Source organism: Mya arenaria, chromosome 8 (assembly GCF_026914265.1).
Source record: "Mya arenaria isolate MELC-2E11 chromosome 8, ASM2691426v1".
NCBI lineage: Eukaryota > Metazoa > Mollusca > Bivalvia > Myida > Myidae > Mya > Mya arenaria.
In genome coordinates, this window is record NC_069129.1 from 16888766 (window position 1) to 16960854 (window position 72089).

A 72089-nucleotide genomic window follows, 5' to 3' on the forward strand; every position below is an offset into this window, starting at 1 on the left:
CGTTGAGCCATGGTGGAAACATGGGCGTTAAATACGCATTTGCAAACGTTTGTAATATTTGGTTCGTTTTATTCTATTAAAAAAGTGCAGATCCAAACACTCGTAAATGTTAACATTTATATAAAAAAGTCTCACTTGTTAACATCTCGGATAGTCCGGCTGCATTGTTGTTGGCAAAGGTTTTGACCGCCTAGTTGTTGTGAAATTTGCTGATGAAGTTGTTGAAGTATTCCATCGGTAAAAGGTGACACGGCTTCTGCGGTTTTATGAAGAGCTATCATACAAGAAACATAATTCTTTTTCTTTTTATTCTTAAGTAGATCCTTAACCTTAACATTCGCCATTTGAGTCTAGTTTCGATCCTCCCTAACAATATAGTGTCTATCTGTGTTTGTCGATGTCTTTATATCATTAATATTTGTTATCAGCACACAACCACATGACAATATATGTATACATAAATATATATTAACGTGAACAAAGAGACTTGGTAAATGATGTTTATGTGATTATTTTTGTACAGGATACGTAGTATTAATTTGTAAATACTTTTAACGCTTCTTAACACGATGTTCTTATATTTAAATACAACTCCACTAATAAGAAATCTGAGTTTGTATGAGTTTTTTTACTAACGAAACCAAAATAAATTACATGAATACTAATGAACTTTAGAAGCCTTTAGCGTAAAGGAATGCTATCACAATTGGTGATGATAAAACTAGTAGTTTAAGTTGAGTTTAGCCTTTCCAGTTGTTAAACACCTTCAAAGGGAGAGCCCCCCGAATTGTTTTTTTGTTATCAGTATCTTGCATATAAATTCAAACGATGATTTCGTATGCACTTATTAAATATGTAATACTTGATGAAGGTGATTCTAAAAGGCATTGTTTTACATTTATCACAAAGCGACAGTGAAACTTGGTCGACAGTGAAAAGGGAATATTTTTAAAACAAACAAAACACATTACGTTTTTAGAGTCTGGTCCATTGTCATTTCAACGCATTTCTAACGGATCCACATCATGTTATAAACCTAAACAAAAAACATACACTTTCTTAGGAAAAAAGCCAAAACGTGAGTATCAGAAACTCAAATATTACAATGTAATCATACTTTTTAATCAAACAAAAGCAAGCGTCAATCATCTTGAACCCCTGCCACACTAAGGATGCGTTCCACAATCAAGAACGCCGATCTGTGCGCAGTGGAATAGCAAGCATCGCCGTTGAAACGCAGTGACAACGCCAGTGAACGCGGTGGGTTCGCAAAGAACACCAAACGACGGCGCGCACTTTGAGCATACCAAAAACAAACGCCGTCGCTCGGCGTTCTGACAAGAGCGTAGTGGGATCACCTTCAGATTAGGATGATGCAGATGCTTTGGGTTTTATTCTGAGACGACGACGGAGGATTGCCTCAAGGCGTAGGAGGCTTAGGGTTCGACCATAGACGGCTATGTGTGATAGGGGCTTCAGAGCGCTTCTACCCCGAGACTCATCTGGTTATCATTACAAAAATAACAAAAATAATAAAGATTAGATTTGTTGCAAATTTTCTGAATTTGATTTAAATCTAAAGGCCCTATGTTCTGTGTATTTAAGGGCAAAAATAGGAAAAAAGAGATGTTCGCCTCAATGTTTTAGAATGCAGAGTTAAACAAATCTGTTGGAAAAGTAAAAAGGAAGTCTAGTTACTATGATACTTATTGTTATAAGTTTGACACTTTCGTACCCTGTAGTTATAATTTACGTACCAAGGGTTTAGCACTCGATTATTTTTTACCGAAAATAAAATATGGTCTGCCCGTAAATTTAAGGTTTAGCCATCTATTTCGAAAAAACACACAATTTGACTGCGTGGGGTGGCTACATTCAAAGAGCTCTTAAATCTTCAATATTTGCTACATGACTTCAAATTGAACTTTGAGTTTCTTAAAAATAATTGGCTATACAAAAACTTAAAACAGGATGTTGTTTAACCATTGTAGCTTTCCATCAGTAGAATTATGACATTTAGATCGATTTCCGGCGTTTAAATATGTTAAAATGTGGATTTTTAAATTATCGATATTAATCAATGGAAGGGCAAGGGTGTAAAAGTGAACTTAGGTACTTTATGCATGATTGAATGTAAAATAGTGGTGTGGTTTAATGATATTTGTTCAAGTTTAATAATATGATTTCTACTTACTGTAAAGACAGACAAGTTAAGCAGAGTTCGAGTGCATGTTAAGTACACAACTGGCGCTTCATCCCCATAAATGGCGTTAGGGTCGTAAAGCACTAGAAAACAGTGTTATATTGCGTGCTAATTGGTCTAATTGAATATAAATGATATTTATTTAGTGGTGTCTGACCACAAGTTGGTCATTTTTCTGAAAGTTCACCATCTATCAAGTTCAGGTAAACGCTACCCTACAGTCAGTTTTGCCAAAAAGGCCGGGCCACCGTCTGGCCTGCCTCGTGTCCTACTTAGTTTATAGTATATAAGTAAACGAAGTTTGGGTAACATGTCCTGGAGCGAGCCAATTTTTGCGAAAATCAATGAAAACCAGTTAAATTAGTCTACTGACAAAATATTAGATCGCAGATTTTATATTTAAGTTCAAAAATTGATGTTTTATGCATTTTTCTTAAGCCATAAAACAGGAGTTTTCGAACGGAAATATGAAAATCTGCGATCTGATATTTTGTCAGCAGTCTTATTTCATTGATTAGCAGATATTTACGCAAAAATTGGCACGCTCCAAGACAAAAAAAAAAGAAAAGAAAAAAAGTTGTACAAATAGTAAATATTTGAGAGTGCAGCTTTAAAGAAGATGTCAGGGTTGATATTTCTCAGCGTAACGGATGAGCGCAGAATTCCGGGTGGTGCTTCGTGATACACCATTAGTGAGCAAATTAATGCATTAATAAATAAATAAATAAATACAGATTTATAAATATATACATATATATATAGAAATAATTTTCCGACAGATAAACATTAGAGTATTATCATGGCCCTTCTAAATACAATGTATCGGCTAGTGGGAGTACTCGAAATTCTCATGCACAGTCCGCTTACAACTGTAAGAAGACGTTTCAATAGTCGTATAATACATAATAATATCTGTGACCACAAATACTTTTGGTATCTTTGATAGAGCAGTGTTTGCTGATTACAAATATTTAAACCTGAACTAGATGACTATTTAAACATTATAGATAACGGGATTGCAGATTGTAACTGTGTTCGTTATCAAACAAAATGCGGATGTTAATGATTTGGTTTAAGGCCAATAAAGCTTGTTTGTATTATTTCTTTTTGGTGTTATGCCTACATATTCATTCTATACACACTAAACCCTAACAATTGATATAACAATGATACAAGATACCGAAATGTACATAATTGTACATGAGATACTTTAAACTGTTTTGTCTTAAAGCTGCACTCTCACAGATTTATCGTTTAGACAACTTTTTTTAATTTTTGTCTTGAAACGAGCCACTTTTTGCTAATATTCATGAAAAATCCATGGAAATCAGTTATATAAGACTGCTGAAAAAATTTGATCGCAGATTTTTATTATTAAGTTATTTATTTTTAGGTTTTATGCATTTTTCTTGAACTGTTAGTTACGGTTTAAGTCATAAAACATTAATTTTCGAACGGAAATATGATAATCTACAATCTGATTTTTTTCAGCAATCTTATATCATTGGTTTGCAAATATTTATTCAAAAATTTGCTCTTTCCAAGACAAAAAATAAAAAAAGTTATAAAAATGGTATATCTGTGAGATTGCAGCTTTAAACTAATAGTATGTTGTTACAGTACCACCCATATCGGGGAGAGCATAACCGTGCTAATAGTAACATGCGGATAAATTATAACGATTCCATCCTTGTTATTGAATATGACACAACAATGTAGAGACCAACTCAGCCGGAGATGCTATTTTTTTCAATTAAATGCTTTTACTTAACAGCTCAAAAATGTTCTTAAACGAAAAGCATTGGAATGAAAACCCCAACGTCTTCTTAATTTTTGAGTATTCTTTTTAAAACATTAACTATCATACTTTAATTATTAAATTGGATAAAAAAATGATGACAGAATCTGAATATCTTTATAATAATAAAAATAATAATAATAATAATAATAATAATAATAATAATAATAATAATAATAACAACAACAATAATAATGATAAATTTATACGATTTTAATACTTGAAGTGAATACCTTTCAAAAACTGAAACGCAGGAGAATAAAATATTTCGTTCTTTTAGTTAAAACTTCATGTTTGCGGGCAACTGAAGTGTATTTTTCAAGTCATACAAGATGTTTCAGGCATAGAAATTAAGTAGCAGACATTTCTCCCTTTATTAAGACTGTTCGAGTGTAGCATTCAGCTTCAAACAAAAACTTTTGAAAAACGGTATTGCCATTTCCCTAATAAAAGTAAGTTGTGGATATTTCCAAAAATATGCAGTCTTTTTTTTAAGATCAAATTATTTTTTTACATAATTTAGTGGTTGAAAACTGAGTTAGTCAGTTTTGATAAAATAGAAGTAAACAATTGAATTTTAAAGTAGCTGTTTTTTCATTGATAATACACCATATTTACAGAAAAGCATAAAAGAAAAAAAATACTTGTTCATGTCATTTCTCCGTTCAGTTTGTCATCGGGGTGCATGGACTTGACACTGTCAACTGCAACTTCCGTGAGAGGAAAAAACACGTCTATGCAACGTTTTCATGAGTAGTCAGTTTGTAGTAGTTATTTGCGGAAGAACGCGCCTTATATTGTCTGCATAACGATCTTATTATAACAGCTCTTGATTTCTATGGATAGCCACAACCAAGCGTTAAAGAGTGCTGTGACGTTATCGACAATGAAAGGAACAATACATGTCTTAACACGTGCTGTTTACCCAAAACCATCACCCTTGAATTCAGTCTGACAATTAAGTTCCACTCGTCCGTCGTAATCTGATATAAATGGCTGTACTCATGTTGATAAACATGATTTACTTTTATGGTATTAAGAAATGAAAATAAACAAAACCATCAAAACGATCTGTCAAATAATGAAATAAACTCTTAATGCACTCGGCGAAATGCGACAATGCGAAAAACACGCCATATGGCGGGGTGACAATTAGAAATGTGCCGATTGGCAGTGTTAGATATAAGCACAAAGTGAAAATGGTGTAGCTAAGTAATTATGCGGCGCATTTTCGCATCAATTTGCGCATTTTTTCGCATTGTTGCCTGCTTCGCTTCGCCTCATCACTAGACGCATTTTCAAATGATCTTACTTTGGTTTTCGCATTTTCACATTAAAATAAAAACCTTCTCTCCGTCACTTTATACAAAGTTTGTTTTTTTACTGAACCAAATATATATATATATATATATATATATATATATATATATATTATAATAAATACTTACGGCGAAAAACGTTATATTTAGTAAAATTTCCATATTTAAAAACAGTAGGTATTGTTTTATTGTAGTGTAACCGATGCCGTGGACATTATAATCAAATTGTAAAGACCGACTCTGATGCTTATGTTCAATGTAATAAAGTATACATAATAAACACCAAGTCTGCAAAAATGGGTCCTAATGGGAAAAAAAGACATTTTCAGGTTTTTACATTTTCTGAATGTGCTATGTTTCAGAAATAAAGTCCTGAGGTTTTAAGCTGATATCTTTAAAATTGACTGATTGAGGACAAATTTCGCAATACCACTATTTTTATAAAATGGCGAAAAAAATGAAGGAAATGGAAACATAAGTAAATACAACTACCTTGATTTTAAGAGTCTGTATTCCATTAAAAATGAATACAACAATTTTTATTTCTGTGGAAATATTATCATAACATCAATTACATCATTTATGGAGAATATAACACCACATGTACATTTCATAGAAACGGTTGCCATGACTACAATGCTTTTACGAGAAATTTATCCAAATAAACGCAAAAACAGCTGAAATACATAAAATCACATTTGAATTTGATAGATTATGTTTGCAGGAAATATTTTAGTACAGCATTAAGATTTCAGCCAGCTATGTAGTAAAATAGAATGTTTACAGCAATTTTCCATAGACCCTTAAAAGAAAATCTGCCACTTTTCTTAAACAAGGTTAATTGTTCAAAAGTATTTCAGCTTATCCTTGTATTAATCAAAACACAAACATATTATTTTAACACAAGCAATAATTTAAAAGATCCAACTTGTCTGGTGAAATCAATTATTTTTTAAAATCAACAAGAAGACATGTTATATTTGGTTACCATAGCAACTTACTTATACCTAGAATCATTCATTTTTTGCTCATTTCATTCTTTTGGAGTTGTAAGATGACACAGAATGAAATGTATTTACAAGAAAAGCATTGACACATGCCTTATTTGATAAAATTGACAACAACCATATGCATGCAAGGAACATTGAAACTATATTAATGTATAACTAATAACATGTAGACTTATAATGTACACTTGCACATTTTACTGCCGTTATGTAGAAAATATGAATGCCATTATACTTTACTTATAGATGGCCAACTGTTCAATGATATTCCCATAATTGAAACGTATGTTTATACATAAGTATTCAATGATCAATCAAGTGTGTTTCTTTTGGTTGCCATGGAAACCATGCATTCCTAAAATCATGAATATTTTATCATTGTAACACAAAGAAAGATTTTTTTTGAATGTAAATGAAAACATAAAACTTGCACAAATACATGCCAATCTGTTTGTAGCAAGAAATAAACTACAACTTTTTGCTGAAACACACAGAGAAAGTGTTCTCAACTTTAGTTTTTTGGCCTTTGAATAGCCTTCTTTTGCAACTAATGGCAATGGGCATGTTGTGTTTTTAGCATTATCCGATCTGCAAAAGTCTCTAATTACATCATGCAAGTACCATTGCCTTTCAGCACATATTCCCTCACCAAAGATCTGCTCTGGCAGAACACCAATATCCACTTGGCAGGTTTTCAGTATGTTAATTTTCTCCTCAGGGGCATCAACAAACTTCCTTACTCTTACAATCCCAGGCTCGTTAGAAGATACCTCAAACGAATGGTATATCAAAATGTTCTTCAATGGTTTGAAAATGCCTTTGAAGAAGGTGCTCCAGTGAAAGAACGACACTGGTTTGCTGTTGCCATCAACAATATGTGGAATGCTGTGGCCATTACGGGATGACATGGCTACTGTGAAAGCCACCTCCTGTATTGAAGAAAAGCATTACATGGTGAATGAATTTCAGACAGAAACGATCCAATATGACATATTATATTGTCACCTTGGTGCAAGAACTCAATATCTGCTTCTATTTCTATTTCCAGTTATTGCGATATTGCACTAAGGTGATTATACGGAGCAGTACTCTTGCACTATAAAATGCCTGCATGAAGTATATAACATCATTGAATTTATTAATTACCTATTATATCTAAATATACATGATAATAAATGAACTTATTTTACATAATAATCAATTTAATATAACATAAGTCATATATGATTATTTTCAAATATTAACTATAAAAAATCCCATGTTCTTCATGCCACTTCGTATTAGTTTATAACTGTTTTTAAAAGAAGGAAATCAATCAATCTTAAAACATGTAAGTAATTAATGTCTGTAATTGTTTTAAAATATTGGTGTGGTAAAAATCAAACTCACTGAATACCTCAACTGTCTCTGCATCCATGTGTCTCCATCTGTTTTTCCAAAATCCAAAATGCCAGTCGCATACAATTTTGGTGTCGGCTAGCATCAGTGAGTACTGGATTGTCTTATGCCCTCCTGGAATAGAATAGTTAATTGTTAATAAGATCTCTTTATTTCAAATTAAACACTGAATTATATCTATTGTTTATTTTTAAAGTACAACAATTCAAAAGCTTTTAAAGCTATACATCTGTTTCACCCATCTATAGTGTTACTGAAAACCTTATGAGATAATTATAAAGCAATAACATAATTTAGTTTACATCATGAAACATATTTTTTTTTTCATTAAAACACAACAACTCTCACCTGTCAATGTTCTCCACACAGCATTACCAAGAACTGCATTATTTTTGTTTTGTCCTTGGCAATTGTCAAAGTGAAACTGAGCATGTGCCTCACCCAGGCCGTAGTTTTCAAGGTAATGGTGGAGGAAGCTGACAACTGTGTTTGCTACTTTGCCTGGGGCAACACCCTCATCACCAAGGTAAAACACCTGTTTCTCTGAAAAATATTTATCCGTCTTATCACTATTCTTAATCATCACCATCATCAGCAACAGAAGCAAAATTTAACAGCACCAGCATTCAACATTAATACAAAAACATTTAAAACATTTCTCATAACTAACATTTACCAAATAAATGTTCAGATACACATCCAATTCCAGATTTTGAGATGTACATGATGGCTATTGACCAATGGAAATGTTACATTCTTAATCAGTTTGTTTGAATGAAGTAAAACATTTATTGCTAAAAAGTGCTCATTCAATTCTCAATATTTAACATTTGATGTCAGGACATCTTATAATGACAGAGAACACATTGCAATTCAAAACTGTAAAAATATGAATTCAGATTTATATATAAGTAGTGAGTCATCAATAAATTAGCTTACCAGATCCTTCACAGCAAACTCCAATATACCTCACATCTCCTGGCAGTTTTGAAATACAGGGGTCTAACCTGCAGTAGATAAAAGCATTGAATTTGACCAAGTATCTGGTAATTAGAACCAGCATTTTTTTCTAAATATTAAAAGATTCAATTCTAAATCATGTAAAAAAGAATTCTAACATAAACACTTTACATTTATACACTATGAAGCCATTTAAGTAGAAACATACATTTACTGCAGTAAACCTTAGGCACTCACAAGTATGATACATCATGCAAATTACTCCACAATAAATCTTTTTAAAAATGATTATCTCTAGCAATAAGTTGCTAAATTTAGTAAAAAAAATCCATTTGATTATTTGATTGTACTTGATAGAAAAAAATCAACTAACATGTCGGATATCATGTGTGGAATATGAACCTGCTGTCCCAGCTGTAGTGGACGGTTGCATCTAAGGAACATGACTCTGCACCTAAAATTTATAATTTTTACATTTAAATTGATGGCCTAGAAGGGAATATATAAGTAAAATAAAATGATCTCATGGGTATCTTTTCATTCCGTTTCAGAATTTTATCCATGTTTTGAATATTTATACACTCAAAGTTTACATGTATTTACAAGCATAACAGGCATGAAAAAAAGCTTAGGTAAAATGTAAAAGTCACTTTTATTGATGCAGACTGTAACCGGACGAGGAATGTGAAGGCAAGACTGTGGTTGGTCCGATGTTTATTGTCGTAAAGCTTAAAATAGAAAAAAGGGCGCATTTACTATAATGCCCGATAACTTATTCAAGACACACAATCAGGGCGCAAAATCCCAAATGCCCGAAGCTTAATACAATCAGTAATAATCCAATTTACATTAAATAGCCAAGTAACCCACTGTAATACACGTTTAACACAATAGTACGAAAGGCATCTAGGACGAATCGACAAAAAATGAATCCCGAACGAAAAGCCGGGGATGCGAATATTACATTCTGTTACGAAACATACTAGGACGAATCTAATTTCAAGCAAGCAGCAAAAATACAACAAGAACTGCAAATTTCCGTGTCTACCCATAAAGAAACATATAAATTTACATCATATTCGTATATATTGGATTGCAAATCAAAGAAATGCTTACATTTATGGCCTTTTAAAGTATCGCAAAAGTTTGGCGTGGTTGAATAACTCTAAATTTTACCTTCACAAAGAAGAGTATTCAAACAAGATAAAACGTCCCATTCTGTTTCGCAACACTCCCCACCTGGTATGAAATACCACTACAATACTTAGATGTACATGTACATATATACTACATATACCTAATAAATCTCTACAAACAGTGTAGTTTCCTTTCATAAGTCTTTCCTCTGAATAGGATCAAAATATATTGTAATCGCTTTTCGAAATAACTATGTAGATATTTCAATGAATGATCACAACATAGAGTAGGCTAAACTAGATTTATAGAGTATGAAACAGTATTCCCATTTAAAAAAAAAATGTTAACAACTGGTTTATGATATTGATACACCCCCAATGTTCTCAGTCATATAAGCTCGATTGCAAAGTCTAACACAGACTCCAACTATAAAAGCGTGACAACAAGCAACTGATGCAATTTTCACAGCAGAACGTCTTAGGTAGCTTTAGCACGGCATGGTCAGGAAAAGGCGGCATATCTGGATGCGTTGCTCCATTGCCAACGCAGGCGGTTTAGTTCTGTCGTTGACTTGTATGCGTAGAAACTTGCGATAACACATTGAATTAAACTGAACACTCGAAAAAGAAGTGTTAACTCTCTGCGATATAGCAACAGATTCTCAAGATACTGAAAGCTATAGGAAACATGTTGGACCCAGATTAGATCCCATATAATATTGGATCCAATTTAAAACCCCAAATTGTTTAGACACAGCCTACATTAAATTTCTTAGAAAACTTAATGCTATACGGGTATAATTAGCATGAAACAAACAATAAAATGCAAATAAGAGAATCAAGCTTATGTAAAGAGTTCAACACTGACACTAAAGCACTTAGGTAGCACTGACACTGATGACTAGACTTATCACTTCACTTAATAGAATCACCATTTCGGACGCGTATATGTGGCGCACTTGCCAGTTTGCACTCGCGAAATCTGCATCCGGAACATTTCTATCGCTCACCCTCTTGACCGCGTTGGAGATCGGCCTAACATTTAGCACTGGTCTTCACACTCGATGAGTGTCACAAGTTTATTCACAGGCCTCACATAGGATCTAAGTTCTGAGTCGCCAGGGCGACTGACTTTGACCATCACTTTTCTAATGTGTCCGTCTTGGCTCGGAAATAGTTCTGTGATAACACCCATTGGCCAGTTATTTCGCTGAGAGTCATCTTCAATCATTAAAACAACATCACCAACGCGTAGATCTCTCTGTTTCGTAGGCCACCTTTTACGCTGTTGAAGTGTCTGGAGAAACTCAGTTCTCCAACGTTTCCAAAACATATCAGACAAACACTGAACACGACGCCATTGTGCTTTATACATGTCTTTCACACTGATTTCACTAAGATATTGTCCTTCTTCGGCGGGCTTCTGTGTAAGAAGCATTGCTGGACTTAACACTGTTGGACATTCTGGATCAGCGGACACTGCGACTAGCGGACGCGAATTAACAATGGAAGAGACTTCGGCCATAAATGTTGTCAGCACTTCATGAGTAATATCGCCGCGAATATCTGCAAACATGGACTCTAGGATTCGACGTACAACTCCAATAAGTCTTTCCCACACCCCACCCATGTGAGATGAGTGTGGCGAGTTGAACAGCCACACAGTTCGGTTAGAATCCATAAACTTCTTAGCGGTTGCATCCTCCACATTGATCGCGTCAATTTTCATACAGTCAGTTGCCCCGACAAAGTTTGTTCCTCTGTCAGAGCGGAATAAGCGCACTGGTCCCCTAAGCGCGATGAACCGACGCGTCGCGTTTATAAACGATGAAGTGCTGAGTTCTTCTATCACCTCTATATGTATTGCTCGTGTAGTCAAACAAGTGTACAGTACGGCCCATCGTTTGTTATGAGCCATTCCACCACGAGAACGTCGCGCAATGACGTTCCATGGCCCGAACACGTCAACTCCTACGGATGAGAAAGGTGCACCTGGTGATAGTCTATCCTCTGGTAAATCTGACATGATCTGAGACTCTGCTTTGCCGCGAAGTTTCTTGCACTTAAAACACTCATGAATGATACTACGCACTAGCCGCTTTACACCGATTACCCAGAAGCCTCCAGATCTGATAGCACCTTCGGAGAAGTTGCATCCTTGGTGTAGAACCTTTCCATGGTAGTTCAAGGTGACCAGTCTGCTCACAAAATGTCCTTTTGGCAGAATAACTGGATGCTTCTCCCTTGTACTAAGCTCACTGGCATGTTGCAGTCTACCACCAACTCTTAATAAACCATGTTCATCTATGAAGGGATTGAGTTCTGTATAGCACTGATTCTGGGTAGCTTCTGACTTGAAGCTATGCACTCCAGCTCGGGGAAAAACGCTTCCCTCTGTACTTCTCTGAGAATTATCCTTTCCGATTCCAAGAGTAAATCAGCTCGACTAATGTCCGACTCGTTCTTTCGACAGCGTGCCTTGCCTTTGAGTAAAGCGATCACTTTGATCATGAGTTCCCAGCTCTTGACGCCTTCAAATCGGTTTAGGCCAAGACTCTGAATTGTGCTTGTTTCTGTCTTCATGCACTGCACTAGTGGTCTAATTTCTCGGTCTTCTTCTTCAGCTTGTAGCTCATATGTATCTGTGTTGATCTGTAGCTCTGAATTTTTTTGAAATTCTGGGCCATTTATCCACTTGCTGTGCTGTAGCTGATCAGTCGGAATAGGTCATGTTCCTTGATCGGCTGGATTGTCATCCGTGGAAACATAGTGCCATTGTTCTCGAGCTGTTGACTTGAGTATTCGGGAAATGCGATTCTGCACGTAGATGTAGAACCGTCTTACCTTGTTGTTAAGATAACCAAGTACAACACGACTATCTGTGTAAAACTTCATCTTCTCTATGGCAACGCCAATCTGCTCGGATACTGTCTCAGCTATTTCCACAGCCATCACGGCAGCACAAAGCTCAAGCCTAGGTATAGTATGTCCGGACTGTGGAGCAACCTTACATTTAAGAAGAAATAAACTACAACTTTTTGCTGAAACACACAGAGAAAGTGTTCTCAACTTTAGTTTTTTGGCCTTTGAATAGCCTTCTTTTGCAACTAATGGCAATGGGCATGTTGTGTTTTTAGCATTATCCGATCTGCAAAAGTCTCTAATTACATCATGCAAGTACCATTGCCTTTCAGCACATATTCCCTCACCAAAGATCTGCTCTGGCAGAACACCAATATCCACTTGGCAGGTTTTCAGTATGTTAATTTTCTCCTCAGGGGCATCAACAAACTTCCTTACTCTTACAATCCCAGGCTCGTTAGAAAAAATGAATTCAGATTTATATATAAGTAGTGAGTCATCAATAAATTAGCTTACCAGATCCTTCACAGCAAACTCCAATATACCTCACATCTCCTGGCAGTTTTGAAATACAGGGGTCTAACCTGCAGTAGATAAAAGCATTGAATTTGACCAAGTATCTGGTAATTAGAACCAGCATTTTTTTCTAAATATTAAAAGATTCAATTCTAAATCATGTAAAAAGAATTCTAACATAAACACTTTACATTTATACACTATGAAGCCATTTAAGTAGAAACATACATTTACTGCAGTAAACCTTAGGCACTCACAAGTATGATACATCATGCAAATTACTCCACAATAAATCTTTTTAAAAATGATTATCTCTAGCAATAAGTTGCTAAATTTAGTAAAAAAAATCCATTTGATTATTTGATTGTACTTGATAGAAAAAAATCAACTAACATGTCGGATATCATGTGTGGAATATGAACCTGCTGTCCCAGCTGTAGTGGACGGTTGCATCTAAGGAACATGACTCTGCACCTAAAATTTATATTTTTTACATTTAAATTGATGGCCTAGAAGGGAATATATAAGTAAAATAAAATGATCTCATGGGTATCTTTTCATTCCGTTTCAGAATTTTATCCATGTTTTGAATATTTATACACTCAAAGTTTACATGTATTTACAAGCATAACAGGCATGAAAAAAAGCTTAGGTAAAATGTAAAAGTCACTTTTATTGATGCAGACTGTAACCGGACGAGGAATGTGAAGGCAAGACTGTGGTTGGTCCGATGTTTATTGTCGTAAAGCTTAAAATAGAAAAAAGGGCGCATTTACTATAATGCCCGATAACTTATTCAAGACACACAATCAGGGCGCAAAATCCCAAATGCCCGAAGCTTAATACAATCAGTAATAATCCAATTTACATTAAATAGCCAAGTAACCCACTGTAATACACGTTTAACACAATAGTACGAAAGGCATCTAGGACGAATCGACAAAAAATGAATCCCGAACGAAAAGCCGGGGATGCGAATATTACATTCTGTTACGAAACATACTAGGACGAATCTAATTTCAAGCAAGCAGCAAAAATACAACAAGAACTGCAAATTTCCGTGTCTACCCATAAAGAAACATATAAATTTACATCATATTCGTATATATTGGATTGCAAATCAAAGAAATGCTTACATTTATGGCCTTTTAAAGTATCGCAAAAGTTTGGCGTGGTTGAATAACTCTAAATTTTACCTTCACAAAGAAGAGTATTCAAACAAGATAAAACGTCCCATTCTGTTTCGCAACACTCCCCACCTGGTATGAAATACCACTACAATACTTAGATGTACATGTACATATATACTACATATACCTAATAAATCTCTACAAACAGTGTAGTTTCCTTTCATAAGTCTTTCCTCTGAATAGGATCAAAATATATTGTAATCGCTTTTCGAAATAACTATGTAGTTATTTCAATGAATAATCACAACATAGAGTAGGCTAAACTAGATTTATAGAGTATGAAACAGTATTCCCATTTAAAAAACAATGTTAACAACTGGTTTATGATATTGATACACCCCCAATGTTCTCAGTCATATAAGCTCGATTGCAAAGTCTAACACAGACTCCAACTATAAAAGCGTGACAACAAGCAACTGATGCAATTTTCACAGCAGAACGTCTTAGGTAGCTTTAGCACGGCATGGTCAGGAAAAGGCGGCATATCTGGATGCGTTGCTCCATTGCCAACGCAGGCGGTTTAGTTCTGTCGTTGACTTGTATGCGTAGAAACTTGCGATAACACATTGAATTAAACTGAACACTCGAGAAAGAAGTGTTAACTCTCTGCGATATAGCAACAGATTCTCAAGATACTGAAAGCTATAGGAAACATGTTGGACCCAGATTAGATCCCATATAATATTGGATCCAATTTGAAACCCCAAATTGTTTGGACACAGCCTACATTAAATTTCTTAGAAAACTTAATGCTATAAGGGTATAATTAGCATGAAACAAACAATAAAATGCAAATAAGAGAATCAAGCTTATGTAAAGAGTTAAACACTGACACTAAAGCACTTAGGTAGCACTGACACTGATGACTAGACTTATCACTTCACTTAATAGAATCACCATTTCGGACGCGTATATGTGGCGCACTTGCCAGTTTGCACTCGCGAAATCTGCATCCGGAACATTTCTATCGCTCACCCTCTTGACCGCGTTGGAGATCGGCCTAACATTTAGCACTGGTCTTCACACTCGATGAGTGTCACAAGTTTATTCACAGGCCTCACATAGGATCTAAGTTCTGAGTCGCCAGGGCGACTGACTTTGACCATCACTTTTCTAATGTGTCCGTCTTGGCTCGGAAATAGTTCTGTGATAACACCCATTGGCCAGTTATTTCGCTGAGAGTCATCTTCAATCATTAAAACAATATCACCAACGCGTAGATCTCTCTGTTTCGTAGGCCACCTTTTACGCTGTTGAAGTGTCTGGAGAAACTCAGTTCTCCAACGTTTCCAAAACATATCAGACAAACACTGAACTACGACGCCATTGTGCTTTATACATGTCTTTCACACTGATTTCACTAAGATATTGTCCTTCTTCGGCGGGCTTCTGTGTAAGAAGCATTGCTGGACTTAACACTGTTGGACATTCTGGATCAGCGGACACTGCGACTAGCGGACGCGAATTAACAATGGAAGAGACTTCGGCCATAAATGTTGTCAGCACTTCATGAGTAATATCGCCGCGAATATCTGCAAACATGGACTCTAGGATTCGACGTACAACTCCAATAAGTCTTTCCCACACCCCACCCATGTGAGATGAGTGTGGCGAGTTGAACAGCCACACAGTTCGGTTAGAATCCATAAACTTCTTAGCGGTTGCATCCTCCACATTGATCGCGTCAATTTTCATACAGTCAGTTGCCCCGACAAAGTTTGTTCCTCTGTCAGAGCGGAATAAGCGCACTGGTCCCCTAAGCGCGATGAACCGACGCGTCGCGTTTATAAACGATGAAGTGCTGAGCTTCTTCTATCACCTCTATATGTATTGCTCGTGTAGTCAAACAAGTGTACAGTACGGCCCATCGTTTGTTATGAGCCATTCCACCACGAGAACGTCGCGCAATGACGTTCCATGGCCCGAACACGTCAACTCCTACGGATGAGAAAGGTGCACCTGGTGATAGTCTATCCTCTGGTAAATCTGACATGATCTGAGACTCTGCTTTGCCGCGAAGTTTCTTGCACTTAAAACACTCATGAATGATACTACGCACTAGCCGCTTTACACCGATTACCCAGAAGCCTCCAGATCTGATAGCACCTTCGGTGAAGTTGCATCCTTGGTGTAGAACCTTTCCATGGTAGTTCAAGGTGACCAGTCTGCTCACAAAATGTCCTTTTGGCAGAATAACTGGATGCTTCTCACTTGTACTAAGCTCACTGGCATGTTGCAGTCTACCACCAACTCTTAATAAACCATGTTCATCTATGAAGGGATTGAGCTTCTGTATAGCACTGATTCTGGGTAGCTTCTGACTTGAAGCTATGCACTCCAGCTCGGGGAAAAACGCTTCCCTCTGTACTTCTCTGAGAATTATCCTTTCCGATTCCAAGAGTAAATCAGCTCGACTAATGTCCGACTCGTTCTTTCGACAGCGTGCCTTGCCTTTGAGTAAAGCGATCACTTTGATCATGAGTTCCCAGCTCTTGACGCCTTCAAATCGGTTTAGGCCAAGACTCTGAATTGTGCTTGTTTCTGTCTTCATGCACTGCACTAGTGGTCTAATTTCTCGGTCTTCTTCTTCAGCTTGTAGCTCATATGTATCTGTGTTGATCTGTAGCTCTGAATTTTTTTTGAAATTCTGGGCCATTTATCCACTTGCTGTGCTGTAGCTGATCAGTCGGAATAGGTCATGTTCCTTGATCGGCTGGATTGTCATCCGTGGAAACATAGTGCCATTGTTCTCGAGCTGTTGACTTGAGTATTCGGGAAATGCGATTCTGCACGTAGATGTAGAACCGTCTTACCTTGTTGTTAAGATAACCAAGTACAACACGACTATCTGTGTAAAACTTCATCTTCTCTATGGCAACGCCAATCTGCTCGGATACTGTCTCAGCTATTTCCACAGCCATCACGGCAGCACAAAGCTCAAGCCTAGGTATAGTATGTCCGGACTGTGGAGCAACCTTACATTTACCCAAAACGAAACCGACTTGAACCACACCTTTGGCGTTCTCATCTCTTAAGTAGGCAACAGAAGATATTGCTTTCTCTGATGCATCAGAGAAAACATGAATTTCTTGTCTCCCAGGTGGCGTTAAGACTGGTATACACATACGTGGGATATTGAGCTGTTCAAGCTCCGTCAATGATCTTCTCCAATTATCCCATTGCTGCATGTTCACTTCTAACAGGGGCTTGTCCCAGTCTAATGTCTCTTGTATCAGGTCTCGCATCAGCAATCTCCCCTGGTTGACAACTGGAGCCACGAAACCTAAGGGATCAAACAGCGAGTTCACCGTTGACAGCACTCCTCTGCGGGTTAATGGCTTTTCATCTTTTGACACACTGTATGTGAAAGAATCTGTCTCCAATTTCCAATTCATACCTAGGCTTCTCTGGGTAGGTAGAGTGTCTGACCCTATGCTTATGTCTTGAAGTTCTTTAGCCAAGTCAGCCTTTGGAAATGCTTTCATCACATCTTTGTTGTTTGAAAGCAATCTTATGCAGACGGAGATTGCCTCCCTCTTGAAGAGCCCTTTGAGTCCGTGTTACCAGGTCTACAGCTGTTGTAGCATCAGGAAAAGAGGATAGCCCGTCATCTACATAAAAGTCTCTCTCCACGAATTCTCTTACGTCTGTACCATAAACAGGTTCCATCTCTATTGCAGTCTTTTTCAAGCCATACGCTGCTATAGCCGGGGAAGGTGAATTGCCAAAGACGTGTGAGCACATTCGGTACTCTACCAGTTCTTGGTCCGGATCGTTGTCTTTAAACCATATGAAGCGCAGGTAGTTTCTGTGCGTCTCATGCACGCGGAATTGGAAGAACATCTGGCGTATATCAGCAGTAACTGCAACAGGGTGTCGTCTAAATCTCATTAAAACTCCCAAAAGGCTATTCATCAGATTTGGTCCTTGAATAAGTACTGAGTTCAATGAAGCCCCTTGGTATTGTGCAGCTGAATCAAAAACTACTCGAATTTGGTCTTTTTTCTTAGCATTATACACGCCGAAAATGGGCAGGTACCAGCATTCTTCTTTAGGCTGTAACGGAGGAGCTGGCTCAGCATAGCTGTTTTCGAAAATCCCTGCCATGAACTCGAGGAAGTGTTTCTGCTTCTTTGGGTCTCTTTTCAATGATGCTTGTAAGGAATGCGTCCTCTTCAAAGCTTGGTTTCTGTTATTTGGAAGTCTTTGTCTCGGGTTACGGAATGGAAGAGGGGCTGACCAACCCTCTGGCAACTTCTTTAAGTCTTTTGTCATGATTTCGAGAAACTCCTCATCCTCGGCAGAAAGACCTAATCTGTCATCATCAGGGGTACGGGCAAAAATGTCATTCAGAATGTCTGAAGATTGATCTGTTAGACGGTCTTTAAGCAAGAGACTATTTTCACATGTAGGAAATATAGATGCTCTGTTTGGTTCACGAATGTAAGTCTTGTTTACACACACCATTTTCGGAACATGCACTTTCCCGAGGCACGTTTCACCGATGATGACCCAACCGAAACTGAGCTCTTGCGCGAATGGGCACCCATTTGGTCCAAGTCTCTGTTTAAGGATGTGATGCGCTTCTGCTAAATCTCTTCCAATGAGCATCAGAATAGGCGCTTGATCATCAAGTTCTGGGATTTCTTCGGCCAAATCTTCTAAATGCGGATAGGCTCTTGCTACCTCAGGTGTTGGTATTTCAGCTCGAATGTCGGGAATTTGAGTGCATTCTGTAAGTGGTGGAAGCTCAAACCACCTCGTTCCGTCTAGGTTTTCTACTATGAAGCCACTAGCTCTGCGACCACTTGTGTTAACAGTACCGGAACATGAAGTTAAGGAGTAAGCCATCTCTTCAAAGCTCCCTGGGAAAATGTCAAAGAATTCTGGTCTTACTAATGACCGGTTACTCTGGTCGTCTATTACAGCATACATCTTCTTTCTGTTCTCTTCACCATTTCTGTGTACATTCACGCAGACGATCTTCGCGCAAGAGCGCCCGCTTCTGTCTTGGCCGCAAACCTGAGCACATGCAGTGCGTATTTCCGTTGTTCTTTTAGGAGCTTTCTCCCCACCATGCATCTCTGTCTTTTCAGCATGGGTATTATCATGACCAGAAGCAATGTCAAAATGTAAGGCTGTTGCATGGGCACCTTTGCACCGATTACACTGCACCTTCTTCTTGCAGTCCCGCGCAAGATGAGAGCTCTCTAAACAGCACTTGAAACAAATATTCTTGTCGCGTATAAACTTTCTTCTAACCACAATTGGCTTTCCCTGAAATGTACGACAAGAATTCAAGGTGTGACCTTCCACGTGGTGAAATGGGCATTGAATAGGGGTAGACTCTTGGGCTGCCGCTCCCTGCGATCTGTTTTCAGCTGTTGATGAATATACCTCTGTCTTATATGCAGCCATTTTGTTTCTTTGTTGCGGAGGGTTGACAGGTTTGGTGTAACTTTCGTACATGAATCCCGGATCATTTCGCACTTTACTTATTTCACGTACATAGTTGACGAAGTATGAGAAGGGCGGAAAGGGAACATTTCGGTTCGCCTTGTACTTTGCTGCTCTGGAAGTCCATCTTTCCTGCAAATTATGTGGCAGTTTGTTCACTATCGGTATGACGCCGCGTGAAGTGTTCATATATGATAGCAAATCTGTGTATGTTGGATTTTTCATGTGATTCTGAATTTCGTCCAAAATATCCACAAGTTCGAAGAGCTTCTTAGAGTCTTTTACACCTAACCTCGGAAAGTTCTGTATCTTGTTTCTTAGTGAAGCTTCTACGATTTCAGGTGCCCCATACCTTTCGTCAAGTCTGTCCCACAGTTTTATTACACCACTTTCGGGGCATGAAGAGCTAGATGCTCGAGCACTAACAGCATATTTCACTGAATCGGTACCTAGCCATTTGACTAACAAATCTAGTTCTTCTCTCACACCAACACCAAGTTCTTCTATGACACTCTGAAATGTGGTCTTCCAGACAGGGTAGTTTTCTGGTTTATCATCAAATTTGGTAAGTCGAGAGAAAAGCAAATCTTTCCGCAGAAGGAAACGCGAAAGTTCTGATGCGACATCTTTATTTGAAACTTGAGGCACAAACTCTTTGGCCTTTGCATTTAATTCATTTGTGACGGATTTCTCTGAATGTTGGGACACACTTTGATGTTCAGCAAGTGATTCAACATATTGTCTTGTTATATCTTTCTTTGTACTTTTTGGAAGCTCATTAGGAATGTCTCGATGTGAGCTGAGCAATTCATCACAAATTGTTTCTTGTTCATATACTTCAAGTTCTGCTTCAGCGACTTTCACTATTTCATCCTCTTTTAACGCTTTAATTTCACCTTCAATGTCCACTCTTTTCTTGAGCAAGGCCGTTTCCTTTTCTATCATTGATTTTCTTGCTAAGGCTGCGCTCGCTTTAGCTTTCGCTTGAGTAGTTAGTGAAACGTTGGAACTTCTTGAAGAATTTGTTCTATGACTTGACCCCGATTTTTCACTTCTTTTAGAATTGTTGCTTTTTACCGAGAATGAAGCCGTTTCATTGAAATGTTCAATCTGTCCATCTGTTTGCTTAAGAACTGTGTTGACTTTATCGTCACGATGCCTGTCTGTCACAATCTGTGTTTCTAACAACATAATACTGTCAGGAGTATGGACACTATCTAAATAGTCACAATAGTGTCTTGTGGACACTCGATATTCACCGTATAGCATGCATAAATTTCTCTGATATTGTTTAAGTTCACTGAGTGAACGAGCGTTAACATACTCTTTAAGAGCCACATCTACACTGTCCCAAGTGGCTACAAGTCTATGTTCGTAATCATCGATTTTCTGATGGTATATATCAAGAGCCTTCTCAGTAAGTCTTCTAACTCTCCTCCCATCTATCTGTTCATATTCACCGTCACCATTCTCTGCTGGACCACCATTCTCTGCTGGACCGTTGTCTATATGCCTGCTCCCAGGGTCCGAAGCCATGATACGAAGTGCCAAAATCTTTACTGTAACCGGACGAGGAATGTGAAGGCAAGACTGTGGTTGGTCCGATGTTTATTGTCGTAAAGCTTAAAATAGAAAAAAGGGCGCATTTACTATAATGCCCTGATAACTTATTCAAGACACACAATCAGGGCGCAAAATCCCAAATGCCCGAAGCTTAATACAATCAGTAATAATCCAATTTACATTAAATAGCCAAGTAACCCACTGTAATACACGTTTAACACAATAGTACGAAAGGCATCTAGGACGAATCGACAAAAAATGAATCCCGAACGAAAAGCCGGGGATGCGAATATTACATTCTGTTACGAAACATACTAGGACGAATCTAATTTCAAGCAAGCAGCAAAAACACAACAAGGACTGCAAATTTCCGTGTCTACCCATAAAGAAACATATAAATTTACATCATATTCGTATATATTGGATTGCAAATCAAAGAAATGCTTACATTTATGGCCTTTTAAAGTATCGCAAAAGTTTGGCGTGGTTGAATAACTCTAAATTTTACCTTCACAAAGAAGAGAATTCAAACAAGATAAAACGTCCCATTCTGTTTCGCAACACAGACTGACATGCAAAAAATGATAACTCAATATCCAGCATGTTAATTAAAATAGATCAATAGAATTTAACATATTATATTTTAATTTTAAGATTAGAAAATCTGGAAGCATGACATAAGACAGCTAAAACTATAGGGCATAGAAATTCATTAACCAAAGCACACTTTCAACTGTATTGTTTTATTGTTGTCTGTTTTTGGTTTAGCTAAGACTTTATGTGGGCAAAACTCACGCCATACTCTGGTAAAAGTACTAAGACTAATACTTCTAGCACCATCTATTTCTTTCATATTCAACATGAACGTCTGCTCGTGACTTATCAGATGGCAACAACAACTCTACTATTGCGGTGGTTTGGAAGTCTTACAGGAAGGGGCGTTGCATTGTCAGATGCATAGCAGATGAGGAACTTTCTTATGTTTTCCCTTTCCTCAAATGTGATTGCATTATGAGGTGGTCTTTTGGTATTACCATGAGTCCTAGCAATCAATCCATCATTGTCAAGAGAGCGACCAATTCGTTTTAGTTTCTCCTTTCCGATGTTGTATGCGAAACAGAATATTTCACGGCAAACTTCAACCTTCTTAATATAAAACTTTTGACTGCTCGTACGAAAATTCCAACTGTAATACAGCTGTAAAAGACCCGTAAATGAGGAGTAAAGTCACATTTACAGGTGTAAACCGCCTGGAAAATGAATTTGAGCAGGAAAAGCATTTATATTTACAGGCGTAATCTCATTGCGCAGGCGGGATTTCTTATTTTACAGGTGTAAAAAAAATCTGACTGTAAATTTCAACTTTGAATGCTTTCATGACTTAATTTACATCAGAGTGGTGCTATTTGGACCTGTAAAACAAATTACAGCTGTAAAATTGAACATAGAATTTTTCTGAGCCTTATTGTGTAGAAAAAAAGTTAACTTATTTCATACACTGCTGTTAATTTAAACTTAGGTGTTTTTGTCTAGAATAAAAGATGAAAGTGGAAAATGAGTTTAAAAATACTTTTATCTTTATAGTAGCAGTGCATAAGAATATCTTTTAAAAACTAATTATTTCATTGTAAAGTTAACATTTAAATTTAAAATATTCTGCAATTCAAACTCTTTCTAATATGACTTAAATTGAGAAAAAAAATATGTTTAATTTCAGAATTAATTTTTGTAATTACACTGTTGGTGCTTGAATAAATGATTGCATACAACAAACCAATTTTGTTATATTTCTACTAAATGTAATTTCTTGGTAATATTTCTAAATATAATCATGATTTAATTTATATCAATTGTAGAAAATCCTAATTTTATAGCAATGCACATCTATATCTTAATGAACAATAGGTAAAGTGCTGAAAAGTTTACCATTGCTACATGTTAAGCAAAATTTTCTCTCCATGAGTCCAGGTATATCACACCCTGGGCTTATCAGTTCATTCAAGGATCAGGCAATATACATGTAGCTTCCTGGAGAGTCTAAGCCAATCAGCGTCAGGTTAACATTCATCTGTGTAGGAAATTCAAATGTAGAAGAAATGGAGAAGATTCATGTAAACATGGTGGTTTCTTAAGCTTTCATATTTTGGATGGATAAACCTTTTTCCTAAGGTAAGAATTAACAGTTTCAACATGTATCTTTAATAATATGACACAGTAAAAAGAACATAAATACAATATGGTTGTGATTAAGTATACTGTTTCTGCAATTCTGGCAGCATTTAACTAATGTCTGTGTTATGCTGACACTGAACCTCCATTAACACAATGTCTCACTGGGATGCTTTGAAGCCTCGTGATTGTAATACAGGTGTGTATAATTATATAAATACCTGCACCAGTTCTATAACTTATCAGTAAAAGTTGCATTTAACTTTAATGTACTCTTATCGATATAATTTTCCAACTAAGCCGTCTTTATTTATCATTGGTGATCATGTCGGTGTGTATGTATATATGCCTTATGATTTGATTTTATTACTATATAGATGACCAATGTTGTACCCAAGGTGACAAAGATTAGGATCCCGTGTGACCAGACAAGATATGATGGGAAAATTGGAAAGCTTAAGAACATGAAAGGCAGTCCCTGCTACATGGTGGGTTGCTTAATCATCTGTTATTTCATTGAGTTTCAACTGTGAACTTTTATATTTTTATAAACCCATGTAGGCATGAAGTAGAAATATAAATGTTTTTATAACAGTAACATGTTTAAAACTTAGCTATAGATCATGGCAGTAAATGAGTAGTGATGAGAAATTATAGCAGTTGCAGTTGTTTGTGATTGCAGGTCAAACTCCTGGAACACGGTCATATTCTGATGGACAGAGATCTTAAAGAAAGGCGTGCTCTGCAGCAAGGACAGTGCATTCAACTGAAAAGTGGACCAACATTTTTTTAACATTTATGCATTCTGTTTGATAATGATCTCGTCTGGCATTTTCATTATCCAATGAGTTATGCCTTTATCCGCTGTGCTAGGGGAACAAATAGATTTCAGAAAAATGTTTAAACGTGTAGTGCCAATTATAAAAAGTGACTATAAGAAATGCCATTGATTTTGTTTTCTTATACACATTTAGGATGTTTAATTTCATTGTGTGAGCTCCTTTACCTTTTTTTAGTTTTGTAATTCAATAAAGATTAATGCTCTTGTTAAATGCATGCAAAAAATTATGACTGTAATGGGTTTTTTTTATTTGTTGTTTTTTAAATTATAGACAAGAATAAATGTTTTAACTGCATTATTGTAGCCCAGAGCCCTGTAAATTCTACACCTGTAAATTTGAAATTACGCCTGTAAATTCTTCACCTGTAAATCTGAAATTACGCCTGTAAATCTGAAATTATAACGCCTGTAAATTCTACACCTGCAAATCTGAAATTACGCCTGTAAATTCTACACCTGTAAATCTAAAATTACGCCTGTAAATTCTAGACCTGTAAATTGGAAATTACACCTGTAAAATATTGCTGAGAATTACGCCTAATTTAAATATTTCGCGCAATTTTACAGGTCGTTTACACCTGTATTACAGGTCTTTTACACCTGTAAATGAACTTTGATTAAAGTGAATTCCAGCTGTAATTCTTAGAATTACAGTTGTAAAATCATGAAAAAACACAGGTCCTTTACAGGTCTTTTACTGGTCTTTTACAGTTGGAAATTTTGTACAGGGGCCTAACCCTCGCCTGCCATTTATGTTTACTACTGTCAGTTTGTTGGCCATTTTTTCTTTGGCACAACATGGCTGATTTAATAACAAGATCAAGTTCATCTGTCTGCAAACCAGCTGAATACATACGTTTGAGTCAGTAATATCATACTATCAACAACTTGACTGCATGGTTTGCCATAAAGATTTTTACACTTGCAGGTCTGAGCAAAGAAATCATCAGTTTTCTTTCTCTGTCTTATTTAATAAATCCTCTGCAGAAGGTATTACATATATCATCATCTGATTCATCATTGACAGAATTACTTTCATGGCTAGAATCATTTTCTGAATCAGACTGACTATATTCTATCTCACTTGCACCAGAACCCTCTGGACACAAAACTTCATGAAAATAAAGTCTATCAACTTCTAATAACTCTTCGTGAAATAAATGGTCTTGGCTTAATTCGTAGGGGATGGTGCTTGCTTGACTCAACTGGGACATTTTCATAAGCTTCCTAGTCAAATAGCCTCCAAGTCAAATAGCCTCCAAGCAAATAGCCCCCATTTTTGTCAAAAAGCCCCCACTCACATTTTAAAGTTGGTCAAATAGCCCCCCAAAAACGCCCCCACTTTTTTTTATATGTTTATATGCATACTTATGTTATCCCAAAACATTTTTAAACCTTTAATTTGATAAAATTAAGTGCAAATAACATTATAAATCTGTTTTTAAATATATAATATGAATAATATATTGTTACTTAAAATCTACATTTTAAATGTTTCTAAGTCATAAGTTATTTTTTTGTGTTTTTCTTTATTTTTTACGCAGCAAAATTGAATAACAACAAGAATATATATAATATAACCTTTTTTTAATTTTGAAATAATTTACATATTAATTATTCACATCACATTTACAATGTATGGTGAATACATAATAATAAAGTTCTTATTCAGATGTCACTGATTTTCAGTATCATTTGTGTGCACATATATTGATGCAATCTTTTTTAGTAGGCAGGTGTCGGTCAGATCGCCAGATCGGTACAGGTCCCATGCAGCAACTCAACATTTAAAACATATAGCCTTCAAATAATAATAATAATAATGATAATGCATAACAAATACACCAAAAGGGCAAAAACTAACCTGTATTGCACGTGCGGTGCTGCCATCTCCCGCACTGCTCGCATTCCACTCCATGCTGCTAAGGCCACACCTCCTTCTCACAATCTACACAAGGATAGTCCATTTTGCAACCAAACACTCACAATTAATAAATATGATTTAATAAAAATGAAAAAATCCAATATACACTAAAAAATTGTCAATACAACTTAACAAAAATGAATAATCCAATATACTGGCTTAGGTCACAAATTCGAACACTTTTTGAGGTTTTTCACAATCATCTTGGATAGTTTTTGTTGTAATAAGATAAAATTGCGTATAAAACATCTTTGGTTAAAAGATAAAATTGCGTATAAAACATCTTTGGTTAATGTGACAACATCTGCCAAACTACAGGGTCACGACCTCATAAATTTTATGTCGAAAATCCTTCATTATATGGGCAGTAAATCATCCTTAAATTTATGCTATGGAGGGCACAAATACTGACCACTTGCAAAGCGAAAATACATGGTCATAGAATTATAATTAATAAGTATGCTATATTAAATTAATAAGTATGCTATATTAAATAGCACTTAGCTGTCAAGTCTGATGTTTTATACGCAATTTTATCTTTTAACCAAAGATGTTTCATACGCAATTTTATCTTATGACCCTCAAACTTGACATTTAGATTTTATTGTTTCCGATGTTTTTCAAAACATGCAGTTCAAATGTAAAGCGTGAATTCTATTTATAACAAGAGATGTTTTAAGATTATGACCATTCAAAGTGTGAGGATAGAGTTTGTTATGACCATGACCGTTGACTCTATGACCTCAAAATCCATAGGAGTCATCAGCTGGTCACCAAAATTCTAAATGTCAAGTTTGAGGGTCATGGGTGCAGGCATTGACAAGTTATCACACAGACAGGCTTTTTTCATTCAAGGTCACTGTGACCTTGACCTTTGACCCAATGACCCCTTAAATCATAAGGGGTCATCTACAGGTCAGACACAACTCCAAGTCAGGTTTGAGGGCCATGGGTGCAGGCATTGACAAGTTATCACACAGACAGGCTTTTTTCATTCAAGGTCACTGTGAACTTGACCTTTGACCCAATGACTCCTAAAATCAATAAGGGTCATTTCCTGGTCAGGCCCAACTTCCATGTCAAGTCTGATGATCATAGATTCAGTCGTTGTTGAGATATCACTGGGAGAAGATTTGTTTACTTTTTTGTGTTAAAGGTTACTGTGACCTTGACCTTGGCCAGATGAACCCCAATGTCAATAGGGGTCATCTACTGGTCAGGCCTAACCTTCATGTCAAGTTTGATGACCATAGGTCCAGAAATTGTCGAGTTTGCTTTCAAGATCACTGTGACCTTGACCTTTGACCCCTTAAATCAATAGGGGTCATCTACTGGTCAGGCCCAACCTCCAAGTCAAGTTTAATGGCCATGGGCGCAGGCATTGTTGAGTTGTCACACGGACAACCTTTTACTATTCAAGGGCACTTCTACCTTGACCTTTGGCCTGATGACCCGAAAAATTAATAGAGGCAATCTACTGGTCAGGCCCAATATCCAAGTCAGGTTTGAGAGCCATTGGTGCAGGCATTGTCAAGTTGTCACTCACACAATCTTTAACCAGTCAAGGTCACTGCGACCTTGACCTTTGGTCCGATGAACCCCAAAAACAATAGGGGTCATCTACTGGTCATGCCCAACCTCCAAGTCAAGTTTGAGGGCCATGGGTAAAGGCTTGGCCAAGTTATCACTCAACAACCTTTTACCACTCAAGGTCACTGTGGCCTTGACATTTGGCCCAATTACCCCTAAAAACAATAGGGGTCATCTACTGGTCAAGCCCAACCTCCAAGTCAAGTTTGAGGGCCATGGGTGCAGGCATTGTCAAGTTATCATTCAGACAACTTTTTACCATTCAAAGTCACTGTGACCTTGACCTTTGGCCAGATGACCCCCAAAAACAATAGGGGTCATCTACTGGTCAGGCCAAACCTCCAAGTCAATTTTGAGGGCCATGGATGCAGGCATTGTTGAGTTATCACACACACAACCTTTTACCATTCAAGGTCACTGTGACCTTGACCTTTGGCCCGACGACCCTCAAAAACAAAAGGTGTCATCCACTGGCCAGGCCCATCCTCCAAGTCAAGTTTGAAGGCCATGGGTGCAGGCATTGTCAAGTTATCTCTCAGACAACCTTTTTACCATTTAAGGTCACTGTGACCTTGACCTTTGGCCCGATGACCCCCTAAAATTATAGGGGTCATCTACTGGTCAGGCCCAACCTCCAAGTCAAGTATGAGGGCCATGGGTGCAGACATTGTTGAGTTATCGCTCGGACAACCTTTTACCATACAAGGTCACTGTGACCTTGACCTTTGGCCCGATGATCCCCCAAAACAATAGGGGTCATCTACTGGTTGGGCCCAACTTTCATATCAAGTTTTATGACCATAGGGATAGGCATTGCTGAGTTATCACTCGGACAAGCTTTAAAATAATTTCACCATTAAATGTCACCCTATTGATTTTAGGGCTCATCTGGTCAAAGGTCAAGGTCACAGTGACCTTTAATGGTAAAATTATTTTAAAGCTTGTCCGAGTGATAACAAGTCAAGTCAAGTTTAATGGCCATGGGCGCAGGCATTTTTGAGTTATCACACGGACAACCTTTTACTATTCAAGGGCACTTTGACCTTGACCTTTGGCCTGATGACCCCTAAAATTAATAGAGGCAATCTACTGGTCAGGCCCAATCTCCAAGTCAAGTTTGAGGGCCATTGGTGCATGAATTGTTGAGTTATCAATCAGACAAGCTTTTGTCTACCGACAGACCGACCGACCTACTGACCGACATGTGCAAAGCAATATATCCCTCTTCTTCTTCACATGTAGATTGATTGTGATTGATACATTCATTCATTCATTCATTCATTGAGTGAGTGAATTTTGGTTTGTTTCAAATACTTTTACACTTTTACGGCTAAAATTCATTATCAAAATATAGAAATGCAGATTCTTAAAAATATAGTGTGTTATAGCCTTACCCCCATCAGGGCCTCGCAGTGACCTGGATCTATTTATATTATGCTTATAAATAGAAGGTCACACTTTATGATGTTTTTGAGTCGATTGTTTCCGTATCATTTAATTTGGATTCAAATACTGAGCGGTTCTTGAGTTTGATTAGAAATGAAAACAAACTATGACGGAATAGCAATCTATTTTTAGATAAAATATCATTTTTTAAGCGATCGGGATTTACATACTCCATTTCACCGAGTGAATGGTGATTCACTGTGCATGAAATGAACGTTTTGCGTTCATGAATCAAAATATTTTGTGAATGTGTACTTCAGCAGAGGCTGAGGTTTGAACTAAATATTATTCATGCCAAGTTTGAAGTTACTAGAACCAAAACTCGCAAAGATATTGTTAAAAAACTGTAAAAATGTTCGGATTTACAAACTCAACCAGTATATCTTAAAAATATTACAATATACCTTCAAAAATTTATACAAATATCTTGAAAATATTACTACTTACCTTCAAATGTATCCCGGAGCAACCGGTTTTCGACCACCTAAGGATTATTTACATTTCAATCATAAATAAGTGATTATAAAAGATAAATGTTTGTGTGTACCATTTAAAGCAATCATTCATCTTTGTAAAAACAAAAAAAATAAAATCTGTTTCAATCATCTGTTGTTTATAATTTGCATCCAAAATGGTGGCTGTCACATGTTTTATTTGACCTAAATACAACCTGTTTTCGACCATGACCTTTAACTATACTTCAGAACAAAAGTTTGTGCACAATAGTTTTCATGTTATTTGTATTATTTGTTTTAACTGTTTAAAGTACTATATTTTTTTTTAAATAATTAAACGTTTACATATTTGCCAGTCACTTTATAGTTACTTATCTCCACAAGAGGGGCAAAGGAATGCATCATCCCATTTAATGGCTTTAACATGTGTACAAAATGATAAATTCACCCATCATGAACCCTGGTATCACTGGCCCAACTCTGAATGAGCCTCATATGACCTGCATAGGCTGCAATATGTTTAATTTTATGAATACTGAGAGCCCAAATTTAATTTAATATAGTTACCTGTAGCTAAATTTCATACATTTTAAAATAAGCAATACCTGGTATACCATATTTTGATGCGCTTTTAATGTTGTGCACTATACTTAGAACACTATATAAATATGGAACACCTGTGATAAAAAGCCTTTTTCCGATTCAAATCAGTTTATTTACAATTTAATCAATAAAGACGCTAGCCTTAGATACAAGTTCAAAAGAACATGATACTCTGGTAAGTATTTCAAATGCTGCTTTCATTCAAAGTTTTTATGTTCAAGTGTCAATACATGGCACGCGGGGGGAATAAAGTTCATGGTTGCCACAATCACAGCATACTGGTATAGTCTGCACTTTTTTAATTAAATCGTCAAATTTAACTTACAAAAATGACAAAAAACAACCTGGATTTAAAATAAATTATTAATTTACTAAAACAAATCATGTAGCAATAATTTTAAAAGGATACATAAAAATAACTAACTAACTAAAACTGTTCCATATCTAGGTACTCTGAGAACAAAAATGGCAGTTCTTGACTGTAAGGTTCCTAAAGTACTTTTCATGCAGATTGGTAGTATCTTGAAAAATACCATTTATATCAACCAATTGGTCTTGAATTCTTGTATGCTGATGGAAAATTTTGTAGTTGTGGTGCAAGTCTAACTAAAAATATTTTTCCAAAAGGGAAGATATGTATGATTTTTTGATGTACAGTCGAACCCCATTGGCTGAAACCCGCTTAGCTCGATTTCCTCGTTGGCTCGAGCTGAAGGTAATGGACTGATTTCCTAACAGTAGGGCATAGGTTTTAGGCTCAGGTTGAAATGTTAAATCTGGTAAACAAAAACAACATGATTTTAAAAAAGTATTTTACATGTGAAATCATTCTAAATGAAGGGTTAAATTTGGCATTAATTAAAAATGGCTTATTGGTGTTGTTTCAAGAAAAACTTATGTTTTTTTAACACTAGCATTTCCATTCTTTTTCAAATGAAGTTTCCTGACAGCTCTACTGGTTGGAGAGCAGTAGCCTGCGGAAAGCAGTAGCCGGCAATCGCTTTTTATTGATGTGTTTTTAAATCTCTTAAATAAGGTGGGAATGGTAAAAAAGAACCATATCCAAGCAACACCATTTGCATCGAATCCAACACAAAGCGTACGTTTAAACATTTTATTTACAAAAAGTATTGGAAATGTCAAAAAGTTTGCCAACTTTCTCGTGGGGGATGCTCACGTGAATGTTACTGCGCATGCGCAATTGAATAAGTTTGCATATCTAATTATAGCACTAGCATTTACCGACAGTCAAGTGTTGGTTATAAACGATTATTCGTCGATGAATCACAGCAAAATGAATTTTTAAAAAAAGCCTGTTGAAAGGATATTTTCATATTGCCCGTCAATTGCTTTCAAACAATATTGAGACATATTCAAATTTTATGTATCCATGGTGTGCAGTGCTCCAGCCAGGATTTGAAAAGGGCAGGGTGGAGTTTTGAAAAGGGCAAGCTACATGAGTCGTGTAGGGGCGATTGGGGGTGGTCGTGGGAGGGGTCCACCCCTGTCACAAGGTGTTTTTTGTGCGTGTTATTATTTTATTTATTTATTTTTTTTTTTTTTTTGGGGGGGGGGGGGGTCTCCCCCTAGAATTTGTTTTGTTTACATACTCAATTTAAATCATTTTCCATGATTTTCAGACTTAGAGCTAAGGGAAGTAACCGATACTTTAAGTTTTAACAGTACTTTCATTTAGTTTTTCTTTGCGTTCAAATCGCTTTATGATGGCGGACGGCCGGGGGGGGACATCGATCCAAAAATATTAGATTACCCTGGATATCGGTCGTCCAGGTGCTGGAAAAGTGCAAATTATTCCCGCGAAATGGTTAGGGTCATTCAAGCCCAGATTCTTATAAAACTAGGCTTGATCGACCCCAGCTGTGCTCACATATTGAAATGAACGTCAAGATCAGTCGATGTAACAACTGTTTGAAGAATGGAAATGTTTACCGTCCTACTCCGAAAATACGTTTCCAAGTACTCGTTATTTTTTATAGCTAATGTCATCCAAAACCAATGTGTTATGTCTCATTTTTTTCAATTTATTTTTAAAAACCGGTTTAATAATGCACCAGTCAGTTGTCAATTGTAACCAACCCCCCCCCCCCCCCCCCCCCGTCCGGGGAATAGTGGGGACTTTGACTTTCGGTCCAGCCAAGCCGGGCCAAAGTGCTCTAGCTGTGGGAAGGAACTGCTCGTGAAACCCCCGCCAAATGCCCCTGAACCCACAGGAATCTTATGTTAGGCCCATTCCCGGGAAGACAAAACCACTGCATTCAATCAGCACTGTGGAGCCACCTAGAAGGTAAAAATACAGCCCATTTCCCTGGCTTTCCCTGGTATACCCCCGGAACAGGGGGGGGGGGCTGTGGTTAAAATTGACTGGTGCATAAGTCATTGACAAATTTGTTCAAATGACAAAACATATGTATCATACAGGATAAGACATGGTTGAAAAATGCCTTTGGTAATTATTATGTGCACTGGGGCAATTATCAACCAAAAGCCATGGTCAACCATGTATTATCTTTATAATTTACATAATAATGTAATAGTTATAAATATATAATATTTTTATAATATTTATTTGTCATCTTAAGTAAACCTCACCATGAAGTGTTCCCTTACTTCATAAACCTTGGAATATTTTTTTTAATAATATTTAGAATTATTCAATATGCCAGAAATAATACCTGTTTTCTGACTGAAGCATAAGAAATGAAATACACATGAAAACAAAGGTCCTTATTGATATATACATCAGAAAATGATGCTTTTGTGATACTGTCTGATTACAGCTGATTAATCGGATAATGGATCGATCAGGTTTCCGATTAAGCGATTATGAAAATCCAAGGTGATTGCCCATCACTACTACATAGATAAGATTGATTTTGTTACAGTAATAAGAATATGTATTAAAGGTTCTTTATTGGATATATTACTTATGAATCAGAGACATCCATCCTTGCCAAGTTGCATTATTATGTCTTATTATATGCAGGTACGCCCTGAAACCATTCCTCATGACCCCTTTTATTAGGGTTGACAGTGAAGCAAAGGAAAGATATCAACAGGCACACACTCGGACAAGGGCCTGCATCGAGAGAGCATTTGGCAGGCTTAAGAGGAGATTTCATGTTTTACATTCAGAGGTACTACTTGTGTATATATGAATAATGGTTGTATATTAATTAATGTTATTTATTAGTGTTTAAACTACATGTTGTGTGCCTTACTGTTGCCTTAATTTAATTTCCGCTTAATGTATTGTGCTAGTATTTAAATCATGAACATATTTTATCTTGTAACTTTTAATGTATCTGGTTATTTTTATAAAAATAATGAAGCCTATAATCTTATTGCAACCTATGCATTTATACTATAACATGTGATATTATGATCTTGAATCTTTCTTGGTCTTTTGTTTGTATGTTATTGGATAATCTATTATGTCGGAAATAGCTAGTGTTATTTATGATTATCATAACCGATTTTAAATAAGATTAATTTATCTTATCGTATCGTTTCTTAATAGTTATAGTATTAGTACACGCACTTAAACAAACACCAAACCGATCATGCATGTACGCGCACACGTTCAAATATTCACCTTTTTCAATTAAATTATATAATTTTACAGATACGCCTCAGACCAGAAAAGGCATGCAAGGTAGCTGTGGCATGTGTAATCCTACATAATATTGCAGTGGACATGAACATGCCTATGGACGACGATGAGTTCATTCAGCCACAGAATGGGAATGATGGAGTACACCAAGATGGTGGTACTGGCGTTGCCACTAGAGACTTCATTGTGGAAAACTTCTTCTCTGTGTAGTATCGATATGGACTTATATATATATACCACTGCTATCATAAATGCTCGTTCATCATCACCACTGCTCGTTATTCATCACCACTGCTCATTCTTCATCACCATTGTTAGTTCATCATCACCACTGTTAGTTCATCATCACAACTGTTAGTTAATCATCACCACTGTTAGTTTATCATCATCGCTGTTAGATTTATCAACATCTTCATACACCTCTTGAAGTAAAAAATAATAATTCTTACATTGTTTGCTCTTCATTCATAATTGTTTGTGTATTGTGTAAAGGCACTTATTAATGAAAAACAACACCTGTTGGATACACGGATTTTTTACGTGCTCACTTTATTTTGGCAAGTAAGGTAAATCGCTCAGAATGGCCCAAATATTGCAGACAGACGATTCACACTGAATTAAAAACATCATGTAGGTAACTTTACAAGCTCGTACATAAATTGCAAACAGTCAAATAATAAATAAACGCCATGAAAACCAGGATGAAATAAACCATATCACATGTTCATGTTTAACTCTCGAAGAAGGTTGTCCGGATGAATCCGTCTATTTCCTCTGTATCCAGTTTTTTTTTCATATTTTTCCATCACTCTCAGCTTCACCCGATTGATTTCCTTCTGTAAAACAAAACAAAACATAAACAACTTTGCCGATTTGGTAATACAATCTTTATTATTTGGCATAAACAATTCATTTAACATATAATTGTTGTGGTTGAAACCCCTTTTGCATTGAACTACATGTACATTTATACTTTTTGTAACATCCTCCGTACCCTTAGTCTTTTTCATACCTCTTGCTGTGCCAATTACACCTGATTTTAAAAGTATATAATTTGCCAATCAATGAGTTCCTCTGCTTTGGTCTTCCTTCTCTTGACACTATTAACAATAAGGATTATGATAATAAGGATCATAATAATATGATGTTATAACAGTGAACTGAAACTATTGTTAATTGTGACAAAAATTATCAAATAACGTGTGGATTCAAACTGTTAATGTTGAAGTTTACTCAATTTGTGTATATTTCATATATCGTATTTTTACAATGCAGTTGTTTGAATACATGGCAAATACTTACACACGTTCCTGTTTGTGTTCTTGGTAACTGCTCTTTGATGGTCCTGCAGTAGGCTGTGCCGCCATCATGATCTTGGATGGCGGGGGTAACTTTGATGACCTAAGGCTTTCACTCTCCGCATCTTCTTCATCTGTTAAATTTGGTATAAACGAGACCATTTTCGAAACAAAATAAATGTTGTAACAATTAAGATAAGGAAGGCAACTGTGTCAACTAGAATTATAGTCAGAGTCGATTTTTTTTCGGACGTTTTAACTTAGACGAAGTATTTGAAGGTGAAGGATGTGAACAACGATGCACCTCTAATTTACATTGGATTAACGACTTTATAGCAAAATCACCGTTTGGAAATAGATTAAGGTAAGAAATCAATATCGTTTTATGCCTTCTATATATGTATGATCTTAGCCTGTTACCCGCCTTCTTCAATTATAATCAATATTTTCCGTTGAAGGATTTTGTTACTAAAAATAGAAACACAATAACATATGTATATACGAGGCTATGATTTGTTTATTTTAACTAAGAGATTCCCTTTCATGTATCAGACGACATTATGTTTTATATATCAAATTATCATGTTTATCACGAAATTACCTGGCTCATCAGAGTCCATTCCACCTACAACTCCATTGAAACTGGCATCAGCATGTATATATACAATTCTATTGGCTTGATCTGTAGCCTTCTTTAGCGTGTCAGTACCCCGCCCACTCTCTCTCCGCTGGAGCCTTTCACTGTTACAACACAAATTAAAGTATCAATAAAGAGTTTGAATAAACAAATTTAGTGTTCCTGGCCAAATTTTAAGCTTTACTCTGAATCAAAAATAACGTTTTCATTTAAACATGTATATTAAGTTGTTTTATGAATAAAAAATGCATTTAATTCAGTACATCTGTCATGCTGAATATATTTCAAAATATTAACAATAACACTTTTTAAATATAATATCAGACTACCTTGTTATCTCAGCCTTGGCATTTTTTCGCATGTTCTGCCATTTAACACTGATTTCATCGCCAGTCCGAACAGCACACCCCAGGGCAGAACATTTGACACCTATTTCTTCCCATTTTCTTTTCTTTTTCTCATTAGAAATTTTATCAGTAAATTTGTTAGTCAGCATTTCCCTTGTATCGAAGTCTCCCATACATTCCTCTATAATCAAAGTTTCATACATGCCATATTTTCTGGAGACCATTCAGGGGGATTTGTTCAAAAGTCTGAAAATTCAGGGGGATTTTGGTAGTATTCAGGGGGATTTTTGAGCAGATCTAATTCAGCAAAATTTCAAAGTATTTTAAGACGCAAGTACGAAAAAAAACAAATTGCCATAATTTTGAAAGGCTCCTGAGGGGATTATGTCCAGAATTTAAGGGGATTTTGGTCACATACCAGGGGATTTTCATCATCGCCATGTAGCATTACGGGCATGACACACATGCCAATTCACCTTGTTTACCCCTTTTTCCAGCACTTCATCTGTATTTTTATGAGACACAACCATATTGCATAATAAAATCACTCACTTGCAAAATAGAATACTTCACAGAAAAATATGTTTCAGAGACAATTTAATGGGCTTACCTTCCTCTAAAATTGGATACAAAATCTGCTGCCTATGATCATAAATGATGACTTTCAGACTAATAGAGAGAATGGAATGAATTATCAATATTTTTCATTTCAATTCCCAAACAGTCAGATTTGTTTGCTTCTGATAAAAAGCAAATGCATAATTTATTGTTTAAGTTCATAAACATATCTTCTTTTGGCATTGATCAAAAAATAAAAACATCACCACCATAATAAATAAATAAAAGTCATTTCATCCGAATTGTCTACTTTCAGTTTCTCTTCTGGAAGTTCTGTTATTTTCCGATATTTGCGATGAAGGTCAATGTCATGTATGTAAACATATTAGTGAGGCATAAGAAAGAACAGCATTGTCTATTAGTTATTTTAATCCTTTTCTTTAATGAATAATTTACTGTCACATTTTAATTATCAATCCTTTTGATGACAATGACACATGTTATGAAGAACGCTTTAATTTGTTACATCCTCTCTGATTGGATAAAAATTATAGTTTTAACCAATGAAAATCGTCCTTTTATCTGACCAGTCTAATTGACATTTCTTACGCAAATTCTGTCAGTTTCAATCAAAACAATACATGAAATGTGCCCTGCTGATTTATTAAGTGTCACCCAATAGGTGTTGTTAATACACACCATCAGTTGATAATCCAATTAAGCTTCAAGACAGGAAGGGCATTATAACTGTAAACAGGCATATATAATTAAACCCTGTGATAAATTTGCGTAATTTTAAACACTTTAATTCCGGGGGATTTTCATCCCCCTCCGGGAGACCGGGGGATGGGTCGAAATTCCGGGGGATTTTATCCCCCTCCGGGGGATATGGCATGTATGAAGTTTCACTAGCTGTGAAATTAGGTTTTTTTCTCCTTTTTTGTTTTTCAGTATCATAAGCAGAAGACTTTATGATGTCGGCCATCTTGGATGCTGAATGATGGTGACAGATGAATTATGGGACAGGAAGTTGGATTTAATTGACTGTTAAGCATTTAATGCTAGCGTTACTAAACGGCAGCGTTAAATAGCTATGAGCAACAATAATTAAACTGACCGTTAAGTAACAGTCAGTTATGGATTTAACGGATGGTTAAGGTAACGTACTGTTAAATTTGACGTCACATGGTTATTAATTAATAGCGTTCTTACTTGAACTTTTTATGATGTTTTATTATTGTAACAACAACAAAACAACAATAACAAATGCATTGGTGAAATTAATCTGAACAGCATAAAGCATGACGTTAGAGGGGGTGTAGCTAATGGACGTAAAATTTTGATTACGCCCCTCCCTCAGAACTGAACTTTTATTTGGTTTAAAATGTTGGCAGGAAAGTTCTGGGGTTAACACTTTCTGGTGCATTTTGGGCGTATTTCATTTCCTGTTTTCTTTTTTCTCCTATATTGAAATAAAAACTAAACAAGGACGATTTTAGGGGGTGGGGGAGGGAGGGGGTGCCGGCTGCGCTGGATTTGCTTGTGTATATAAAAAATTTATATCATTTTAATGATTCAAATTAAGAATAGATATATCCGTAAAAATGTTTAATATAACAAATCATAATGACAACTATATTCCATGGTAACTATATTCATGTATAAACGTAGCATTATGTTAACATTTTACACAAACTCAATGTTCCCGGTGTCTGACCCTATAGAAAGTGGACGAGTCTCTTTAAACTCGGGGATTGTCAAAGTTTATTTTACTTATCACAAAACAGTTTGCGGCTATCATTGAAAACTGGGTACTTGATGTGTTTTCTATCTATTTAGTATTTTAACGCGATGAAAAATTAAATAAGAGACGTGTATAATTTCTTCAACGGAATCTACTAAAAGATGAAAAGATTCGAAATTCAAAGTGTTTATTTTTCAAAGAGGGTGTACAAAAACATTAAAGGAAAACTCTGCCAATGAAAATAAGCTTTATTGCCTTTCGTTATTGCTTTTCGAGTGCAGTGTATATTCCTATACATGCTTTTGAATATTTGTTATCTGTTATCGTTAATTCAAACTCTTTCCGAAGAAGATATTGTAGATATTTGGCCATAGTTTATATGGATCATTCACAATTTTAATTTTATGAACTTTAGAAAATTGGTATTTTGTTTGAACATGTGCAACCGGTAAAGAAAGTTATTCAAATTTACATTTTTTACCCTTTTGTCTCAGAATCAGCTCATTTTGGCATCATGAGTGCCTTCAATTCAGTCATATAATATAACTCGACACAAGAGGACAGAATTCAATCGATTGGTAAACTGCCAAAAAAATCATTTTTCTTAAAGCGTTAGTAACGCTTCCACCCATAAAACAGTAATTTTCAAACCTGAAAACTGCGATCTGTTCTTTTGTCGGCTGTCTTATATCACTGGTTTCCAGACATTAATGCACGATTTGGCTCATTCTGAGTAAACAAATACAAAAAAGTTGTCGAAACAATCGATCTGTGAGATCGCAGCTTTAACAGGCTTGTACTACGAATTTTATATTAATTATAATTTTGTTTTATGCCATTCTTTATGTACGTGTATACGTTTATGACTAACTCAGATGTACATGTTGATAAGCTGTATATGCATAAGTCTAAATAAAACGTATGCTATATTACAAAATCTAAAACAACAACAACGTTGATGCGCTTTTTAAGGTTAAACATCAAATGAAAAGCGAATACAGACTTTTTTCTTCTATCACGCTATGATGTATATATCTGTAAATAATTACTTTCAGGAATTCGTTTGCTTGTTCCATTTTACTTTCTTAGAACTGTGCACATGTTGAGATTGTGTGCAGGTGTTGAGGTTTTGATGTCATAGGTAAACGTAATGATTAACAGATGTGGTTATAGGGGACTTTCTGAATACATGTATCTTAATTATTTTTTCGCGTTTACATATGCAAATGACAACTTATAATTACATAGTTTACTCAATCATTATTAATTCACGAAATACGTCCGCTATATTTAACATTTTTATAAAACCGCTGTAAAAAATACTCTTTGGTTACCCGGCCGGGTCTCTTTCGAAACCATTTTTGCTTTAAAAAGAGCATTTCATGTAAGTGTGAATGTTAAAAGTGAAGCTTGATTAGTTTCATTATCGTTACGTTTTCTTCTTTTTAATTTACTGTCTATAAAGAGAACGTAGACCTAATGACATAAGCTTGTTTAATAGCAATATAAGTTCAGATTATGTAACACAGATGGGACATTTCTAACTAAATTATGTTTTAGTATTCGTATATTGTTGGTTTTATTAGTGTTTGGCGCGAATATATCTTTACTAACCAGTGCGCATGGGCGGACCGCCAAATATCCCTATTAACGAAAATCAATTTATGACTTAATGGGACTTAAGCGGTAGTATGTGTTAGATACCTTCAATATGTAAAAATAAGATGACGTGAATTAAATAATAATGTTTAAGAATGGGCGGAGTTAACGTAGTGAACAAGTCCATCTTAATCATTAAGATTTTAATTCAGGGCATCGTAATGACTTAGAATACAACCTCATTGGCGTACACAATGTTATCGCAAACTCCCACGCAATGATTGTGTATCGGATGAGTGGCCGTGGGCGGACCTTGAACACCCGGGAAACTTGAAATTTTAAATGATTAAGCCTTGTACTTAACGAATGCCTATCTCATGCAAGTTAATTGGTTGTAATTGTAGGTTTTATTCTAAACGTAAATCAAACCTGTCCGGTGATCCCATATAACGGAGACATGCGGCCACTAACCTATTTTGTTGAAAATAATTGGGTTTCAACAGATTTACCGGATTCACCACCGCCTGTTTATTTGACCTTATTTGGGTTGTGTTTGTGTGGAAGGTCAACCTATTCGATCAGATTCTTTATAAACGGTCAGCTGTAAATGGTTTAAACAACTTTTCTATTTCCAGATCCCTTTTAACTGAACACCACTCCCGCCCCCGCTGCCGTCGAGTAACATGGCAAAAAAACAAGCCAAAATCACAGAGCCAGAAGAGCAAGAAGCAGAAGGCGTTCGTTGTTAACTCAGTGAAGAAGGCAAAAACGAAACCAATAGCAACCAACTTGAAGAAAGTAAGCCTGTTTCCCTCCCTGCTTTCATCCTTGTTTTGTCTCACACGCACACGTGGATTCTATCCAGATGAATTAGATTGTTTTACCCTTTGATTTTGTTAGCCCTTTTATCTTGCTGTCGATTGATTGTAATATTTATTACATCATTAAGAACAAAAAACATTCGAGGAGTGCGAGCAGAAAGGGTCTATCTGCCTTGTTATATAATGTCTCTTAGAACCATTTCGCTTACACCGTTCGAATTGTTCGTGCTACTCGCTACTTCATATGTTGTGGGTGTTAGACTGACGTAGTGTGGATGCTGTTTCGATTGGATTCTGGGCCCACTTATTTCACTGATGTCTCTTATGTCGCTTATGTCACTGATTTCAATAATGTTGATTATGTCATTGATGTCGCTTATGTCACTGATGCCGCTTATGTCACTAATGTCGATGATGTCGATTATGTCACTGATGTCGCTTATATAAATGTCACTGATGTCTCTTATGTCATTGGTGTCGCTTATATAAATGTCACTGATGTCGCTTATGTCACTGATGTCGATTATGTCACTGATGTCGCTTATATAAATGTCACTGATGTCGCTTATGTCACTGATGTCGATTATGTCATTGGTGTCCCTTATGTCAGTGATGTCGATTATGTCACTGGTGTCGCTAATGTCACTGATGTCGCTTATGTCACTCATGGGTTGGGTCGAAGGCTGAGACTCGTGATCAAAAAAAGTAAATTATTAAATCTTTCAAAAAATCTTTGATATTAGTATTTTTTTTAGAACTTTGAAGCCTGATTGGAGAAAAATGTTTTGTTTCTTTAGAATTCAGTATTCTTTACCATTTTTGCTCTCGAAAGAGCGATTTTACTGACCTGTCTTACAAACACTACATGGAATGCTCATAGTATTCATATTATATTTATAAAATTTACTAGTTGTTATGTAGGCGAATCCTGCACGATGTGAAATAATTAGTTTTAATCTTTGTTTATATTATCATGAAAATGTGGTGATTTTTTTTTGTTTTGCGGAATTTAATGAGCATACTGCAGTAATGTTATAGAATGATAAATAATGGCGTGTTATATAGATTAAGAATGTTTCTTTGAAGGTCTACTCTACCTTACTTTGGTTATACTCTCATGTGATATCAATTAAATTGTTTTGTTTTTAGATGAACCTTCAGTCAAAGGCAAAGACGGAGAAGGCTGATGAAAGTTTCCGCTCCATCCGGAAGGAGCTGACAGAAGCGGCTAAAACGTCGTCACAAAAACCGAAACAATCACCAAAGGTAACTGGTGTAAGGCATAGTTGGTTTGGGTTGAAGGAGTTCTCTCCCATGCCGTTAGCTGGTATCTCACTTTCTAGCTTGCGATGACATGTTTGCGTTCTTCCCACGCTTAACGATGAGCTTTTTTTTTTTATTTATATCAATGATATTGGATCAATTCAACTAAATTAATCAATGAAAATCATGTGTTGCATGAATCGACTTACATGCTACAGAATTTTCTATTTTAAGTTTCGATATATCGAAAGTTTTGCTATGTAAAGATGAAATGAAGTAAATTATTAATGAATAAGAATAGACAGGATAATTTAACTGACTAAGAATACAACCTCATTGGCTGATGCATCGATAACGCAAAATCTGACGCAACAATGACAGTAGGCGGACCTTTAATCACCCGAGATAGGTGAAATTCTTAATGATCAAGTCTAATACTTAATGAATGTCTATCTGTAAATTCATTGGCTGAAAATGTAGGTTGTAATTCTAATTTGTGATATGATTTATACACTAGGGTTGGGTTGAGTGTGGTGTGCTTAAGTGTCATATCGGCGTTTATTTTCCAGTTAACAGCAAGATATTTACGAAACATGCATTTGATGAATTTTTCAGGCACAGAAACTGCCAAAGAAGGACGTGGAAGCTGTTGATATGGATATTGCTGCCGAAAGCTTCTCCAAGTTGTGAAGCACGCGTGAAATAACATTTATTAACTATATAATAGCCAACTTTTTAAAAAAATGAATATTTCCGTATGGATTGGAATGTTACTGGTGAATGAAAAAAACTGGAACATCTATGCGTTTGAGAGTGGAGAAATAAGCATAAAGAACATACATTATACTAAAACTGTGCATAACAAAATATACCTGTTCGGAAATATCTCCTGAAATTGCATTTGTTAAAGAATACTTAATTCTAAAAATTCTCACAAGCTGTTAGGGAGGACATCTCTGTATTACAGTTACATTTATGGCAAGTAGTTGAGGTTAATAATAAGTTATCATGGAAAGGCTTGACGTTATTTTATACTAATTTAATATAAGGCACAGTTTCTTTTTTTCCGTATAGTTGATATTGATGGTGTTTGTTTTTATCAAAATGTTCTCTACTTGTAAAGTAAACTTTGATTGTGTACCCTTATAAAATGTGTTTGAGACGGAACTGTTTGCTTGTATTGTTTTTGATGTTATTACTGCTTTTGATAGTGTCTTAAAACGAAATTGAGTATGTAAACTACACTCTTCAAAATTGATAAAGAGTCATTAAAACGACTGTTTTTTTTTTACTTTTATACATAAACTGTCTACATGAAATCGTAGCTAGGTCCCTTTATACTGTAATGACCGACTGTGTTTCTCAGCTTTTGTCTGAAATCAGTATGTTCTATATCAGTGAATGAACCATTGACTGTTTAAATGATCAATAAATAATTTTGCAGAGTGTATTATCATACCAAATTCATTGCAAATAAATAAATAAAAAACAATCCATATGTTAGTTGATCTTGTCGAAAAGGGTTGGTTTGCCTAAGGCTCTTTTTTGTTGTCCCAGTGAATAGGCAAAGAAGGAACTTATGAACCTACTGTGTAACATATCTTTGATGAAGATTATTCTATTCGTGTATGTGCTTGAATAGCTATTGTTAACGAGTGTTTACCAGTGAATTATAATTCAGAAATTACAAACCCTCTCCACCCAATAAACGCATACTCCTTATTTCCAAAAAGTTCCAATTCAGGGTTTTTGTGAAATAGTGAAGTTTAATGTTATTTCATTTATAACAGAAATCAGCTTTTTGATTTGGCATTCGCAGTACATGAAGAAAATTAAGTAATAGAGGGGAGGTAAATATGGCGGTTTTGAGCTCAACTGATCACGGGGTTGATTCCCCTTCATGCCTGTGAATAACAAACTCATTTTATTTGACCCATAAATAAATCTAATTTTTATAGCAAAAATATACTCCAGTTATTGCTTAAAACATTGAGTTTATACATTTTTTTGCAGTTAATGTTTTCCTTGAGAATTGCTGATGTTATGTTCCTATATGGGAAAAAACTGTTGTGAAATCCTGTTAAACGCATGAATAGATAACATCCATTCTGTATTGTCGTGAAATACTCTACTTTCTCTACCTGCAAGGTAACTATCTTTGCCTGGTACATGCTCAGCTGTTAGCCACATATTATGCTCACAGGCATATTCCCAAATTACACGTGCAATATCATTGCATTGTTTTGATCGGATACCCCCATGTGATTGATGCATGCAACTGCCGTAGAATTTTCAACTCTTACTCTGATGTGCTTATCTTTTAGGCGCAATGTATAAGCCTTTAACCCAAGTATCACAGCGTTTAGTTCTAAATTATTGATATTGTCTTTAAAAGAAGCTTGAGCTACAGTCCACTGGCCACCTGTACTGTTATCTTTACATACTGCCCCCATCCGTTTGAAGAGGCATCGGTTGTCAGTGAGATCACTGGAATGTCCATGTAAAGAGGCGCCTCGCTGTACTTGACAGCTCATAACTACCAGTCTAGATCATTCAGAAATTCAGCACTTAAATTCATCTGGGAATCAAAATTGCCTTTATTATATTTCAAAGCACTTGTTTTATCCTGTTCTAAATATTTTGTGTAAAGTATCTCATAAGGTATTGCAATATTATACGAAATCATTTTCAATAAAGCTGACCTCTCCATATAAATCTCAAATAATTCCTAAATTCCTCGGATACGTTCACGGTATAATATGCATCTTTTAAATATCGACTCCAGAAACAACCAGGTGTTATAAGCCGCATAGCCGCATGTAAACTTTCCATTTCAAAATGTATGTACTCGATTGACTCATTAAGAGATTTTAAGTTTAATATCACTCTGTATGAACCATTAGATTTTGGCCGTAAAAACACTGCCGAGATAAATTCCGCCACCATAATGCTCTGCAGTCTCTATTACGCCTTAAAGTAAAATACTCTCTGTTTCTCCATCCAGCACTAGTGTCTTTTTTTGAATTTAATTTAGTTTCACGTACACGAGACTGATTTGGCCTGTCAATAAAGTCTATGGTACAGCAGTGAAAAGTGTCTAAAATATTATTGTTAGTGGTCAGTTGTTCACATTGGGTACCGAAATGCTTTCGTCTGCCTGCTTATTTAATGGCATGTTGTTTGGGAGTCGCACTGAACTGTCCCCTGTGCGATCCTCTTCGGGGATATCCCCTCCCCCTCTGTGTTTGAGGATAACGCGGTGGATACGATCGTTATCCTAAAAAAGAACCTGATTTCCGGAAGGCACGGTGTTTCGTGTAATGTGTCTGTCTGAATTTCCCTGCACGTACTTTAAATCCAATTTTGTTTGGTTCAGTTAACGATTCCAGCTGATCAATGATATTGTCCCCGAATAACATCTGTGTGACAGGATTCGTAATGGAACATTTGGCCTGATATTCCTCGTTCAAGTCGCGCTTGTTTTATTCCCGCCTGCAGTCATTAGCATCTGCATTTCCCACGGCAGTCAATACTTTGGCATCCACCGATTTTGTAACAAGTTCATCAAAATTCACACTCTCCTGGCAATCCCGTCCTGCAACCAAACTATCAATCACCTGCATGATCGGCACCATAGCTCTGAGTGCGAACTGCTGGATCTTTTGAAGCATTACGTCTTAAGAACGCGTTTTCGCTTCAATTATTCTCCATATTTCAGGATTTACTTGAGGGGGATTCAACTTCGTGACGTTTTCTGCCACGGGGTTCTTATCTGCCAAATCACTCCGTTTTTTGTCTTGCATTTTCTTGTCAATGATATTGTTTGTCAAACAGGCCAAATGTCCCGAAACTGGTGAGCCTTTAGCTTCACTCAATGACAAAGCCGCGGCAATGCACTCAAATATAACAGCCACCGTAACTGGCTGGCTGCAGCTGGCCTGGTCAGCGACATCAGGCGTTGGCATTGAGGAAGACTCATCTTCACTCTCATCGCATGATTCATGCATTTGTTTGCGAAGTCGATCTACGTCTGGCTTCAAATGCGCGAAAAATTGCATCATCTCTTGCATTTATGCGACGACCTAGTTAAGTTATATGTTATGCGATTTACAAAAACAATAAAGAAACTATGTATTTTCTCCTATAATTAGTTAGACATAAACGTGACTGAACTTTGAGCTTAAACATGTTAGTCGTCTTTAAGTTATAGCAGTTTGAGTTTTAATAATAAAACATTAATTGGTTGTTGGTAAAATTCCTGTAATTTGTAATTATTTCTTTAGAAATCGACAGTTAAGCAGCATATCGTTTCTACAATTGAAAGTTAACACACACATGTAAGTACGAAACCTAGTTGATCATAAATCTATTTTGAGCTGTCTAATTACATTTTTAATCAATATAGTCTTTACAAATATTGTCATTGAAATTGATATAGCCGTAACTTGAAACGTGATACTACAAGGGGGATCGAAACTAGTCTAAAATGGCGAACGTTCAGGTAAAGGACATCCGAAAAGATAAACGTAAACAGAATTATGATTCATGTAAGGTTGCTCTTGATGAAACAGGCGAGGCCTTGCTGCCTTTTACGGAGGACAAGCTCAAGGATTTACATCAGCAAATCTCACTACAAGTCGGAAATCAACTTGTTTGTTACCAGCAATGCAGTAAGGTTACTTCACTAGACCACAAATCCAATCATCAATGGAAAAAACGGGTCAGGTTATTTTTCTTTACTTCATTTCATTTACATTATCGAATTAATTCCTTAGATCATTTTAAAGTATAAACACAATCTTTGACACAAAGTTATGTATTAAAAGTATATTTTTCAACATTTAACGATAATAATAAAAATAAGTAATGTTTTACAGGCTGTCTGCAGGAGTATTCGCCTTTGCTTCCAACATCGCCGCTACTTGTAGATTACTTCAAACAGCATGGACCTCTCGTTGGCCGGGGATGGCTGTTTCAGTTATTGGATGAACAACTGAATAATACCAAGAAAAACGGCATTCTACTCGAAGCTGACATGGGGTATGGGAAATCTGCTATTGCTGCTCACATTACACGTGCCAAAGATGGTGATCAAGGTATGGAAATGAGGAAACGTCTTATTGCTTTTCATGTTTGTAAATTTGATGTCAAGAAAACACACCAGGCAGGAGTCTTCATTCAACGACTAGCTTCAATGATCTCAAACAATATTCCAGAATTTAACGAGACTATTAACGACTGTTTACATTCCTTCAATACCGAGCAATGCGATTCCGACCCATTTGGTTGCATAGATGAATGTATCATTTTCCCCTTAAAACAAACGAATATATCCGATGAAAGAAAAGGAAACAGGCTTATTTTAATCGATGCTTTGGATGAATGCTATGGAACATTTTTGTTTGAAAAAAGTAACAAATTGTTCAATCTCATGGAACGCCGTGCACATATGCTGCCAAGTTGGATAAAGTTACTGGTAACGAGTAAAAGGCTATCACGTAATGAGAGACTTGAATATAATTTAGACAGAATTTACTTTCATAACCTTGAACCCCGGAATTTAAATGACATTGATCTATATTTCAACCAGTCTAATGCTTCTAGAGAAAAAAACGTCACGTTTTTCCAGCTTGCCGTTAATGCAGATCCTACACAGCCTAACCAAATAAGCGATTTGAATAGCTATTATCGAGACCAGTTTGATAGATGGTATGACCACGGGTTTGATTTGTCAAAATCCATTTTGGAAGCGTTGTTGACAACCTCTCTTCGGAAATATCCAGACAATATAAGAAAAGTAATTTCATCAAATGTCGTCCACAGTGTATCACCTCCGATATTTGAAAAGGAGCTTTCCATTATACGACAGTTCACAGACAAAGTTAATGGCGAAATTGAGTTCAAACATTTTTCGTTAGTTATGTGGCTGCTAGAAAAGTGCCCCCGTGAGTACAGACTTTCCCTTTCTGATGGCCATCAAGCAAATGCGCATTATATTCTGTATGAACTAAACACATCTAATATAACTTTTGATGTCACAGATTTACTTTTACACATACATTATGCTAAAGCGGATTCAGGTCTACACGAAGAATTTATAAACATACCGAAACATGTCATCTTTAAAATGGAGGAGAAATTTCATGAAGGACCTGTGGTAAGAATAATTAAAAAAGGAAAAATGAAAGAAATACCGGAGGTATTGTTCCATCACTTTCCAGGGGGCAATCACTTTAGTGCTGAAAACATTTCAGTGGGGTTTATTGCTGCAGAAAACGGATATACTTACGCTTTAAAGCAACTGGTAAATCACGATGCGGATATACACTTTCGCATGCCAACGTTTTCAAATATATTAACGATGCATGACGCTGTAGAGATAGCAACTAATTTTAAGCACTGGAATTATGGGTTGCTAGACATAGCAGCACAAAACGGACATACAGAGACAGTCAAACTAATTTTACACAATGATTTATTCTCCTTTTATAAGTTACATGAACGAAACGGATTAAACCTCTCACCATGGCATCTTGCTTGCATGTTTAATCGTAGTAAAGTGGTTGAAGTGTTTTTGCAGTTCAATCGCTCATTTATTGACTGGAAATGTTTGTACTTTGCAGCTGAAAAGGGCAATATTGAAATCGTAAAACTCCTTTTAGATGCAGGTATTTACGACGAATGTGTGTTATGCACAAATAAATTATACTGGATTCCAGATGGCACAGCTAGAGTACAAGGAAATATGATCCCTGAAAACGATTCGATGTACGTTCTCTTTGATGACTGGAGCGAATTGGCATGTGAATCCGCCTTACATGCAGCTATTCGACAAAATCACCTAAATGTTGTAAGGGAGTTGTTGAAGGAGAGCCAGCATTCAACGCTTCATTGTTTTGACCGAGGGGGTCGCCCTCCTGTTATCGCTGCACTTCAAAGTAATCGTACTGAAATGGTTAGACTTTTCCTTCAAGTGAGTAACGCGCACAGAATAAAAGTGCAATGCCATAAAATGGCGGTGTTAAAAGACAATATACAAATACACAACATAGAATTGGTAAAAATGAACACTATGAAATGCAAAGCCGGTCACGGTATTGAGCACGCCATTTCACCAATGCCTGTGGTATTACAAAACATATTTGATCATACAAAGTTTGACTTTAACCGAAGAGACGAAGACGATTGTTTACCCATCCATTATGCCGCCTGTGGAAACAACGTTGACTATCTTCAATTTTTACTGCAACGTCATGAGATGCTGTTTGAAACACTTATTTGCTTTAATAACACAAACGCCTTTCATTCAACGATTCACTGTAGAGCATTTGGTACCTTCATTTACTTTATTAATAGCACGTTGTCTAAGTCCGGTTTTGGACAAAATGTTAAAGAATATGTGTTGTACCTGCTCAAACTGTCAAATAACCAAGAAGAATACGCAAATAACGCCACTGACAAAATATGGAGTGAAATGTTCAAACTTATGATTGAAAAGTTTCACGTTGATATTTCAATGATGGTAGATGATGACGGTAACAATATGCTTCATTACATCGTAAAGAACGGACATTTTAAATTACTTAAATATCTGGTAGCAAAGAAGCGCGATGCCACTTTGGAGTTATTGCACAGAAGTTCATTAAACGGAAAGTCACAAATTACATATTTAGCAAAATACATGGCTAAGCGCATGTATGTCCGAACTGGAATACCTTTATTTACAAGTCCACATTCAAGCCCACATTCAGTTCAACAAGAACAGAAAAAGCTATCGTCTAGTGAATACTGTTTTTCATTAATATCGCGTTTTTTAAATCAATACGGGATGTTTAAAAGTGAAGACAAGATTACCATTATGCAACAATTACTTCAAATAAAAAGTTATAATTTAGTTGACGTTTATCTTAAGTATATCATTCCAGTAGATGAATTATTCAAGACAACCGTGTTTGCTACTTTTCTGGACTTCGACAACACTGGGTATGTAATTACGAACTATCTGTTGTTTCTTCTTCATGACATCAAAATGCAACAGATTGATTTTGAAAGATATGAATTTGTCCATTGTTCTACATGTCAAGATCTTCGTTACAAATGCTTAGCACATCAGTTTACACGTAAAATTGCCCTTTTTCAAGGAAATTTAAATATCCATTTCGGTGAGATACAGGAAAAGATATATCGTAATGTATTTGAACATATGATTGCATATACAGATACAAGTATCTTATCATCTTGTGTGGATCAACAGGGTTTGAATATTTTAGAGTTGGCTATAAACAGGAAATCCTTAATGTTGATGACATTGTTTAGGAACAAAGGTGTTCAAACTAAATCTCCTGAAGAACTCTTACTCCGCTCCTTTAAGGCGAACGATCATATTGAAAAAATACCAGTTACTTTAGTGAATTCCACATCTCGGCAGTCGGTAGATCTGGTAGATATTCATTTCCATACACACGAACAAATCGTGAAAATATTTAACACAACTACGAAAAAGGGTAAACAAGGTAACGCCGAGTTATTGTCCCTTATGATGCAAAACGATATACACCTTCTTAACATTGCATGTGTTCTCCGGGAAAGACATGACCATTTTTACGCTAGTTTTATTGGTATATATAGCTCAAAACTATCGAAACCTTTTATTTGCATGGATCGTTCAGCGAACTTCTCTCTAATTCACGTGTTGGCTCTACATGGCTATTCGAACACTATTGAAAGATGCGTGAAGTACTTCGGAAGAAATATTCTTGACTGTTTAAATATTGATCATTTTACGCCATTATATTTGTCCAAAGTTTATGACAAGACAAATACAACATTTAACACTATTTTAGAAAACAGTCCAAATAAACATCTCACATTTCCTAGAAAACCAGCCGAAAAACATTTTCTATATAACCTTGTTACCCAATTCTATTTTTCGAAAGGCGAACACCGAAAGGCACTGTGCTATTTGCGATATTTAAATAGACCAAAAATGAACATTTATAAATCTATAAAACAGTACAGGTGTTTCAAATCAATTACGCAATACATTATCACACCTAAATCCTATCAGCGATTTCTAAAAGATCTTAAGCTTAAACTGATTGAGCGTTCTTTTAACGAACTTCGCCAGTCGTTTTTAGACAAAATGAATTATTTGAAGGTATCCAATGCTCTTGTCTCTGTTCCCGTTAAGCAAGAAACACCTATAAGCTCAAACATGATGAAACTCAAACGTTTCATATGCATTCTACATGTGCGTAATTATAAACAATGTTTAGTTCGAAGAAATATAAAAGTTTTGTTACAAACCAAACCGGATGGTTTTGCCTCTTTTGGTAAGTATATCATCAGACTGACTCTTTCAAATCGGTTTAAATACATTTGTAAATATCACATGGACGCTTTTGAATCTGAAATGTTTCGCACACAACAGTCATCTCAGCGATGCGTCACCAAACATTTATTCAAACGGTTTTGTATTGATCCAACGATATATTTTCAGAAATTTCTTTTAAGAACAGAATACATACACTCGCCTGACTTTGAAAAATCATTTTCCGGACAAAGATTTAGACAAGTATTCCGTAATACAAACGAGTTTAAGATTTTTTCCGATAATGAAGTATATAAATACAAATATATGGATGCTTTTAGATACTATCCAATTGTTAAATTTTCTTTTCAGTATAGTATAACAGATCACCATAAAAAGATATTTCCTAATTTTGAATATATTAACTCGTCTATGAGTAGTGACTTAGTACGCAATGCCTATACTAAGTTCAAAAACACACAGGGCGGCGAATATTGATATTTTACTCTTAAAGGAAGCCAAATCTAGCATATCGTTGTATTTTATGTTGATATGTGTTATATTATTAAACTATGTTTGCTGTCATCTGATGAGCGTTCTATCGTATGTGTTATTTGTCATGATTTAACTATGTTTGCTATCATCTGATGAGTGTTCTATCGTATGTGTTATTTGTCATGATTTAACTATGTTTGCTGTCATTTAATGAGTGTCCTATCATATGTGTTATTTATCAAGATTATGTTTGCTGTCAACTGATGATTGTCCTATCTCCTGTGTTATTTATCACGATTTAACTATGTTTGCTATCAACCGATAAGTGTCCTATCATATGTTTTATTAATGATGATTACAGATGCATTATTACTACCAATAAAATTTACCATATTAAATACAATCGTTTTAATTTACCAAAAAAGGTTTGTAAATGTCAAAACAATGGTTCTTATGAAGGACACTGCGTTTAATTTGAAAGAAAGGTGTAGAAAACACGGTATTTGTCTATATATGCATGATTGAGTAATAACTTAAAAGTTTATTACTCAAACTTTATGTTTGTTATACATGTGTTTGAATTGATTTTGAATAAAAGTGTCACTTTAATCTATGTCTGCTGTCACCTCAATCGTGTCCTATCTTTGCTGTCACTGATGAGTGTCCTTTATCGTATGTGTTATTCATCATGATTAACTATGTTTGCTGTCATCTGATGAGTTTTCTATCTTATGTGTTATTTATCCTGATTAAACTATGTTTTCTGTCATGTAATGAGAGTCATATCTCATATGCTAATATCATGATTAAACTATGTTTTTTTGTCATCTGTTGAGTACCCTACCTCATGTGCTATTTATTATGATTAAACTATGTTTTCTGTCATTTAATGAGTGTCCTATCGTATGTGTTATTTATCACCTTTAAAGAATGTTGCTGTCATCTGATAAGTGTCCTATCGTATGTGCTATTTGTCATGATTAAACTATGTTTGCTGTCATCTGATGAGTGTCCTATTGTATGTGTTATTTATCATGATTAATCTATGTTTGCGGTCATCTGATGAGTGTCCTATCTCATGTGTTATTTCTCATGATTTAACAATGTTAGCTGTCATCTGATGAGTGTCCATTCGCATGTGTTATTTATCATGATTAAACTATGTTTGCTGTCATCTTATAAGTGTCATATAGCATGTGTTATTGATCATACCTAACCTATGTTTGCTGTCATCCGATGAGTGTCCTATCTCATGTGTTATTCATCATGATTAAACTATGTTTGCTGTCATATGATGAGAGTCCTATCTCACGGTTATTCATCATGATGAAACTATGTTTACTGTCATCTAATAAATGTCCTATCTCACAATATTTCATAATGATTAGACTATGTTTACTGTCAATCTATGAGTTTCCTACATCATTTGTTATTGTTCATGATTAAACTATGTTTTCTGTCATCTGATGAGTGTCTTATCTCATGTGCTATTTGTCATGATTAAACTATGCTTGCTGTCATCTGATGAGTGTCCTATCTCATGTGCTATTTATCATTATTTAACTGTTTTTGCGGCCATCTGGTGGATCTTACGGTTATTCATCATGATTAAACTATGTTTACTGTCATCTTATGAGTGTCCTACCTCGTTTGTTATTTATCATGATTAAACTATGTTTGCTGTCAACTGATAAATGTCCTTCCACGTGTGTTATTTGTCATGATTAAACTATGTTTGCTGTCATTTGACGAGTGTCCTATCTCATGTGTTATTTATCATGATTAAATTATGTTTGCTGTCATCTGTTGCGTGTTCTATCGAATGTGTTATTTATCATGATTAAACTATGTTTGCTGTCATCTGACGAGTGTCCTATCTCATGTGTTATTTATCATAATTAAACTATGTTTGCTGTCATCTGATGAGTGTTCTATCGAATGTGTTATTTATCATGATTAAACTATGTTTAATGTCATCTGATGAGTGTTCGATCGAATTTGTTATTTATCATGATTAAACTATGTTTGCTGTCATCTGATGAGTGTCCTATCTCATGTGATATTTATCATGATTAATCTTTGTTTCCTGTCATCAGATGTGTGTTCTTTTTTAAGATTTTTACCATGATTAAACATGTTTATATTGTTGTCAACTGATAAATGTCCTATCGTACGAGTAATATATCATGATTCTACTATGTTTGCTGTCAACTTATAAGTGTCTTACCTTATTTGTTATTTACCGTGATTATGGTATGTTATGAGGAATGTCCTGTGTTATGTGTTTGACTTTGTATGATCAGCATGTGTTATTTATCATGATTTATCTATGTTTGCTGTAATTTATGTATTTCCTATCTTACGAGTTATTTATAATGATAAAACTATGTTTACTGTCAACTAATGAGTGTCCTATCTTACGAGTTATTTATCTTGATTAAGCTATGCTTGCAGACTTCAGATGAGTGTCCTTAACTGTAATTTTTATCCTGTCACTTGCATACATATCGGTCACATAACAAGATACCATGTAAATTTTAATTTATAAAGATAGTTGACCACGTCATGATTATCTACAGTCAGTTGGTCATGTGACCGTGAAAACATACAATTTTTCTATTCTGAAATGTCAGAGTAAAAGAAAAATAATGCTTGAACAGTACGTTATCTAACGTCCGCCAACAACCGACCTAAACAATCACTCACCCAATTAGTTATTTCACTCTGCATAGTAAAGACACTGGCAAAGAAAATCGGCCAGAAAATCTACATGCGCACTTACCTAACCCGCACATGCTAAAAATTGTGCAGCATTCAACGATAGTTAACTCCATTTCTGTGGTGAATGACGAAATCTCACATACAACTGAAATGAATTTTCTTTTGTCGGTGCAGTTCTAAACATCCAACAGTTTATTCTTTAATATCAACATAAATTAAATCCAGTAAACATGCGTTTGTAAACACTCGTGATCTTGAACCAATCCAAACTATATTTCTTACAAACTAAGGAAAAATACAACACTGTTGCGATTTGCGATTGAAGCATATATTGTGACGACACGAACTAGAGTACAAAATGACATAAACAGCTTGAAAATTGATAACGTAAGCAATAATCATTCCCGAAAAAAAACTATATAGCAATTAAAATGATATTCCGATCTTGGTCGACTCACCGAGGCAAAACCGTCTTTTGAGGGAAACACAGAAACCTCTGCCCGTTTGTCACCAGAGATACTGGAATATTAATAACCACTTGATGTCTGGCCACTTCTCCCGTAACCTCCCTAGCAACAATGTATTGAACAATCATCGTATAATGTATTTTTTATGATATGAAACAGTATTCAGTTTGTATTATTGGGTAACATGAGTAATCAGAAACATGTGAAATTAAACAATCATTTCAAAACAGTTGATGGCAACACAAAGAGAAACCCACTAGAACTGAGTTCAAACTAATTTTCCAATTCACTCAAACGTGCAAACCGGTTTGTTATACAATGTCCGTAAAGACAAACGCACTCTGTTATACGTTGTAACTCAAAGTACTGTAAGTCCAAACTATATTTCTTACAAACTAAGAAAAAGTACACCACATTTGCGATTTTCGAGTGATGCAATTAGATATTTCAAAGCATAGATGTTGAAACAAAACAATTCAAATCCTATTTCTGCTTTAAATTCCACAAATTATGTAATTTTGAAACTAAAAGCCTACTTAAACAGTCTTAAAGAGTCTTAAGCATAGCCATTATTTGATGCATCGGTCTTCCAACGACCAGACATCTTTCAGACATTTTTACTGCATTTGCAACAGACTTTGCACCGCTCGTTCGCAGTGAATGAGTGCTCAAGTTTAAACCTGGACCTACTCACTTCAATTTGTCAACAATACACTTTTCTGTTCTTGTATAACTTAACATTTCGTTTTTTATGAATAAGAGCTGAAACATGCTTGGAACGAAATGCTGGATTTAACAAAAACTCATCGGATTTTACAGTCAACTGGCTGCTGTCATATACCTTTGTCAAATCCCGTATGGAGATGCAATCTTTTGTACCTTTTGCTATAATAAATTTAAACCCAAACCCTTTTCTTGTATATATCAGATTTGCTCTTTAAACAGAGATCACAATATAATCAGATTTAAACTGTACATTATAACAATGCAAATTGCAAACTTCATTCATGCGCATAAAACCGGCGTAACCCAACATAATCATTGCGAGGTCCCTTAGATAAACAAGTAGAACATTGCTGCAAATGCAGCTAGGAGAGTACATGGTGGATTACGAATTCGTTTGATTAGTTTAAATCGGAAATGGTTATCAATGTGTCATGAAGTACAAGTACTGTAGGTATAGTAGTTGTGTGATAAAGTATTGATATAAAGGAGCCTAGTACATACAGTATAATGTTTGTCATAGTGTACGATGACAATGTATTTAACCAAGCCAAGTGAGCATCAATAGTTAGATTACATAAGTGGCTCGAATGAAAAACATTGACTTTTTGTGTTCTTGAGGTGAACTATATTGCGATCTTAAAATGAAACAAAATATGTTTGTTATATATGATTAAAAATAACAGTTAAAAGCATGGCAAATTGAAGGCAAATGAGACATCATTTCGTTAATGACGTTGTTGGAAATGTATTCCAGCCTCGTGTGTGCTAATGTTTGATAGTTTGATAGATTATGTTTTTATCAAGGAATGCCACTTTAAGGTCATAACAAAGTTTAACTGTTCAGGTACAGTGTTTAACACCTTTTCTGATCATGCCCCTATTATGTTTACAATTAACTGGAATAACTCGATCACAAAAAACTCCCGATGCAAATGGGGCACATTCAGTTAAATGGGAGGAAAGAAAAAACGACAAAATTCGAAGAAATATAATATATTCATTGCCTGAATTCAATGCAATAAGTAATTGTCAATATAGGAATAATCAAGATAGCATAAATAAAAATGTTTCAAAATTTGCGAAATTAATTAACGATGCTGCTTTGCCACTATTTTATAAAGAGCGAAAAAATAAAAGGGGTCTGCAATAAAATTTATCAGACTGGTTTAGTGGCGATTGCCGTGAGTGAAAATCGGAATATAAAACTGCATTGTAAACTTTGAACGTAACTAACAATGCAGAAAATAGAAATATATTGAGTGAAAGAAGAAAGCGTATAAACTCATAGCACGACTAAACGCTTATATCATGAAAATAAAAAAAGATATTGAAGGTTTAAAGCGTAAACGCCCCAAATACTTTAGGAAGTATTTCTCCAAGAAAAAGTCGCCAAAAGGAGAAAACATTAGCTTGACGGCCTTTATAAATACTTTAAATCTTTATCAGAAGAAGCAGATAGCGGTCATAATGCTGCCGCAAATGATGTAGAAGAGGGTGAGCCTCTTCCGCACGAGGATTTAGACGTCGACGTCACCGTGGACGATGTTAAACGTGCAATGACAACATTAAAACGAGGGAAAGCTGGTGGACCTGATTTGCTTATTATTAAATATTTTATTGAAGCGTGCGACATTTTGATAGGTCATATAGTCGATTTGTTTAGCCATATACTACATAGCGGAGTCTTCCCTAATGAATCGATGATCGGTATTAGAGTACCAGTATTTTAAAAGGGGGACCGAAATGACGTCAATAGTTGAAGAGGTATTACTTTGATTCGCCTAGATTTTCACATCTGTTATTCACCACCGCTCATCTATGAGAAGTATAATATTTTCACCGATGCACAAGTTTTGTTCATGAAAAACATGTCTACTGTAGCTGCCTTTTGTTTCAATGGGCTTATTTAGCACTATCTATAGAACGGTAAAAGACTATACATCGGAGGAACTTTTTGACGTATGCAATAAATATAAAGTACTGCGCGTGATAGCGTAAGTAAACATCATCGCACGCGCGTTTGGTAGAAATCTACAAAAAATATGCGCTTTTCTATGTATTTTTTTCACAAATCGATATTTTTAGATATGCAAGAAAAAATTCAATCATGTTTTCCGGTTTGGATAAAAAACGACACGAGGGCACCTGCGTTGCCAAGTAACAAGGCGTGTCCAAGGATCAGAATTTTTTATCCGAACTGGAAAAACATGATTGATATTTTTCTTGCATAATTATATAAAATTATCAATTTGTGAAAAAAATTGACGTATACATTTCACCAAAAAGCGGGTGCAACGTTGTTGTGCGTCATTAACCGCAGTAATTATAATTCACTATTGACTACAAATAGTTCCTCTGAAAATCGCGTTTTTACGAATAATTTTCAAATTTAATTAACAGTCTTGCATACTTATATATTTGATTGCGCTTTATTCAAATGACATACTTTACATTTCATAAACCCTATAATAAAATAAATAAGAAGTGGCGCGTTGTTGCGCGTGAGCATCTAACATGGAGGTGTAAGACGGGCGTTTTCCAGCACTGGTGACATGACCGAAAACCCACGTCCGGTATGCAAGAATATATTAATTATATAGCACGTGTGTCCGGTACGGATAGAAAATTTCCGACCCAATGGCACGCGCGTAAACCGGTAACGAGGCTTGCCTAGTTACTTTTGCCGCCACGCAGCGAGCTTGCGGGTCGGATTTTTCGATCCAGACCGGAAAACCACATTTGCTTTTTTTTCCTGCATATCTTAAATTATAAATTTGTGGAAAGATTGACGTAGTAAATGCACTTTTGTATATATCACCAACACGCGTGTGTGACAAATTTTAGATCATTATTGACGTAAAGTAGTATAACAATTGCTTTTTTACGTTTATTTATTTTTAATTTTAACTAAAAGACTTGCATACTTATATATTTGATTGCGCTTTTTTCAAATGACAGAATATTGTTTTTCATTAATAAACCATACATAAAGTAATTTGAAGAAATAGAAGTGATGCGCGTTGATTCATGTTACTCATCTTTCATGGGGTGCGTAAGACAGATTTTTCTAGCACTGATCACATTACCGGAAACACACGTCCGGTATTGAAGAATGAGCTTTTCTTTCAAACCATTGCCTAGAGTGAAAAACTTAATTTATCATATCACAATTATACACATCTTAACTACCTCATAACATGATGATCAATAACAAACAAAATGTACTGAAGAGATAATTGGCAATAGGCTTATTTATTTGATTCGGTTATTCTGTTATCTGGTAATGCCACCTACCGTACTCACAGCTACGGTTGTTTACATTTTCGTCTGGTTCATCGACCTTTTAAAGAGTAAATACGCACGAAGCTTTCGTACAAAGTGTTCACGTGTACGAACTAATGTATTAACGCGTTTATAAAACGGTCGCTGATATATTCATCCAAATGTTCATACGTAATGATCGTAGATATCGGGTCAAGTTCTTAGAAGTGTTCTTTTAATAAAACTTGCCCTCAATGCAGCATACTTTCTATTTAGGTTGCAGCTTTGTCTGGTACCCGACCCTACGCATTGAGCTTTAAATGAATCGTTCCACTGCCACGCAAAATGCTTGAAACCGTCTACCAAACGATATTCTTGCAGAAGCTGGAAACCACCAGTCACGTGCCTTTCCATAGGCAACCTCATATACCATCCCTCAACACACGGCACTTATGTAATAATATCAGTGCTGTCTTTGTACATAGAGCACAGTGAATGAGACATAACCGAGTATCTTTCTTTTGTACTGGTTTTGAACTAGATCGCTTTGCTGTTTTTAGCAATTGTTTAACAATACTATTTTCTGTATTGTCTGTATTGACGCTGTTCACCCACTTTATGGCGTAAAATGCCGAGGACACAACATTATCTTATTTCCCTTCGTCTTAAAGCTAGGTAAAGTACATAATGGAAAGTGCAGGTTTTCGAACAGAACCAACGAACTATTGTCCATTTGCACAGTTTTGTTTGCTTTCGTTTAAAGTAAATCACCCGATATACTGCCTGCCGTCACGTTGGGTACGTTATCTTGTGACCCTTCCTCGTCCACGTGCGTCCTTTAAGCCAACACCTGATATAAATAAATAGCATGAGTATCTCAGAAAAATAACGATATGTCAAGTAATGCCTAGTTATTCAAAACAACACCTTAAAGCAATCATGTCAAATTTCAAAGGTGAAATTCCCTAACAACCGACTGTATTGTTTCTCAGTGCTTAAAAATTATTGCCTAAAATTTTCAAAATCGATGACAAATGTTTTGAACTTGTTTCGTTAACTAAGCATGGCCACTATGACGGACGTGCTTGTAAAACATCTTGAATACTACAACTGGTTACCGTATACAGCTGGCTAAACTTTGCATTATGTTCTATATTACCCCAAGAACCACTCTTCCAAATTCTAATTCTTTAAAAGCTTCCTGTGATTGACTAAATCAAACAAATGCAAGGTTAACAGACGCACATTGGTTGCCTACAACAGTTTGCAAAGACATGATCTGCCCAACATAAAACAAATCGCACTGGTAGTATATTGCTACGCTACGTTTAGCAAAAAAAATTTGGCTTAGTCAATAGCTATTATCAAATATTAAATTATATTCCCAGAACTGAACAACAAAATTTGTTCCATATCTTATACATGACCTTACCATATTACCGTTTTGGCTGGTTTTCGATTACATTTCTCATCGGCAATAAGGAAACCAAATTTCTTTAAAGACGTTCTTGTAAATACGCTTGCTTCTACAGCATTATCAAATTTTTATGCCCCCCATTTCATCATCTTTAAACATTATTATTATATTCTCGTATGCTCTCAACGACGTTACCGCTACTTTAAATATTGTCTTGAAAATATGTCCAGCTGGTTGGATACCGAAAGGTAAAGAATTGAATATATAGTACTGCTGAACTCCTTTATCTGAAATAGGTCCGATGTTCAGCACAAATGTCACGGAGATGATAAGCAATTTGAAGCTCAAAAGTGAAAAGAAAATCATTCTTATCAAACAAAGGTTCTGCACTTTTATATATTCTTTTTTTGAGCTGATGTATATGTCTACATTCTAATACTTGTCTAGTTTTCCCTTTTTGTTAAAAGCAACAAGCAAATGATTAACCACATTTGGATCCTGTTCACATCGTGATACCACGCCCTTCTAGAGAAGATTTTGAATTTCTTTTTCCACAAATGTTACGTTTTCACGAGTTGTCTTGTTAATTTTAAAAACAACGTTTTCTGGGACCGTTATGAATTGTAACTTTACCCATGTTCTACTACATCGAACAAGTTCTTACTATATGTAGCTTCTTTCCACTTACTACTATTCTTTTCAAATTTACCTTCCATGCTAACGCCAACAAAACATTTCAGTTCAAGACTACCATCGTTTTGTGACGCCATACTAACTGGGTTGGAACTCTTATCCCTTGAACAATGTTGTTTGTTTCTACATTCGTATACAAATGCATTTCCCTTATCTTATCATTTAATCCGTTAGCTGTACGTTATGCAGCTCCTAACTAGTGACCCGGGTTTTTCACATGCAAAACACCGCCCTGGAGGCCGCGTAGCCTGTTGTAAAGCACCCGGTACAACATATACGTGTGTAGAAGACACCGATGGTTTCCGGTATGGCCATGATCTTGCGCTGCCTACTTTCTTAGATTTTTCCGCCTTCATTTCCCGGGCCCTCGCTTCCGCATTGTACATCCGTTTTTCTTAAAGTCATTAGAATTCAAAAATGAAAGTCGTTCTGGCATGGTATTGGGCATTGAAGTTCCCAAATGAAAATCGTGATGGCACAACATTGGACATTCAAATATGAACATCGTGTTAATTTTCATTAATTTGACATTTATAAATGAACTTCGAGCTGGCGCGACATTCAACAAAATACAACGTCGTGAAAACAGCAAACGTATTATTGAAATATTGATTTATTTTGTGAAAAATTATTTAATTCAATTCAATTAATTGGTTTAAAAAAGGTAAGCTTTTTTCATGCAGTGAAAATAAATTTCTTAGTCCCGTAACTTTCATTGTTGTCGAAATTTTCCCATTACATGATATCACCGGCGTCCTCGTGCGTCAATCAAAAACATAAACAAACTTAATTCACACTTATTGAATAACCTTCAATTACGACAGTTCGTTATTTTGACACGCACATTTAGCGACATGCACACAAGTCATAAATATTTTCGCACCTACAGCTTGATCTTTAGTTCGATATAAGGAACAAGGAAAATGTGTGAAATTCGACCACAGGGACTTAAATAGGAGGTCGACATAGCGAATAAATCGAGAAAGAAAAATCGACACAAGCAGATTTATTTTTTATAGATAAGGAAGGAAAGAATTCGGGACCGGAGAAAAAAGTCGACACAACCGGAAAGTCGAGATATCCGACGTCGACATAGCGAGTCTGGACTGTTCATTAAAAAAATGAATGTCGTTATGGACATTGAAAATATTTATAATAAAATATTTAATCATAAATAAAAAGGGTTTTTCCGACGTTCGTTGTTTTGGATGGCATGTTATTTTCGGAATTAATTCTTTATATATTTTGTTTTTGAATTATTTTAAACCGGTTGGAGATCACAAAGCAATGAACGATAATAGAACACCAAGATAGCATTGTTAAATAAATATATTTATGAATTGTCGAGAATTATATGTAGACTAACAGTGATATGTTTTCAAACTGGTACACTTTTAACAAGCTTTATTATTAACAAATATTGCTTCATATCCAGTATCATTTATAAACGAAATGAAATTAATAATATTCACAGTATATAACGACTTTTTGAAAATATACACATGCATTCCAATGAGTAGTAATGTTATCGTTTGTTCATATATTTAATTTCGATTGTATGTATTATAGCATGAAATATTGACAATGTTTTGTCGATTTAGGAAGCTACTTACGTATTTCGATTTATATTTTTTACCTACTCAATTAGTTGAACATGCTACGACGTCTTCATTTGGTAAAGTTTATACGAAATAATGTGTTTCGTAAACTTTTTGGATATTCATAAGTCGACATGATTATTACATAGCGTTTTATAATCAATCTCATCGACATTCAACAATTTAAAATGACTTCTTCGTCACATACGGCAGATGTTTTATAGGTTTTATAGAATACAGTTAACTACACAATATAAACATGTATATATTGACACCAGAGCCATTGGCAATTTGGTATCTCGGACAAAACTGACAATATGGTAACAATTGAGAAAGAGGCTGAAAGGAAACAAAGCGCAAATAATTATATAAACCTAACAAATTCTAAAGAAGTAAAGTTTTTTTCTGTACGTACCTTTGACATCATTATCGCTCAAGTTTAAACACAATACCCAAATATGGTGAAACATCTGAATGACATTTCGAAAAGTTAAACTTCATAATGCTTAGTTTTATTTTAAACTGAAAATATACTACATAAGCTGTATTCAATTATACCAAACACATTTAAAATAGATAAATTCGAACTTCTATAGAATTATATTTTTAACAAGTTTTATCAGAGGAATTTGGCCGATTTCGATTAAATTTTCATTCGTTTGTTATACTTTTAACATTTCTGTTCGGTACCATGATTTTTTCAAGGTCGAACATACATGATTTAAAACAAGACATTGTAAACATCCAGTTTGATATGAAGGCTGTTTGGGTGTACAGATGTTGACTCGCGAGTAAATTTAGTAAATGAAAGGCAAAATCGTAATGACAGAAAACTATCCAACTTAGAGACTGATATTAAAAAAACCCAAGTGTATGAGAGAGAAATGCTACAGTTGGATATTGATGCAGTACATTAAGATTGTGATCAAAATTTTGATAAAATTTTTAGTATTGACCTGGCAGTTGACAGGTTGGAAAAGGTTAATATTAAAGCACATATAAGGGTTTTTGGCTTGCCAGAGTCCGCAGATGAAAATAGAATCAGGTTGAAATTACAAGTTTTTAAATCTGTGATGCAAATAGCCTGTCCTGCTATTGAATGGCATACAGACTCAATACTGGATACATACAGGGTAGGGAAACCTGGGGATTATAACAGAAATGTAATTGATACATTCAAACACGCAGAAAGCAAATCTAATATTTTTGCGGGTAGAGAGAACCTCCGAAGTAACGCTAAAAGAGTTGCAAATGACCTTACGACGCGTGAAAAGGAGTCGCTTTACAAACGGGGTATTATTATAAGGGTAAACTTCAGATAAGGGCCAACAAAATACAAGACTTTGACGTTGTGAAAACTAAATCGTTAGGCTGGCACACAGAAGTGCGACCAGCAAGTTAATACAGAGCAGCTGACTCAGAGTGACGCGGTTGAAATTGAGACTGAAGCTGCGCCAGGCATTGTTCACGCTGAAGACTAAGGGGATGGTCAAGGCTCTTATATTAAGAACTGTGGCATAAAATATATTTCTTGGAATATTTGTGGAATTTATAGTAAACTAAGTAATGCAGAATTTATAGAATACTTGATTTCATTTGATATTGTATGTCTACAAGAAACTTGGTGTTTAGATCTTAATGATATCCAACATATTTTACCTAGATATATTTGTTATTTTCGTCCTGCCAAACAGTCTTCTAAAGCTGGTAAGAATATGGGGGGAGTAGTGATATATGTAAAAGAGCACGCTGTAAAACATGTTAAACGTATTTGTGAAGATTTTCATATTCGGAATTGAACTTGTTTTTAACAAAGCTTTATTATCCTCCCCCTTTGTCTTCTTTTTATGATGATAAAGCATGTAATGGATTGGTCTAGTATGTGTAATAGCGAATGTAAATTACAGATATATGATCTGATGCTGTGTGGAGATTTAAATGCTCGAACTGGTTTGTCTAAAAAAATTGTTGATGTAAATCTTAATGTTCCGTTATTCGCTAATTCGGAATCTATATTTGTGAATGATATAACCGTAGATCGTTATTTTAAAGACACTACTGTTAATACTTATGGAAAAGTGCTTTTACAATTATATATATCATACTCCTTATATATTATTAATGGTCGTATTGGGGATGATAAAGGTATAGGAGATTTTACATACCACGGTAATATAGGATCGAGCGTTGTAGATTATTTTATATGCAGTCATAGTTTATTTCACATACGTAATAATTTTCAACTAGATGATAACCCGGAAAGTGATAATGTGCCGGTAATTTTGTGCCTTGGTAACAATCTAAATGCAGATTGTGTTATTAAAGACAAATGTGAGTTTATTAGCAAAATATGTTTATATGAGAATAACTGTGAGCAGTTCCAAGAGGTGTTAAGACAGAGTATATTCAGTGGTGATTTTAAAGCGATTGATGATATGATGGAATTAAATTCTGCAAACATTAGTAAATTAGTTGAAGAGTTTCAAAAGTACATATTAATCATTTCTGATCAATTTGTTAAACAAATTAGAAACCCTAAGAAGCCTAAATTATGTTTGAACTGGTTTGATAAGGAATGTAAAGAATTGAAACGTGCTGCGGTACGAAGTCTAAGATTGTACAGATCGACGAAATCCATGACTAGATTATTTGAGTATATGTTAGTGAGATCTAAATATAAATCTGTTTGTAGATACTTGCAGTACCAAAACCGCACAGCTTTGGGGCTTGAAATGTCAATGACTAATACCAAGTTATTTTGGGATAAAATTAAACTTTTAACAGGACAACAAATGCCTGATCCGGAAATAAGTGGGGAGGAATGGCTAAACCATTTAAAAAATATTTCAACCTGAGACTGAAGAAGGTAATGATACTCGTATTGTCAGCAATTATAACAATGATGTTGACAGCATAGATAATAACATATTAAATTCCAAAATTGAAGCTTATGAAATAATGGAGGCAGTTAATGATTTAAAGTTTCATAAGGCTTCCGCCGGTGAGCTACAAGCCGGTCATTTTAAATATGGTTTATATTATTTGTTACCATATATGATTCACATTTTAATCGTATATTTATGTCTGGGCAATTTCCATAAGAAGGGAAATTCTGATAATCCTGATAATTATAGAGGCATAGCCCTTGTAGAAGTGTTCAGCTAAATATATATACGCCAGTAAGGAACCACACGAAGCAAACAGTAGAAGATTAACCTTTTTAATAACTGTAACAACTTTAGTAAACAGACATGGCAAAATACAAAACAGGGGAAGCAACAAGTGTTTTCTTCATAATATGCTAAACGGTATAAGGGAGATAATTATGTACTGGCGCTATATCTTCTCTTTTTAAGGAAAATAATAATTTGAAAACAACAAAACAAATGAGTACCGCACTAAAACATAATAGCTAATTAACCTAGTACATAATGCCTTGATCCTTACACATAAATGTATATAATACAAAACAGATATTGAAGAAAACAAACTAAAGTCCAAAAACCTATGAATATATACATATATAGGTACTATACGTGAACACCACGGCAACATGTGTATGGAATCAACAGCTCTTTTAGTTTTAGGCAAAAATCAAGTTTTGGTAAATACTTAAGCCTACATCTGTTTCAAAGCAAAATATACATCTTTAATCCAAAATATGTATGGTTATTCGACATATATGCAAGCAAAACCAAAAAACAAAATACAATCACTATTAACAAGTGACATCAACTTGTAAACTATAAGTAGAAAAAACGCATTATTTATACGTATGATAACATGATGGAACAAAAATATGTTGCGGATAATTTTCTCTTTACAAAAGTAACAAAAAGGCACTACTTAGTGCAAATCTTGACTAAATTTCTCAGCCCAAATGGAAACAAGTGTATGTCAAGCTAAAGTCACAGTACAAAATCAGAAAGATATTTAGGAACTTTTCTTTGGCGTTTAGGTCTAAAACTGTTATCAGAACCTAATAGGGGTGTGAATAAGTCCTGTGAAGTCGACTGAGGCTCGTCAACTTCAGATGATTGTGTCATAATAGGCTGACTAATGACGACTGGAACTAGATCTTCGGGATCAGGCAGACGTTCTGGATAAGTCAACGCAGGCGGAATTTCAGCCGGTGCTGGTAGTTGGGTGTCACAACACTGCGGTTTACATTCAAAGTCTGACTCAATCTGCAAAAATTTGTGGTCGATCCGTAGAGTTGATATCACACGGTACACGGTAACACTCACTTTTCTTTACTTTATAAGAAGTAGCGCGAAGCTGATTTCCGACGAATTTCTTAATAAAACACCACTCCTTATCACACGATACAACGAGATATCTGTTTCTAGCCTTTAGTTTGCTTTTGTCGGAATACAGATACACTAAGTCACCGACACGAACGCCATCTGACTGGTTTGTAGATTCTCCATTACGCTTTGATTTTTCACAATATGAATGATTTTTGTTTCGAGAGTCATGCTGTTGGAGAATGATGTCCCTATCTGAAACTGGAATTTGGTCGTGCGTGAACTGAGATCTATGTGTCCACAGCTCCCGCGAGGAGAGACCTGATTTACGTAAACGCGAGTTGAGCCTAGCAACACAAATAGATAAACGCAAATTTGAGATATGTCCCCCACCTGGTTCATACCGAACAAGTTCACTTTCAAGTTCTTGTATAGCTTTCTCAGCAACTGGATTTTTGTTGACATTCTTTACGCGTCCTATTTCAAGCACAATGTTAAGTCTTTGAAACGTTTCATCCGAACGTAAAGCCACAAAGCCAGGAGCAGGGTCAACACGGATAACTGCAGGTGGTCCATCTAACGGATGTAGTTCTGTACATAAACAAGCAAGGGCTTCCCTGATAGTGTCTCTCTTTTCGTCATCTATGATGCAAGCTTTAGTGTAAGAAGTCACAGTTTCACGCAAAACAAGTATTGTCTGACAATTACGTTTCAAGATATCTGCTGCAAACGTTGTACCAATAGACTCTGGGGGATCCTCACTCGTCTGCTCTTGAACGGGCACTGGAACTTTCAGTAGTGAAGCACACAAGTGACATTGGGATGTGGTTCTCTCTATTGCACTAGTTAAATCAAGGGCATAAAAATGTATTTTCATTACTAGTTCAAGTTGATGTTTTGTCGGATGGTCTAACTTGACGTGCAGAGCATTAACGAGACCATCCAGTACTGACCTTGGTACAACAATCAACTCAGCAGGTGGAAGTAATGGATCAGTACGTTTTACTACAAACATATTGTCCTTTGCAATAGACGCGACCCGTAGATAACTCTTTACATCTTTAAGATTGGTGAGTTTCTTAGAAGGACGAGTCCCCTGCTTCAGGTGAGCATGTGTACGACGAAGATCAGGACACTCAGACTGAATTTGTAACCAAGATGATCTAGTGGCAAATGGAAGACGAACAGACCGATTCAGTATGTCATCTACCTTTACCGAACGAACTACAGAATCTTCAGTCTGGCAAATGAAGGTACACAGTTGACAGTTGGGCTCTATGCAATCTGATGCATTTCGGCTAGCAAAGTCTGAAGGTATGTTTGCTGAACCCGCAAGATGTCTCACATCGACCTGATAGCGACTGACTATGGATAGGAAAGAGGTCACCCTTGGACTTGCTGAAAATTCACCTCTACACAACTTTTCTACAGCCTGAACACATGGTAAACTGTCTGTAAGGACACATGCTTGCTTATCAGATTGAATGATGTAAGGACTGAAGTGCTTGATGGCTGTAGCAATACCCAAAGCCTCTATCTCACATGGTAGCCACGAAACCTGATGTTTCCGTAGCTTTGCACTAAAGAAACCTGCCAATAGAAGGGTCCGGTCTCTTGTAACGTATAGTGTGGCTCCAATACCATGCCTAGAAGTGGAGCCGTCAGTGACTATCTAAAGCTGATCTGATGATCTAGGAAGTGCAATACACTTGTGATTGTTTAGAGCCGCCTGAGCATCACTAAAGATCTTTAAAGATGAGTCAGTCCAATACACCTTCTCTTGCGATTGTTTGCCGGCAATCATATCATCTAAAGGAGACAGGTAAGTGGAGCAATGTGGTAGAACTCTTCCTAAAACTGTGTACGCACCGATAAAAGATCGCAAGCCACGGACAGTCTCTGGAGGGGCACACGAAGATAATGTGGCAATGCGATGGGAGCTTGCCGAAATCCGACTTGCCGACCATATCCATCCGAGTATGTCTGTTGTCTTTGGACAAATCACTGTTTTAGATGGTGACAAACGTAAGCGGCATCTTGAAAGTGCCTCTAACACTCGTTGCCAGTTGCATAAAAGATCATCTACAGAGTTTGCTCCACAGTACAAATCATCGGCAAGCTTGGCAACCACACCATCCTGTACAAGATCACCAAGTACTCGACACATAAGCTCTTCCAACGCTGTCTCAGACCCTGGCATGCCCATAGCACAACGTGTATAGACACGCACACCTCTGAACGGGGTAGCAACGCCACAATACTTCATGGATTGTGTGGACAAAGGAATTTGGTAAAAAGCACTTGTCAAGTCACTTTTGATAATATATTTCCATTGGCCAATGGTTCGTAGTGTGGAGTCTACATCTTGAAGTAAGCTCGGTTGCGGCTTAGAGTATCTTCCTGTAACGTTGACATCTTCAGGTGTACTAAACACACCTTGGCTCTCTAACTTATCAAACTTCTGTTGTAATTCAATAAGTCTGTTCCTGGAGTATTGTGGAACCCTGCCCTTTCGTTGTGGAGGTTGTACAGGACCCATATTTACCACGGCCTCAAACTTTCCAGCCGCACCGTTGTAACCAGGTATATCTGGAGAAAAAACATCATCGTGCCTTTCAATCAGATCTCGGAATTTACCTTTAGATAACTCTGGTAACAGATTGTCAGGATCAATTGAAACACAGTTTGAATGCTTTGCAGTGGTTTTACGCTCTGTCTGAGTGAGCGAATCAAAGGCTGTTTCCTCCTGCTGGGAGTTGTACGGAACTGTGTACCTGGCGAAGGCGATATGCTGATGCTTCTGCACGCGTTGTGGTTCAGGTGTGTCATTGTTTAACCGTATACGGCCATCGATTGCATCAACAAGCTGAGCCTTGGGCCACTGGACTGCGTCATCTGAAGATCTGGGCTTGTGTGCTTCAGGATCTACGTCAGCCGGTAAATTAATTTCCATGAACGAGCCAGGCCAAATAACAGAAGTGGGACGCTCGGTTCTTAACATTGGTCCGAGTAATGTCTCTATCTGGTCCATAATGAGCCTTGTTAGTTTTGCCAATAGAGATATCACGTTTAGCCGGGCGGATAGCTATATCGTTGCATGTCATGAAAGGAATACCAGCAAGTACCTCGACATCTAGGTCATTTACAACAAGAGCTTCCAACTCTAAGTCACAATCACCCCTAGATAAAGTTATATGAGTTTCACCAACAATATTTAATGGAGTAACGCCGTCTGCCTGTAGTGCGCTCTGATTTGTGGTCTTGACTGGTGCGCCTATGTACTTTGCTACCGATTGTTTTATCATACTGATTTCTGCACCACTGTCCAATGTTAATTGCAATGGGAAATGTTTATAAAAAGCTTTCATATAAGGTGACTGTTTGGTGACCACACGTCTGGAAGAATGTACAACTCGTTGATTGTGTACCGCATACTCCATGTCCAGAATCCGAACAATTCGTTGTTTGACGGATCTTGCCAGTAGAACTAATATATTTTCTGTCTTCTTCAGGAAGAAACTTACACTTACTCAAAAAGTGTTGGAACCGTGACCGTCCTGCTTGTTTGCAAATTGGACATACTGGGCCTAATTGGCCGCGCCGTTGGGTCTGTGCATTTCTAAACGTAGAGCGCAAAACCTTCGCATCTGCAAGGGAGTGTACCTCATCTAACAAGCTAGTAATTGCTAGAGATATTTCCGGCTTAAGAGATGCCAGTGTCCTAGAACGGAGCTCAGTAGCAAATTTCTGTTTCACAAGAGCTGGGAGTTGAGGATGAATGAGTCTGAGCCAAGTGAGGACTATGAAATTTTCAACAGTGGGAGTCAGTTCCTCGTCATCCGCAGGTACCTCGCCATTGTGACTGATAGACCCCCCACCTTTGAGAAGACTGTCGTCAACAAAGCTTGCTAGACGTTGATACAGATCCTCTGGCCTTTCTCCTGGTTCCAACTTAATAGCATCAAAATCAAGAAAGTGGCCACCAGTTGACTAAAAACCAAAATGCAGTCTTATAGCTTACCAGATGGAATTAATACTAGTAGAGCTCTTTACTATTGTGTTTCTTGATATCACCGGGCAGTAGTTGGCAATCTGGCCCAACATTAACTCTAGCTGAGCAACCTTTTGAGCAGCCGTACGCCCACCTTGAACTCCCTCATCGTCATTATTGAAGCCACGTAATGGGTTAGCAGTTGTCTTTCGCTCCCAAGTTGTTCCATCGACTAGGTACTGAGCAAAATTTGGGTCAAGAGTCAAAGTATATTGTAAATTTTGTTTCCAAGCTTCGAATGAAGTTATCGTTTCATGTTTGGTCAATTGCCATTGTTTAGGTGCACGTATGTTATGTGCCATTGTTAAGTCTCAGTTGACCTTCAACTAATGTACAGTTGTCTTTAAACTGTCTTGCCCTTCCTTTCTTGGAATGTGTGAGAATTCTTACGTATCCTGAGTTTGCAAAGAACGGAGGACGTTCGTATACAACCAACCGCTGCCACCACGCCAGTAAGGAACCACACGAGGCAAATAGTAGAAGATTAACCTTTTTAATAACTGTAACAACTTTACAGACATGGCAAAATACAACACAGGGGAAGCAACAAGTGTTTTCTTCATAATATGCTAAACGGTATAAGGGAGATAATTATGTACTGGCGATAAGTATTCTGAATGAAAGACTTACATTTTTTACACAAGTTAATAACACTATAAAAGAGTCCCAAACAGGTTTTAGATGTGGTTACAGCACAGTTGATAATGCTTTTGTCTTATATTCTGTTGTAAAGCAAATACTAATGTAAAAAGGGCAACAAATTATGTG

At 36.1% G+C, this 72089-nt stretch overlaps 6 protein-coding genes across 14 annotated transcripts; 3 read left to right on the top strand and 3 right to left on the bottom strand.

Moving 5' to 3' along the window:
- Positions 1–5833: 5833 nt before the first annotated feature.
- LOC128242435 (uncharacterized) lies at positions 5834–14979 on the bottom strand. 7 transcript variants are annotated; one of them, XM_052959582.1, is made up of 10 exons: positions 14336–14979; positions 13870–13947; positions 13593–13673; positions 13200–13267; positions 9336–9413; positions 9059–9139; positions 8665–8732; positions 8074–8268; positions 7724–7839; positions 5834–7256 (listed from the first exon to the last, which is right to left on the bottom strand). In XM_052959582.1, exons 6-10 carry the CDS (start codon positions 9127–9129, stop codon positions 6642–6644), a joined length of 1065 nt encoding a protein of 354 aa, XP_052815542.1. In that variant the 5' UTR covers positions 9130–9139; positions 9336–9413; positions 13200–13267; positions 13593–13673; positions 13870–13947; positions 14336–14979; the 3' UTR covers positions 5834–6641. The 7 variants fall into 7 exon arrangements, 6 of the variants coding, with proteins under 6 accessions (XP_052815542.1, XP_052815547.1, XP_052815544.1 ...); XM_052959587.1 differs by having other exon boundaries at positions 7717–7839; XM_052959584.1 differs by lacking the exon at positions 13870–13947.
- A 2106-nt stretch (positions 14980–17085) lies between these two features.
- Positions 17086–17784, bottom strand: LOC128244007 (uncharacterized). The gene has a single exon (XM_052962024.1). It carries the CDS (start codon positions 17782–17784, stop codon positions 17086–17088), a length of 699 nt encoding a protein of 232 aa, XP_052817984.1.
- Positions 17785–17851: 67 nt separating this feature from the next.
- Positions 17852–21921, bottom strand: LOC128244008 (uncharacterized). Its single transcript, XM_052962025.1, has 2 exons — positions 21858–21921; positions 17852–21468 (listed from the first exon to the last, which is right to left on the bottom strand). Exon 2 carries the CDS (start codon positions 21380–21382, stop codon positions 17852–17854), a length of 3531 nt encoding a protein of 1176 aa, XP_052817985.1. The 5' UTR covers positions 21383–21468; positions 21858–21921.
- Positions 21922–32154: 10233 nt separating this feature from the next.
- LOC128242354 (putative nuclease HARBI1) lies at positions 32155–34278 on the top strand. Of its 3 annotated transcripts, XM_052959473.1 has the most exons (4): positions 32178–32414; positions 33236–33294; positions 33442–33592; positions 34081–34278. In XM_052959473.1, the coding sequence occupies exons 1-4, from the start codon at positions 32334–32336 to the stop codon at positions 34276–34278; spliced, it is 489 nt and encodes a 162-aa protein (XP_052815433.1). In that variant the 5' UTR covers positions 32178–32333. The 3 variants fall into 3 exon arrangements, 2 of the variants coding, with proteins under 2 accessions (XP_052815433.1, XP_052815434.1); XR_008262589.1 differs by lacking the exon at positions 33236–33294 and having other exon boundaries at positions 32155–32228; positions 34081–34210; XM_052959474.1 differs by lacking the exon at positions 33236–33294.
- A 1360-nt stretch (positions 34279–35638) lies between these two features.
- LOC128244009 (uncharacterized) lies at positions 35639–43819 on the top strand (the record flags this gene model as incomplete). The annotated part of the gene is made up of 4 exons (XM_052962026.1): positions 35639–35730; positions 40887–41049; positions 42222–42338; positions 42951–43819. Coding segments are annotated over 4 exons (447 nt in total), but the record flags the coding sequence as incomplete, so codon positions are not given.
- A 2993-nt stretch (positions 43820–46812) lies between these two features.
- On the top strand, positions 46813–54519 carry LOC128242373 (uncharacterized). The gene is made up of 2 exons (XM_052959505.1): positions 46813–47055; positions 47213–54519. Exons 1-2 carry the CDS (start codon positions 47043–47045, stop codon positions 52141–52143), a joined length of 4944 nt encoding a protein of 1647 aa, XP_052815465.1. The 5' UTR covers positions 46813–47042; the 3' UTR covers positions 52144–54519.
- The last annotated feature ends 17570 nt before the right edge of the window (positions 54520–72089 follow it).

Coding starts and splice junctions, on each gene's coding strand:
- LOC128242435 (XM_052959584.1), bottom strand. CDS start 9,129: ATGTTCCTTAGATGCAACCGTCCACTACAGCTGGGACAGCAGGTTCAT. Junction 7,840..8,073: donor TGTGTGGAGAACATTGACAG/GTGAGAGTTGTT, acceptor ATTCTATTCCAG/GAGGGCATAAGACAATCCAG. Junction 7,257..7,723: donor TGGATGCAGAGACAGTTGAG/GTATTCAGTGAG, acceptor TCTTCAATACAG/GAGGTGGCTTTCACAGTAGC.
- LOC128244007 (XM_052962024.1), bottom strand. CDS start 17,784: ATGAATTGGAAATTGGAGACAGATTCTTTCACATACAGTGTGTCAAAA.
- LOC128244008 (XM_052962025.1), bottom strand. CDS start 21,382: ATGGCTTCGGACCCTGGGAGCAGGCATATAGACAACGGTCCAGCAGAG.
- LOC128242354 (XM_052959473.1), top strand. CDS start 32,334: ATGAACGTCAAGATCAGTCGATGTAACAACTGTTTGAAGAATGGAAAT. Junction 32,415..33,235: donor CTCCGAAAATACGTTTCCAA/GTACTCGTTATT, acceptor GTCTGATTACAG/CTGATTAATCGGATAATGGA. Junction 33,295..33,441: donor AGCGATTATGAAAATCCAAG/GTGATTGCCCAT, acceptor TATTATATGCAG/GTACGCCCTGAAACCATTCC.